We start from the raw sequence: 63,766 nt of genomic DNA on the forward strand, positions 1-63,766 counted from the left end.
CGTTAGGCAAGGGTAATTTCAGTGTAGGAAAGGATGAAACAGCGTCTGTGCCACCAGTAAGTACAGATAGTAGTATAAATCCCCTGGCACAGTCCCCGCAGCCGGACAACTTTCTCACGGTTTCTGGATGGAAATGCTGTAGGAACGCTCAACCGGTGTCGCTCATTCAGCCGACAGAAACTTTCAACCGGTTTTCCCCATTAAGCAGCAAGTCGGAGTCAGAGGCCGAGTCTTCTCTGGTCTCTACTCCTCCCGTTATGGGGTCTGAGACGCCGAAGTTTCCCACCATTAGCTCTGACAAATTGAAAACTCTAGTCATTGGCGACTCCATTACCCGCAGTATTAGACTTAAAACGAATCATCCAGCGATCATACACTGTTTACCGGGGGGCAGGGCTACCGACGTTAAGGCTAATCTGAAGATGGTGCTGGCGAAAGCTAAAACTGGCGAGTGTAGAGAGTATAGAGATACTGTTATCCACGTCGGCACCAACGATGTTAGGATGAAACAGTCAGAGATCACCAAGCGCAACATAGCTTCTGCGTGTAAATCAGCTAGAAAGATGTGTCGGCATCGAGTAATTGTCTCTGGCCCCCTCCCAGTTAGGGGGAGTGATGAGCTCTACAGCAGAGTCTCACAACTCAATCGCTGGTTGAAAACTGTTTTCTGCCCCTCCCAAAAGACAGAATTTGTAGATAATTGGCCCTCTTTCTGGGACTCACCCACAAACAGGACCAAGCCTGACCTGCTGAGGAGTGACGGACTCCATCCTAGCTGGAGGGGTGCTCTCATCTTATCTACCAACATAGACAGGGCTCTAACTCCTCTAGCTCCACAATGAAATAGGGTGCAGGCCAGGCAGCAGGCTGTTAGCCTGCCTGCCAGCATAGTGGATTCTGCCACTAGCACAGTCAGTGTAGTCAGCTCAGCTATCACCATTGAGACCGTGTCTGTGCCTCGACCTAGGTTGGGCAAAACTAAACATGGCGGTGTTCGCCTTAGCAATCTCACTAGGATAAAGACCACATCCATTCCTGTCATTATTGAAAGAGATCATGATACCTCACATCTCAAAATAGGGCTACTTAATGTTAGATCCCTTACTTCAAAGGCAATTATAGTCAATTAACTAATCACTGATCATAATCTTGATGTGATTGGCCTGACTGAAACATGGCTTAAGCTTGATGAATTTACTGTGTTAAATGAGGCCTCACCTCCTGGCTACACTAGTGACCATAACCCCCGTGTATACCGCAAAGGCGGAGGTGTTGCTAACATTTACAATAGCAAATTTCAATTTACAAAAAAAAATGACGTTTTCGTCTTTTGAGCTTCTAGTCATGAAATCTATGCAGCCTACTCAATCACTTTTTATAGCTACTGTTTACAGGCCTCCTGGGCCATATACAGCGTTCCTCACTGAGTTCCCTGAATTCCTATCGGACCTTGTAGTCATAGCAGATAATATTCTAATCTTTGGTGACTTTAATATTCACATGGAAAAGTCCACAGACCCACTCCAAAAGGCTTTCAGAGCCATTATCGACTCAGTGGGTTTTGTCCAACATGTCTCTGGACCCACTCACTGTCACAGTCATACGTTGGACCTAGTTTTGTCCCATGGAATAAATGTTGTGGATCTTAATGTTTTTTCTCATAATCCTGGACTATCGGACCACCATTTTATTATGTTTGCAATTGCAACAAATAATCTGCTCAGACCCCAACCAAGGAACATCAAAAGTCGTGCTATAAATTCACAGACAACACAAAGATTCCTTGATGTCCTTCCAGATTCCCTCTGTCTACCCAAGGACGCCAGAGGACAAAAATCAGTTAACCACCTAACTGTGGAACTCAATTTAACCTTGCACAATACCCTAGATGCAGTTGCACCCCTAAAAACTAAAAACATTTCTCAAAAGAAACTAGCTCCCTGGTACACAGAAAATACCCGAGCTCTGAAGCAAGCTTCCAGAAAATTGGAACGGAAATTGCGCCACACCAAACTGGAAGTCTTCCGACTAGCTTGGAAAGACAGTACCGTGCAGTACCGAAGAGCCCTTACTGCTGCTCGATCATCCTATTTTTCGAACTTAATTGAGGAAAATAAGAACAATCCGAAATTCCTTTTTGATACTGTAGCAAAGCTAACTAAAAAGCAGCATTCCCCAAGAGAGGATGACTTTCACTTTAGCAGTGATAAATTCATGAACTTCTTTGAGGAAAAGATTATGATTATTAGAAAGCAAATTACGGACTCCTCTTTAAATCTGCGTATTCCTTCAAAGCTCAGTTGTCCTGAGTCTGCACAACTCTGCCAGGACCTAGGATCAAGAGAGACGCTCAAGTGTTTTAGTACTATATCTCTTGACGCAATGATGAAAATAATCATGGCCTCTAAACCTTCAAGCTGCATACTGGACCCTATTCCAACTAAACTACTGAAAGAGCTGCTTCCTGTGCTTGGCCCTCCTATGTTGAACATAATAAACTGCTCTCTATCCACCGGATGTGTACCAAACTCACTAAAAGTGGCAGTAATAAAGCCTCTCTTGAAAAAGCCAAACCTTGACCCAGAAAATATAAAAAACTATCGGCCTATATCGAATCTTCCATTCCTCTCAAAATTTTTAGAAAAGGCTGTTGCGCAGCAACTCACTGCCTTCCTGAAGACAAACAATGTATACGAAATGCTTCAGTCTGGTTTTAGACCCCATCATAGCACTGAGACTGCACTTGTGAAGGTGGTAAATGACATCTTAATGGCATCGGACCGAGGCTCTGCATCTGTCCTCGTGCTCCTAGACCTTAGTGCTGCTTTTGATACCATCAATCACCACATTCTTTTGGAGAGATTGGAAACCCAAATTGGTCTACACGGACAAGTTCTGGCCTGGTTTAGATCTTATCTGTCAGAAAGATATCAGTTTGTCTCTGTGAATGGTTTGTCCTCTGACAAATCAACTGTAAATTTCGGTGTTCCTCAAGGTTCCATTTAGGACCACTATTGTTTTCACTATATATTTTACCTCTTGGGGATGTTATTCGAAAACATACTGTTAACTTTCACTGCTATGCGGATAACACACAGCTGTACATTTCAATGAAACATGGTGAAGCCCCAAAATTGCCCTTGCTAGAAGCATGTGTTTCAGACATAAGGAAGTGGATGGCTGCAAACTTTCTACTTTTAAACTCGGACAAAACAGAGATGCTTGTTCTAGGTCCCAAGAAACAAAGAGATCTTCTGTTGAATCTGACAATTAATCTTAATGGTTGTACAGTCGTCTCAAATAAAACTGTGAAGGACCTCGGCGTTACTCTGGACCCTGATCTCTCTTTTGAAGAACATATCAAGACCTTTTCAAGGACAGCTTTTTCCATCTAGGTAACATTGCAAAAATCAGAAACTTTCTGTCCAAAAATGATGCAGAAAAATTAATCCATGCCTAGACTACTGCAATGCTCTACTTTCCGGCTACCCGGATAAAGCACTAAATAAACTTCAGTTAGTGCTAAACACGGCTGCTAGAATCCTGACTAGAACCCCAAAAATTGATCATATTACTCAAGTGCTAGCCCCTCTACACTGGCTTCCTGTCAAAGCAAGGACTGATTTCAAGGTTTTACTGCTAACCTACAAAGCATTACATGGGCTTGCTCCTACCTATCTCTCTGATTTGGTCCTGCCATACATACCTACACGTACGCTACGGTCACAAGACGCAGGCCTCCTAATTGTCCCTAGAATTTCTAAGCAAACAGCTGGAGGCAGGGCTTTCTCCTATAGAGCTCCCTTTTTATGGAACGGTCTGCCTACCCATGTCAGAGACGCAAACTCGGTCTCAACCTTTAAGTCTTTACTGAAGACTCATCTCTTCAGTGGTCATATGATTGAGTGTAGTCTGGCCCAGGAGTGGGAAGGTGAACGGAAAGGCTCTGGAGCAACGAACCGCCCTTGCTGTCTCTGCCTGGCCGGTTCCCCTCTTTCCACCGGGATTCTCTGTCTCTAACCATATTACAGGGGCTGAGTCACTGGCTTACTGGGGCTCTCTCATGACGTCCCTGGAAGGGGTGCGTCACCTGAGTGGGTTGATTCACTGATGTGGTCATCCTGTCTCGGTTGGCGCCCCCCTTGGGTTGTGCCGTGGCGGAGATCTTTGTGGGCTATACTCGGCCTTGTCTCAGGATGGTAAGTTGGTGGTTGAAGATATCCCTCTAGTGGTGTTGGGGCTGTGCTTTGGCAAAGTGGGTGGGGTTATATCCTTCCTGTTTGGCCCTGTCTGGGGGTGTCCTCGGATGGGGCCACAGTGTCTCCTGACCCCTCCTGTCTCAGCCTCCAGTATTTATGCTGCAGTAGTTTATGTGTCGGGGGGCTAGGGTCAGTTTGTTATATCTGGAGTACTTCTCCTGTCCTATTCGGTGTCCTGTGTGAATCTAAGTGTGCATTCTCTAATTCTCTTCTTCTCTCTTTCTTTCTCTCTCTTGGAGGACCTGAGCCCTAGGACCATGCCCCAGGACTACTTGACATGATGACTCCTTGCTGTCCCCAGTCCACCTGGCCGTTGCTGCTGCTCCAGTTTCAACTTCCACCTGACCGTGCTGCTGCTCCAGTTTCAACTGTTCTGCCTTATTATTATTCGACCATGCTGGTCATTTATGAACATTTGAACATCTTGGCCATGTTCTGCTATAATCTCCACCCGGCACAGCCAGAAGAGGACTGGCCACCCCACATAGCCTGGTTCCTCTCTAGGTTTCTTCCTAGGTTTTGGCCTTTCCAGGGAGTTTTTCCTAGCCACCGTGCTTCTACACCTGCATTGCTTGCTATTTGGGGTTTTAGGCTGGGTTTCTGTACAGCACTTTGAGTTATCAGCTGATGTACGAAGGGCTATATAAATAAATTTGATTTGATTTGAATAAAGGGACAATAAGGAGTGAAATAAGGCATTAAAAGGTGAAATAAGGTACAGTCTATGCGTTCACCTGAATATGACACTCTTGCACTGCCTTGGACTCCGATTTACTCTGTTATTTAACACCATGGCTGAAGTATAAATATCGGTTTGAGCAGCCATGAGGTAAAGTTATCTCCTCATTCTCAGCTTCTGAGCTCCCAGGGGGCATAAAATGTGACTCCTATGTTGCTTGTCTGGGGTTATGCAGAGGGAGAAAGTACATGTGCTTTTTTACTGTCTGGTCAGCAGAAGTTTAGAAATATATTAATAATATCAAGGAAAAAGTGTATTTCCATGTTCAAGCAATCTCAAATGCAATGTATTGAACCTCTCTATCTTCCATCATTCCATTGCCATCTGGCCCTTTGTGGATGAGCTCAACCTTTTGTCTATGTTTTTCCTGTTTTCCAGACTTTTGAGATGATCCCTAAGCCGTTAGTTGGCTAGCAGAGTGAGTTGTGAAGCTGAACAGCCTGAGTAGTGGAGAGGCAGCAACAGCACAGATGTGCTCCACTGAACAGCAGCAGCAGGGCTGTCTCTCTCCCTCACACACACATGCGCACACACATACACTCACATGCCCCTGTAGTGAAAGAGCACACCATCACCAGCTCAGGCTGTCACAGTGGCAGAGACACAAAGCCCTGTGCCCAATGGGAACCAGAAGCTGACTCTGGAACACAAAGAAGAGAGAGAGAGGGGGAAAGAGACTTCAGTTGCCTTTTCATCTGCAGAGGCAGAGGGAAGAGGTTGATGCACTATAGATAGCGGGAGCGAGGGGGAGCAAGAGGGGGAGCGAAGCAATTGCAGTCAGGCTCAGTTGCTGCTGTCAAAAGCTGGAGGCTCAGTGAGTATTATCATAGGAAGCTGGTGGAGCAACATCACAGTCCAACACACACACACTCTCTGGACAGACGGACCGCAGAACCAGAGACGCACAGGCAACACACACACGCCGAGTGAGGTCCAGGCTTGCGAACACGGATGGACCACCGGTCAAGATCTGGGTAAGACAACTTCTACTATGCAAAAGCCACACATTCACACAGGCATGCACCCAGCACAGACATTGAACACATGGGATCCCCACAGCACTTGGGACAGGACTCCCTGTCACTGACATCCACCTGTAATCAACTGAAGGTGTAATAGCATTAATTCATTAGGATGTAACACCACATATTAGATTGGAGCTAAGTGAATGGATACGGTATAATCATCCTCTTTTGTCTCCCTGCATTGTGGATTTTTGTGCGGTTTCCTATCACATCAGTGTCATTCCATTCCCAACCGTTCTCTTATCACTTCCAGAGGCTCTGTGTGTTGCTTCTCCATCAGCCTCAGGTCAAAGTGGGTTTGTGCAGTCATAACAGATTGTTTTCCAAGGAGCTAGACAGACATCTGATGTTGTTATCACTTGGGTGGGTATTTTCTCTCTGTCCCTAAAACATGTCTTCTGTATTTGCTTCCTCTGTACCACCACGTTCTGCCCGTGTCTTTGCTCATCCTCACACAATTAGAGCTTGATTACCAGGACAGAGAGGAGGCTGCACCCGGGATCGACCCCGCAGGTGTCTCACTGTGAGGGGGATGTGTTGTTGGACTGACTCCCTGTCCTGCCACAGTCAGACTGACTGGCTTAGTGGGACTGACTGAATGACTGACTCTTTAGCTCTAGGGCTTCCAGCCGCTCTAGTCTGACAGACGGACATGCAGTCAGACAGACAGACAGACATGCAGACATTCAGACAGATGTGCAGCCATGCAGTCAGACAGACAGACATGCAGACATTCAGACAGACGTGCAGTCAGATAGACAGACAGACAGACATGGAGTCAGACAGACAGACATGCAGTCAGTCAGACATGCAGTCAGACAGACAGACATGCAGTCAGACATGCAGACATTCAGACAGACATGCAGTCAGACCTGCAGACATTCAGACAGACATGCAGTCAGACCTGCAGACATTCAGACAGACATGCAGTCAGACAGACAGACATGCAGTCAGACAGACAGTCATGCAGTCAGACAGACAGTCATGCAGTCAGACAAACAGACATTCAGAAAGACATGCAGTCAGACAGACAGACAGACAGACAGACAGACAGACAGACATGCAGTCAGACAGACAGTCATGCAGTCAGACAAACGGACAGACAGACAGACAGACAGACAGACATGCAGTCAATCAAACAGACATTCAGAAAGACATGCAGTTAATCAAACAGACATTCAGAAAGACATGCAGTCAGTCAGACAGACATTCAGACAGACAGTCAGACAGACAGTCAGACAACAGGAACAATAGCTGCTGGTGAAACAGTCTAGTTCTCCTATCCAATCTGCCTGCCTGTATGCCTGGACTTATTTCTGATGCCAGTTTTTATTGGTTTTCCGGATGGATTTTTCTGTGATAGATGAGATAAGATGCAATGAGACAAGATGATACTTTGTCTGTTATGGGATATTGGATGGGATATTGGTTAATCAGAGACAGGAGAGCACCGGTAGCAATTGCACTTATAACCCTCAGTCAATTGCGTTTAACAGCACCTAGCCACAGGATAACCCTGCCCATCCATAATGAAATGGCCTAATGAATTGTTATGGCACCCATGGTGCCTCCGAGTGCAATGTATCCATTACGCCTACGGATCTCTGCCATCTCCTGCTGTTGCATATAAAGCTGTCCACTGTGCTCAAATGTGACATTACATCTCCTCAGCACTGGCAGAGCCGAGCCTCATTGTTTCCCAGCATGGCTTTGAGGCCAGTAAAACAGCCATGCATCCCCGGTAAGCAAACTTAGAGCACCACTACTGTCACAGTGGGCAGAAGAGAATGGGGGAGTGGAAAAGTGGTGGAGGACAGCAGAACACTGCCCCTGTGTGCTGTCAAATGCCTGAGGGCTACTAGTAGCATGTAAGTGGCAATTGTGAAAATATCCAGTTCGCTCTTGAAATATGGGCATTCCGCTTTAGTTGACTTCCCACTCTCTCACCTCTTCAGCTGCATAATGAATGTTCAGAATGGCCTGTCCTGAACCAACTGCAGCACTGTGAGTCGGCAACATCAATCATACCTTAAGAACATCAAACCTGGTTCACAGCTCATAGAGGTCATTGAACAGATAGGCTCCTTTCAACATTTTTATTTAACCTTTATTTAACTAGGCAAGTCAGTTAAGAACAAATTCTTATTGGCAATGACGGCCTACCCCGGCCAAACCCTAACACAGACGAAGCTGGGCCAATCGTGTGCCACCCTATGGGACTCCCAATCACGGCTGGTTGTGATGGAATCGAACCAGGGTCTGTAGTGACACCTCTAGCACTGAGATGCAGTGCCTTAGACCCCTGCGCCACTCGGGAGCCCAATATTGTCAACCTCTGTTACAGTTTTACGTGTCAGATTGTAATTTACTACATTGCCTTGTTATGAAGGTGTAATACGTACAATAGAGATGTACTGATTGGAATTAGCATCATTATGTAACTTGATTCGGTATTGTACTATGATGTCTTTGGATGTCCACCAGCTGGTGACTAAAGCCAATAAAGGAGATTACAGAAGGAGCCCTGCTTGTGTTCACAGGCAATATTCCTCAGTTTTGTCCCACCACCACAATCCCATCATCATACCACACCTATCCACCAGTCATTCCACCTCCTCCAACCGTAATGCATTTCCTCTGTTCCCGCTTTGAGCGGAACCCTTGTAACAACATGGCCGGTTCATTTGGCATCTGAGCTAATGAGTTTGCCTGTGACCCCTTTGTAGCACCCAGAGCATCTGCCAACGCAGATACTACAATAGCAGGTCAGAACAGAGGAGAGAGTGAGACAGGGATTTGTATTCCTTGGGGGCAGCGTTTTGATGTCTTTCTGGTCTTGGCATGAAAGAGAGTGGAATGAACTAGTCATGTCTTTACAAGAGGGCTAAAAGAGAGAGCTAGGACTGATTTGTAGCGGTTTGTATGCTTTAGCTGGTTCACTGTAGCTGGTTATCATATCTATAGGCTATTTCTGTTCCATGGTCAATGTAATTAATCTGCTACAGCCTGGACTCTGTTAAGCGCTGATAAGTAATTTGTTAATGGTTGGTTTCTCATCACATTTCAGGGACGTCAATTATTGGTCAACCATAAAATTTGTTCCTTACCCAAACACAGCCTTTAAAAACAAAGACCTAATCCTGTTGTTTTCAGAAGGTTTACAAAATGGCAGAAGATAGAGGCATGGAAGTGTGAGAGGCTGACAGTTAAAAACATGAACCTGTAAGTGTAACTGAGCGTGGCCGCAGAGCCGGTAAATCACCTAGTGGGCAGTGGAGAGCCGGAGGAGGTGGTCAGGGGCTGTGAGTTCATTTCATTTGATGTATTTTCTTTACCTGGCAGCTCGACCTGAAATAGTGTGACTTGCTGGCCATAAAACAGATCTCTCTCCAGTATGGATGTACATGAGTGGGTTGTGGGGGCAGCAGGGTGAGTTATACAGGCTCCATGTTACAGTAGCTGTATCACTCATCGTAGGCCATAGCCCCTCTGGCATTCCTGTATTAGAACACCTGTTTACTGTGGCCTTTGGGGGACAATGGCTCAGGTTCCTCTTTGTCTCTCAGTGGGCCTGTTGCTTGGGCCCGCTCTTTAATTACAAAATGAATGGTCTAGTCATCAAACAAGCCACAAGCTGATTGTACCATTGTGCCATAATCTGATTGATGTGAGGGCACAGGGTATCTGATTACCCTACCCATGGTCTGCCCACCACTTGTCAGCTGCAGGTGGCCTTAATTTGATAGATTTGTGTTTGTCCAAAATAGCTATTTTATTGCTTAAATGTTCCCACACACAGCCCCGACCCTGGCGAGAAGTTATAATAGAACCCCTTTGTCTGGTGTGACCAGACTTAAACCGATTGCTAGTCTGATTAATCACTTTTCTTATGAAGCATTTAGTTAATAGTTTACATGGTATTAGACTGAGCTGACTGAGCTTGGGACCGGCAACCTTCAGCAGGGGAGCTGAGTGAGTGTGATGATGAAAGGTGAAGATGGATGATCAGTCAGATTGTGCTGGAGCTCAGCCATCCACCAGCATTCTCCTCAATCAGCCTCTCTGTCCAATGCATGACTCCTATCTATCATCTAAAGCAAGAGATCATGGTATCAGTTCAGAAGCATGCCATCTTTCCTCAGTGTTAAATAATAATGAGTCAGTTCCTCAAATCGTCTCCGGAGGAGGCAGCAGATACAACAGCAGCAGGAGAGCAGAGCAGGCACAGCTCTATAGCAGCAGGATGTCGGGTACATTTATATTTTATATAAGTGCTATGGCGGAGTGTGGTAGTGAGGACAGCTAATGATGGAAACTGAACCCAGTTATTTCCTTCATTGTGCCGGGTTAATGTATATGTGTGGGGCGGAAGGCAGAAGGAGAGATGGAAGGCAGCCTCCTCGTCTCCCTAAGTGTCCCAAGAGTTGGAGTGTATTTTTAGGGTCATGTTTTTTACTACTCTATCTGTATCTGTATCATTTTATAAGGCTGCCTACGAGCAGGGGGAAGGGACCTATTCCATTCTCCAATTCCAATTCTTTCTGGATGTTTTGAACGAAGAAATCAAATGTGGTCCTTTGTGTCTGTCTGTACATTTTGGTGACATTTGGATGGTGAGAACCTTCTAAGCATTTTGATGACAGTTAGATGGTGAGAACCTTCTAAACAGGCTGCCTCATCCTCAGGGAACATGAATTCAGCTCAGAGAGAGTGAGTGGAGAGAGTGGAGCTGTTTGATCAGAAATACTGTACCTAGGCTTTTTTTATTTGTATTTATTATGGATCCAAGGTGCCAAGGCAGCAGCTACAGCCGTGGCCAAAAGTTTTGAGAATGACACAAATATACGGCATGACCAGATACTCGTAATGTCCACTGGCAGTGTTGAAGGCTGCCTTCCACTCCTCTTCTTCACGTATCTGAACCAGGTGCTAGTCATTCCGAAGGTCCAGCTTGGAGAAGATGGTAGCCCCCTGGAGAGGTTCGAAAGCCGAGGAGAGGAGTGGTTTGGGGTAACAATCCTTGATCGTTATGTCATTAAGACCCCGGTAGTCAATGCACGGACGCAGGGTCTTGTCCTTCTTTTCCACAAAGAAAAACCCTGCGCCGGCAGGAGATGCAGACGGACGGATGCCTCCAGAAGCCAGAGATTCCTCAATGTACTCCTCCATGGCCTTGGTCTCCGGGCCGGATAGGGAATATAGCCGACCACGAAGCGGTGTGGTGCCTGGGAGAAGGTCGATGGCACAATCGTAGGGACGATGCAGGGAAAGAGAAGTAGCCCCGAGCCCTGCTGAAGACCTCCAGAAGGTTATGGTACTCTGCGGGAATGGCAGAGAAATCTGAGGCTTTACTTAAGCACTGAGGAGAACGTCTCGGGGAAGGCTATGCAGCTTTGAGACAATGGGAATGACAGAACGGACTCCAACCCAGGGTTGAACTCATGGTCCAGTCAATAACGGGGTTGTGGTTTAAGAGCCAAGAAAAATTCCAAAACACCAGGAACATGGGGGAAATCAATGAGGAGAAGCTGTATAGCCTCACTGTGATTTCCTGAATCCCGCAGATTAACAGGAACAGTGCTGTGGGTATCTCTTCCAATAGAGCGGCCGTCCAGTGCCCTAGCGTCCATGGGAGCAGAGAGGAGTTGAGTGGGGATACCTAACTCAGAAACTAGGGTAGCGTCCATAAATCTCTCATCCGAAAACAGTTGGAGCTCATCCTACAGGAACATTCCCTAGGCGATAATCCAGTTCTGCACAGTTGCACAGTCTCAGGAGTAACCGACTCACTCATCGCCAATGATTCTCGAGGGAACTCGGGTGGCTTCAGTTCTTCTCAGAAGTGCACACTTCGGGGACCTCCGGATTCCTTTCAGAGGTGAGCAAGAGCAGCGGATGAACGAATGTTCCCAAGACTCAACCTCCTCTCACTCCGGCGTTCTCGTAGACCCCCATCAATCCTAATCGTAAGGGCAATGAGGGAATCGAGGTTCAATAGTAACTCCTGCACTGCGAGCTCATCTTTTATTTCCTCCAACAGTCCATGAAGGAAGGTATCAAACAGAGCCTCCGGATTCCAGGCACTCTTGGCGACCAATGTGCGAAACTCTACCGCGTAGTATGTCACACTGCGGGAGTTCTGATGTACCTTCAGTAGTTTTTGAGCCGCCTCTCTCCCAGGCACCAGCGAATCGAATATCTTCCTCACCTCCACAATGAAATCTTTCAGGTTATGGCAAACGGTGGATTGTTGCTCCCAAACAGCCGTCGCCCAGGAGAGTGCCCTTCTGAACTTTAGCGTAAGTAGATAAGCTATCTTCGATCGATCCGAAGCCAGCATATCGCTCCGAAGGAGGTAAAAGGGGTCCTCAGGGAGCCGGGGTAGGCTGAACAATCCCACCACTAGTAGGGACGTTACTGAGTGGCTGGGAGGTCTCAAATGTGGCATGCTGCTTGCGAGCTAATTCACGGAATTGCTCTGTTAATGCCTTGAACTCCTGGTCGTGATGTTCCGCCATAGATCAGAACCCCCCCATCAGGTTCGGAAGTAGCTTCTCCTGTCTCTTAATGGTAGCTCCCTGCAGGGAGACAGCGTGATGGAGCTGGTCCAAGTCTGCTTGATCAGTCATGGCCAGTTCGTACTATAACGACACAAGGTGAGACCCAGATGCAGATACAGGAGGCAGATGGTTTGAGCTCTGATATTTATTAGAATCCAAGGGTAGGCAAAAGGCGGGTCGGGGACAGGCAGGAGTTCATAGCCAGGGCAGAGTCCAAAACGGTACAGGGCGGCAGGCAGGCTCGAGGTCAGGGGCAGGCAGAGTGGTCATGCAGGCGGGCTCACATTTAGGATAGGCAAGGGTCAGAACCAGGAAAGACGAGAAAAAGAGAGACTGGGAAAAAACAGGCGCTACGAGAAAAACATTGGTTGACTTGGCAAACAAGACGAACTGGCCCAGACAGACAGAAAACACAGGTATAAATACACAGGGGATAATGGGGAAGATGGGTGACACCTGGAGGAGGTGGAGACAAGCACAAGGACAGGTGTGACAAGATCATTCATTTAAAAAAATTGAATCTAAAATATTGTTCGGCACCAACAGTACACACACTGCATATTTATGTTTGCCAACACACATGAGAGAATTTGACTTCACTGGCTGCTTATACAGTAGAGTAGAGTGAGAAGAATACTTTGGTTCTGGAGTGAGTGTGTGTGTGTGTGTGTGTGTGTGTGTGTGTGTGTGTGTGTGTGTGTGTGTGTGTGAGCCTTTTCAAACAGGGCTGAGGCACGTTGGGTATGCATTGTGTGTGTTTGTTTCTTGGATGGCGTTCACTGTTCTCTCTGTTTGACAGGTGTACTCTCGTCTGTGTGTACTGGGTTGCCACACTGCCACACTCTTAAGGTTAAGAGGACAGAGTGCCTTTGGACCACTGGGATATGCTATGAATTTATCAATGCCAAGTTCCTCTCTCCACTCCAGCATGTCATTGGTTGAAATGAATTATTCAGCTTTCTTAGAAATACACAACCATCACAGATTCATAGATTGGTCGGTTGTATGGCAGTAAACTGTCAGAACCTATCCCGTCATCCTCTCCAATCCCCTCCTCTCTCGCTCACTCTTTTTCTCGCTCTCATCTCAGATCAGTTGATCTCTCGTCCTTCGGATGTAGAGCTACCTTTTTTCCAAATGTGGTGAAGGCTGATTGGTGGATGAGTCGGGATAAACATTGTCTAAGGGGCCTATTATCTGTGTGATGGCAGGGAGTTTGCTGTTTGTTTGTTTGTGTGCTTGGCTGTGCTGTTTGTTGACACTAACTGCCTGTGTGCTTTTATACAGCATACTGTTTTATCCCTGCCCCAGTGAGTTCCTGTGTGATGTCAGAAGAGATATGCATTTGATGTGCAGCACCCAATTACCCATAGATCTCATTGTACAGAGTGGACCATGGCATGCTGCCTAGCCAAGCCTGTGGGAGGCTATGAAGTGAATATGGGATCTCTGTTAGCAGCTGCCCCAATCCAGGGTCAGTGAAATGACATGCTTAGACTGGTTTAGTGTGATTTCAATAGACAGTTTTCGTTTTACTCTGCTGTGAGCATAGCATTTAGTTGATTATCATAACGCTAGATATGCTACAGACTGTCACCATTGTTATTTGAGACTCAATTGTTGGCCTTTTTCTGGCATTTTCTATTAGGCAAATACTCAATAATATATGATCTACTTTATGTTGCAGATTAAAATGATATATGATTGTAAAAACATATGATACACGTCACATAGTACTATTCCTGTTCCTGTTGGGAGGCAGTACCAAGGTGCTAGGGTAGGAATCACATACAGAGAGAGAGAGAGAGAGAGAGAGAGAGAGAGAGAGAGAGAGAGAGAGAGAGAGGAGAGAGAGAGAGAGAGAGAGAGAGAGAGAGAGAGAGAGAGAGAGAGAGAGAGAGGGAGAGAGGGAGAGAGAGAGAGAGAGAGAGAGAGAGAGAGAGGGGAGAGAGAGAGAGAGAGAGAGAGAGAGAGAGAGAGAGAGAGAGAGAGAGAGAGAGAGAGAGAGAGAGAGAGAGAGAGAGAGAGAGAGAGAGAGAGAGAGAGAGAGAGAGAGAGAGAGAGAGAGAGAGAGAGAGACAGAGAGAGAGAGAGAGAGAGAGAGAGAGAGAGAGAGAGAGAGAGAGAGAGAGAGAGAGAGAGAGAGAGAGAGAGAGAGAGAGAGAGAGGGAGAGAGAGAGAGAGAGAGAGAGAGAGAGAGAGAGAGAGAGAGAGAGAGAGAGGAAGAGAGGGAGAGAGGGAGAGAGGGAGAGAGAGAGAGAGAGAGAGAGAGAGAGAGGGAGAGAGGGAGAGAGAGAGAGAGAGAGAGAGAGAGGGAGAGAGGGAGAGAGAGAGAGAGAGAGAGAGGGAGAGAGGGAGAGAGGGAGAGAGAGAGGGAGAGAGGGAGAGAGGGAGAGAGAGAGAGAGAGAGAGAGAGAGAGAGAGAGAGAGAGAGAGAGAGAGAGAGAGAGAGAGAGAGAGAGAGAGAGAGAGAGAGAGAGAGAGAGAGAGAGGGAGAGAGAGAGAGAGAGAGAGAGAGAGAGAGAGAGAGAGAGAGAGAGAGAGAGAGAGAGAGAGAGAGAGAGAGAGAGAGAGAGAGAGAGAGAGAGAGGGAGAGGGAGAGGGAGAGAGGAGAGAGAGAGAGAGAGAGAGAGAGAGAGAGAGAGAGAGAGAGAGAGAGAGAGAGAGAGAGAGAGAGAGAGAGAGAGAGAGAGAGAGAGAGAGAGAGAGAGAGAGAGAGAGAGAGAGAGAGAGAGAGAGAGAGAGAGAGAGAGAGAGAGAGAGAGAGAGAGACCTGTTGCCACGAGAAAAGGGCAACCAGTGAAGAACACGCACCATTGTAAATACAACACATATCTATGCTTATTTATTTTATCTTGTGTCCTTTACCATTTGCACATTGTAAAAACACTGTATATATATATAATATGACATTTGTAATGTCTTTATTGTTTTGAAACTTCTGTATGTGTGATGTCTACTGTTAATTTTTATTGTTTATTTCACTTTATATATTATATACCTTACTTGCTTTGGCAATGTTAACACATATTTCCCATGCCAATAAAGCCCCTTGAATTGAATTGAATTGAATTGAATTGAGAGAGAGAGAGAGAGAGAGAGAGAGAGAGAGAGAGAGCAGCTGAGTCCTCCTAAGCTTTCATCTGGGAGGACTCAGAACCTCTGTTATTTACCACGGCTCAGTGTTACCTCTCCATGGAGCACTAGGCAGACTTTAGTATGGCGACTGCACAGTGGGGTAGGATTTCTCTCGAGCTGAGATTTACACCAGAGAGACAGGAGAGAACACCTGTCAAATACCCATCCAGTCACACACGTCTGCATTCTCAGCCACGCTTCAATTTAGACAAATCCATTTCTTCCACTCTCTCCTTCCCTGGTTCTATCAAGTTGTATAATCCCTCAACTTCCTTTAAACCAGGGGTGGGGAACCTTTTTGCCATCAAGGGCCATTTGGATACTTGTAAATTAATTTGGGGGCCATATTATTAAAATGTGCTATTTTCTGCTTTATTCATGTTTTAATGTGACTTTAATCACTGACATTGGTGGTATAGTTTAAATATGACTTGTATGATGTTGCTTGTGCCCTTGAGTATTTAGACAAGTGCTAGTCCTATTTAAATAAATATTAGTATTGTAAATGTTGTTGTTGTTATTATGATACTTGTTCAAACTCAGCTCTACTGCGATGGCTGAAACAGCTTATCTTTGACGAGCATATGATGCCAGCTGGCAGTGAAGATGGTGCTACTCGCAGCACGTTTTCCAGGTTTGTATCAGTCAGTCTTGAGCGGGAAATCGAATCTTTGCAAGAATCAGTTTGGAAAAGAACTTCTCACAGCAGTAGGTCGTCCCGAACACAGGTGCACATTTAAGTGCATGTCTTCTCAGAACAGGAAAATACTCAGCACTAACGTACATTTAGTAGAACTCAGGGAGAGGGAGGTTGTTCTACCTGGCTTTGAGCTCGTCATTGCTTTGCAGCTCAATGACTGTGTGTTGTAGGCCATCCTGCACATCCGCTGGTTTGACGTTAAACGGGGTTGCAAATATAGCTCCAGTTGTTTACTTTTCACATCCTTATACTGCTCACAAAATGCGTCCGCAAGCTTTCCACACTCACCAGCATATTCCAACGTAGTAGCAGGCTCTTGTCCTTGCAGAGTAGGAAAATGCACTGTGTTATCCCTTTCTAGTTGGACTTGCCACAGCTTTAATTTCGCTTTGAACAATTTCACGTTTGATAGCAGATCGCTGAGAAGCTGGTTCGGCCAGTGAAGCTTCATGTCAGACAGATACTTGGTTATGTCCACCATGAAGGCCAAATCACACCACTTGTCATCACTCAGTTCTGCGACAGGTTTCCCCTTCATCTTCATGAATTGCTTTACTTCCTCCTTCTGTCGGTAAAACCGTGAAAGCATGTTTCCACGGCTCAACCATGGCACCTCACAGTGGTAAACCACATCACCATACTCTGATTCAAGATCAATCAATAGCTCCTTAAACTGGTGGTTGTTCAGCCTTTTTCTTTTGATCAAATTGATGATCGACACTACAGTTGCCATGACGTTGTTCGGCTTCAGGGGCTGTGCATATAGACTTTCTTGATGTATAATGCAGTTGCATACAATTAAATCACTTGGATCAAGACTGAGGCAACTCATTTATTTTTTCACTAATGCTGTTAAACCCCTTTTTCGAGCCAACAATGGCTGGCGCTCCATTGGTAGTAAGGCCACTAAGTTTTTCAAACTGTGACTCAAATTTGCTCATGGCCGAGACAAGTATCTCAAACAAGTCCTCGCCTCTGGTGGTGCCCTGCATGGCTTCCAAAGACACCAATTCCTCCCTTGTGTAAAACTCAGCGGTATTCCCACGCACAAAAATTGCAAATTGGGCAGTATTTGTTATGTCAGTTGTTTGATCACATGCCAAAGAGAAAAACGGAGTCCGTCAATGTTTTTTCGAAATCTTATGCCATGTCAGTTTATCCGCTCCGTGACGATTCTTCGAGACAAACTGACACTTTGGAACAATTTAACTTTGTCTGGTGCTAGCAACTCTGCAGTGGCAAGGAGACACTCTTTTACAAATTCTCCTTCTGAATGAGGCTTTAGTTTCTTTGCGATAAGCTCACTCACTACAGAACTTGCTTGCATAACATTTTCCCCATCCAAACGAGTTTTCGTAAAGATGGCTTGTTGGGCACTCAAACACTGCTGAAGAGCAATGACTTCATCCACACGAAGTTGTCCTTGCAACTCATTCAGTTCAGCATGTTTCGAGCTGTAATGACGCTCCAAATATGCCTTTTTCATTACTGCAAGTGGATCCCCACAAATTAGGCACACAGGTTTGCCTTTCACTTTGACCAAAAAATGTGAATTTGTCCATTTGTCTTGAAAACGCAACACTCTGCATCTACTTGTCTTTACTGTAGCCATTTGTCTGATGTACAGGGGCTCGATGATGATGAGCACCTGAATTTTACATTTTATTTTTGTGGAAAAACAATATATTTATGAATTGGCTCGAGGACCTGATCAAACGTTCTCGTAGGCCGTATACGGCCCGGATGCCGGACGTTCCCCACCCCTGCTTTAAACCCTCTCTCTCCTATTCTCTTTGTTTCTTCAGTTGTTTTTATTATTTCTTTCTTCGGGAAAGACTGCTTTCTCTCTTCCTCTCTGTCATCCTGCAGGCTTGTCTCTTTCCTTACCCCTTGTTGAAAATGTTCCTTTTGATTTTCACTGGATCGTTCATCTGCTGTTTACTCTTCATGGTCAATCGTTCTCTCCACACCTCTATTTTCTCTTCTCCTATTCTCTGTAACAAGAGGCGGTATCAAATGGTGTTAAATTAATTTCTCTGTAGACGTGGCCCAGATACTTCATTTGAATTCACTCCTCCGCAGTAGCGGTGATGGGTAAAATCACTGGCGAAAACAAGCCAGAAAAAACAAACATATTACAACATGTGTGTTGATAATTGCGTTGTTTGCTCTATAACCTGTTAGTTCATATTCCTTGCGACAGTATGTGCCAAAGGCCGAGACATTAAGAAGAGACAGTGGCAGAATAAATTCAACCATAGCTTTTGTTTCATCACAAAACCAGAGAGCAACCAGGAGCTGCCTCCACTATTCCAGCAAGTTTCACATTTTAATGTCACATGCACAAGTACAGTGAAATGCTTTTTTTGCCAACTCAAAATCCAACAATGTAATAATCAATAACAATGTAATACTAGAAGAAAAACACACGAGAAATAAGAAATATATAAGAACACAATAAGTAAGTAAGTAAGCATACTATAATACCGGGTCAGTTCCAATACCATATTTAAAATGTGCATGGATACTAGAATGATGGAGGTAGATATGTATAGGTGTAAGGTGACAGGGATACTAGAATGATGGAGGTAGATATGTATAGGGGTAAGGGGACAGGGATACTAGAATGATGGAGGTAGATATGTATAGAGGTAAGGTGACAGGGATACTAGAATGATGGAGGTAGATATGTATAGGGGTAAGGTGACAGGGATACCAGAGTGATGGAGGTAGATATGTATAGGTGTAAGGTGACAGGGATACTAGAGTGATGGAGTTAGATATGTATAGGGGTAAGGTGACAGGGATACCAGAGTGATGGAGGTAGATATGTATAGGGGTAAGGGGACAGGGATACTAGAGTGATGGAGGTAGATATGTATAGAGGTAAGGTGACAGGGATACTAGAGTGATGGAGGTAGATATGTATAGGGGTAAGGGGACAGGGATACTAGAGTGATGGAGGTAGATATGTATAGAGGTAAGGTGACAGGGATACTAGAGTGATGGAGGTAGATATGTATAGGGGTAAGGTGACAGGGATACTAGAGTGATGGAGGTAGATATGTATAGGGGTAAGGTGACAGGGATACTAGAGTGATGGAGGTAGTATAGGGGTATATGTATAGGGGTAAGGTGACAGGGATACTGGAGTGATGGAGGTAGATATGTATAGGGGTAAGGGGACAGGGATACTAGAGTGATGGAGGTAGATATGTATAGGGGTATGGTGACAGGGATACTAGAGTGTTGGAGGTAGATATGTATAGGGGTAAGGGGACAGGGATACTAGAGTGATGGAGGTAGTATAGGGGTATATGTATAGGGGTAAGGTGACAGGGATACTGGAGCGATGGAGGTAGATATGTATAGGGGTAAGGGGACAGGGATACTAGAGTGATGGAGGTATATATGTATAGGGCTATGGTGACAGGGATACTAGAATGATGGAGGTAGATATGTATAGGGGTAAGGTGACAGGGATACTAGAATGATGGAGGTAGATATGTATAGGGGTATGGTGACAGGGATACTAGAGTGATGGAGGTAGATATGTATAGGGGTAAGGTGACAGGGATACAAGAGTGATGGAGGTAGATATGTATAGGGGTAAGGTTACAGGGATACAAGAGTGATGGAGGTAGATATGTATAGGGGTAAGGTTACAGGGATACTAGAGTGATGGAGGTAGATATGTATAGGGGTAAGGTGCCAGGGATACTTTAGTGATGGAGGTAGATATGTATAGGGGTAAGGTGACAGGGATACTAGACTGATGGAGGTACATATGTATAGGGGTAAGGTGACAGGGATACAAGAGTGATGGAGGTAGATATGTATAGGGGTAAGGTGACAGGGATACTAGAGTGTTGGAGGTAGATATGTATAGGGGTAAGGGGACAGGGATACTAGAGTGATGGAGGTAGTATAGGGGTATATGTATAGGGGTAAGGTGACAGGGATACTGGAGCGATGGAGGTAGATATGTATAGGGGTAAGGGGACAGGGATACTAGAGTGATGGAGGTATATATGTATAGGGGTAAGGGGACAGGGATACTAGAGTGATGGAGGTAGTATAGGGGTATATGTATAGGGGTAAGGTGACAGGGATACTGGAGCGATGGAGGTAGATATGTATAGGGGTAAGGGGACAGGGATACTAGAGTGATGGAGGTATATATGTATAGGGCTATGGTGACAGGGATACTAGAGTGTTGGAGGTAGATATGTATAGGTGTAAGGTGACAGGGATACTAGAATGATGGAGGTAGATATGTATAGGTGTAAGGTGACAGGGATACTAGAGTGATGGAGTTAGATATGTATAGGGGTAAGGTGACAGGGATACCAGAGTGATGGAGGTAGATATGTATAGGGGTAAGGTGACAGGGATACCAGAGCGATGGAGGTAGATATGTATAGGTGTAAGGTGACAGGGATACCAGAGTGATGGAGTTAGATATGTATAGGGGTAAGGTGACAGGGATACCAGAGTGATGGAGGTAGATATGTATAGGGGTAAGGTGACAGGGATACCAGAGCGATGGAGGTAGATATGTATAGGTGTAAGGTGACAGGGATACCAGAGTGATGGAGTTAGATATGTATAGGGGTAAGGTGACAGGGATACCAGAGCGATGGAGGTAGATATGTATAGGGGTAAGGTGACAGGGATACCAGAGTGATGGAGGTAGATATGTATAGGTGTAAGGTGACAGGGATACTAGAGTGATGGAGGTAGATATGTATAGGGGTAAGGTGACAGGGATACCAGAGTGATGGAGGTAGATATGTATAGGGGTAAGGGGACAGGGATACTAGAGTGATGGAGGTAGATATGTATAGAGGTAAGGTGACAGGGATACTAGAGTGATGGAGGTAGATATGTATAGGGGTAAGGTGACAGGGATACTAGAGTGATGGAGGTAGATATGTATAGGGGTAAGGTGACAGGGATACTAGAGTGATGGAGGTAGTATAGGGGTATATGTATAGGGGTAAGGTGACAGGGATACTGGAGTGATGGAGGTAGATATGTATAGGGGTAAGGGGACAGGGATACTAGAGTGATGGAGGTAGATATGTATAGGGGTATGGTGACAGGGATACTAGAGTGTTGGAGGTAGATATGTATAGGGGTAAGGGGACAGGGATACTAGAGTGATGGAGGTAGTATAGGGGTAAGGTGACAGGGATACTGGAGCGATGGAGGTAGATATGTATAGGGGTAAGGGGACAGGGATACTAGAGTGATGGAGGTATATATGTATAGGGCTATGGTGACAGGGATACTAGAGTGATGGAGGTAGATATGTATAGGGGTATGGTGACAGGGATACTAGAGTGATGGAGGTAGATATGTATAGGGGTAAGGTGACAGGGATACAAGAGTGATGGAGGTAGATATGTATAGGGGTAAGGTGACAGGGATACTAGACTGATGGAGGTACATATGTATAGGGGTAAGGTGACAGGGATACAAGAGTGATGGAGGTAGATATGTATAGGGGTAAGGTGACAGGGATACTAGAGTGTTGGAGGTAGAAATGTATAGGGGTAAGGGGACAGGGATACTAGAGTGATGGAGGTAGTATAGGGGTATATGTATAGGGGTAAGGTGACAGGGATACTGGAGCGATGGAGGTAGATATGTATAGGGGTAAGGGGACAGGGATAATAGAGTGATGGAGGTATATATGTATAGGGGTAAGGGGACAGGGATACTAGAGTGATGGAGGTAGTATAGGGGTATATGTATAGGGGTAAGGTGACAGGGATACTGGAGCGATGGAGGTAGATATGTATAGGGGTAAGGGGACAGGGATACTAGAGTGATGGAGGTAGATATGTATAGGGGTAAGGTGACAGGGATACTTTAGTGATGGAGGTACATATGTATAGGGGTAAGGGGACAGGGATACTAGAGTGATGGAGGTAGATATGTATAGGGGTAAGGGGACAGGGATACTAGAGTGATGGAGGTAGATATGTATAGGGGTAAGGGGACAGGGATACTAGAGTGATGGAGGTAGATATGTATAGGGGTAAGGTGACAGGGATACTTTAGTGATGGAGGTAGATATGTATAGGGGTAAGGGGACAGGGATACTAGAGTGATGGAGGTACATATGTATAGGGGTAAGGGGATAGGGATACTAGAGTGATGGAGGTAGATATGTATAGGGGTAAGGGGACAGGGATACTTTAGTGATGGAGGTAGATATATATAGGGGTAAGGGGACAGGGATACTAGAGTGATGGAGGTAGATATGTATAGGTGTAAGGGGACAGGGATACTAGAGTGATGGAGGTAGATATGTATAGGGGTAAGGGGACAGGGATACTAGAGTGATGGAGGTAGATATGTATAGGGGTAAGGTTACAGGGATACTAGAGTGATGGAGGTAGATATGTATAGGGGTAAGGTTACAGGGATACTAGAGTGATGGAGGTAGATATGTATAGGGGTAAGGTGACAGGGATACTAGAGTGATGGAGGTAGTATAGGGGTATATGTATAGGGGTAAGGTGACAGGGATACTGGAGTGATGGAGGTAGATATGTATAGGGGTAAGGGGACAGGGATACTAGAGTGATGGAGGTAGATATGTATAGGGGTATGGTGACAGGGATACTAGAGTGTTGGAGGTAGATATGTATAGGGGTAAGGGGACAGGGATACTAGAGTGATGGAGGTAGTATAGGGGTATATGTATAGGGGTAAGGTGACAGGGATACTGGAGCGATGGAGGTAGATATGTATAGGGGTAAGGGGACAGGGATACTAGAGTGATGGAGGTATATATGTATAGGGCTATGGTGACAGGGATACTAGAATGATGGAGGTAGATATGTATAGGGGTAAGGTGACAGGGATACTAGAATGATGGAGGTAGATATGTATAGGGGTATGGTGACAGGGATACTAGAGTGATGGAGGTAGATATGTATAGGGGTAAGGTGACAGGGATACAAGAGTGATGGAGGTAGATATGTATAGGGGTAAGGTTACAGGGATACAAGAGTGATGGAGGTAGATATGTATAGGGGTAAGGTTACAGGGATACTAGAGTGATGGAGGTAGATATGTATAGGGGTAAGGTGCCAGGGATACTTTAGTGATGGAGGTAGATATGTATAGGGGTAAGGTGACAGGGATACTAGACTGATGGAGGTACATATGTATAGGGGTAAGGTGACAGGGATACAAGAGTGATGGAGGTAGATATGTATAGGGGTAAGGTGACAGGGATACTAGAGTGTTGGAGGTAGATATGTATAGGGGTAAGGGGACAGGGATACTAGAGTGATGGAGGTAGTATAGGGGTATATGTATAGGGGTAAGGTGACAGGGATACTGGAGCGATGGAGGTAGATATGTATAGGGGTAAGGGGACAGGGATACTAGAGTGATGGAGGTATATATGTATAGGGGTAAGGGGACAGGGATACTAGAGTGATGGAGGTAGTATAGGGGTATATGTATAGGGGTAAGGTGACAGGGATACTGGAGCGATGGAGGTAGATATGTATAGGGGTAAGGGGACAGGGATACTAGAGTGATGGAGGTATATATGTATAGGGCTATGGTGACAGGGATACTAGAGTGTTGGAGGTAGATATGTATAGGTGTAAGGTGACAGGGATACTAGAATGATGGAGGTAGATATGTATAGGTGTAAGGTGACAGGGATACTAGAGTGATGGAGTTAGATATGTATAGGGGTAAGGTGACAGGGATACCAGAGTGATGGAGGTAGATATGTATAGGGGTAAGGTGACAGGGATACCAGAGCGATGGAGGTAGATATGTATAGGTGTAAGGTGACAGGGATACCAGAGTGATGGAGTTAGATATGTATAGGGGTAAGGTGACAGGGATACCAGAGTGATGGAGGTAGATATGTATAGGGGTAAGGTGACAGGGATACCAGAGCGATGGAGGTAGATATGTATAGGTGTAAGGTGACAGGGATACCAGAGTGATGGAGTTAGATATGTATAGGGGTAAGGTGACAGGGATACCAGAGCGATGGAGGTAGATATGTATAGGGGTAAGGTGACAGGGATACCAGAGTGATGGAGGTAGATATGTATAGGTGTAAGGTGACAGGGATACTAGAGTGATGGAGGTAGATATGTATAGGGGTAAGGTGACAGGGATACCAGAGTGATGGAGGTAGATATGTATAGGGGTAAGGGGACAGGGATACTAGAGTGATGGAGGTAGATATGTATAGAGGTAAGGTGACAGGGATACTAGAGTGATGGAGGTAGATATGTATAGGGGTAAGGTGACAGGGATACTAGAGTGATGGAGGTAGATATGTATAGGGGTAAGGTGACAGGGATACTAGAGTGATGGAGGTAGTATAGGGGTATATGTATAGGGGTAAGGTGACAGGGATACTGGAGTGATGGAGGTAGATATGTATAGGGGTAAGGGGACAGGGATACTAGAGTGATGGAGGTAGATATGTATAGGGGTATGGTGACAGGGATACTAGAGTGTTGGAGGTAGATATGTATAGGGGTAAGGGGACAGGGATACTAGAGTGATGGAGGTAGTATAGGGGTAAGGTGACAGGGATACTGGAGCGATGGAGGTAGATATGTATAGGGGTAAGGGGACAGGGATACTAGAGTGATGGAGGTATATATGTATAGGGCTATGGTGACAGGGATACTAGAGTGATGGAGGTAGATATGTATAGGGGTATGGTGACAGGGATACTAGAGTGATGGAGGTAGATATGTATAGGGGTAAGGTGACAGGGATACAAGAGTGATGGAGGTAGATATGTATAGGGGTAAGGTGACAGGGATACTAGACTGATGGAGGTACATATGTATAGGGGTAAGGTGACAGGGATACAAGAGTGATGGAGGTAGATATGTATAGGGGTAAGGTGACAGGGATACTAGAGTGTTGGAGGTAGAAATGTATAGGGGTAAGGGGACAGGGATACTAGAGTGATGGAGGTAGTATAGGGGTATATGTATAGGGGTAAGGTGACAGGGATACTGGAGCGATGGAGGTAGATATGTATAGGGGTAAGGGGACAGGGATACTAGAGTGATGGAGGTATATATGTATAGGGGTAAGGGGACAGGGATACTAGAGTGATGGAGGTAGTATAGGGGTATATGTATAGGGGTAAGGTGACAGGGATACTGGAGCGATGGAGGTAGATATGTATAGGGGTAAGGGGACAGGGATACTAGAGTGATGGAGGTAGATATGTATAGGGGTAAGGTGACAGGGATACTTTAGTGATGGAGGTACATATGTATAGGGGTAAGGGGACAGGGATACTAGAGTGATGGAGGTAGATATGTATAGGGGTAAGGGGACAGGGATACTAGAGTGATGGAGGTAGATATGTATAGGGGTAAGGGGACAGGGATACTAGAGTGATGGAGGTAGATATGTATAGGGGTAAGGTGACAGGGATACTTTAGTGATGGAGGTAGATATGTATAGGGGTAAGGGGACAGGGATACTAGAGTGATGGAGGTACATATGTATAGGGGTAAGGGGACAGGGATACTAGAGTGATGGAGGTAGATATGTATAGGGGTAAGGGGACAGGGATACTTTAGTGATGGAGGTAGATATATATAGGGGTAAGGGGACAGGGATACTAGAGTGATGGAGGTAGATATGTATAGGTGTAAGGGGACAGGGATACTAGAGTGATGGAGGTAGATATGTATAGGGGTAAGGGGACAGGGATACTAGAGTGATGGAGGTAGATATGTATAGGGGTAAGGTTACAGGGATACTAGAGTGATGGAGGTAGATATGTATAGGGGTAAGGTTACAGGGATACTAGAGTGATGGAGGTAGATATGTATAGGGGTAAGGTGACAGGGATACTTTAGTGATGGAGGTAGATATATATAGGGGTAAGGGGACAGGGATACTAGAGTGATGGAGGTAGATATGTATAGGGGTAAGGTGACAGGGATACTTTAGTGATGGAGGTAGATATATATAGGGGTAAGGTGACAGGGATACTAGAGTGATGGAGGTAGATATGTATAGGGGTAAGGTGACAGGGATACTAGAGTGATTGAGGTAGATATGTATAGGGGTAAGGGGACAGGGATACTAGAGTGATGGAGGTACATATGTATAGGGGTAAGGGGACAGGGATACTAGAGTGATGGAGGTAGATATGTATAGGGGTAAGGGGACAGGGATACTTTAGTGATGGAGGTAGATATATATAGGGGTAAGGGGACAGGGATACTAGAGTGATGGAGGTAGATATGTATAGGTGTAAGGGGACAGGGATACTAGAGTGATGGAGGTAGATATGTATAGGGGTAAGGGGACAGGGATACTAGAGTGATGGAGGTAGATATGTATAGGGGTAAGGTTACAGGGATACTAGAGTGATGGAGGTAGATATGTATAGGGGTAAGGTTACAGGGATACTAGAGTGATGGAGGTAGATATGTATAGGGGTAAGGTGACAGGGATACTTTAGTGATGGAGGTAGATATATATAGGGGTAAGGGGACAGGGATACTAGAGTGATGGAGGTAGATATGTATAGGGGTAAGGTGACAGGGATACTTTAGTGATGGAGGTAGATATATATAGGGGTAAGGTGACAGGGATACTAGAGTGATGGAGGTAGATATGTATAGGGGTAAGGTGACAGGGATACTAGAGTGATTGAGGTAGATATGTATAGGGGTAAGGGGACAGGGATACTAGAGTGATGGAGGTAGATATGTATTGGGGTAAGGGGACAGGGATACTAGGGTGATGGAGGTAGGTATGTATAGGGGTAAGGTGCCAGGGATACTAGAGTGATGGAGGTAGATATGTATAGGGGTAAGGTGACTAGGCAGCAGGATATAAGATAAACAGAGTAGCAGCAGCTTGTATGTGAGTGGGTGTGCGGGTATGTAGAGTCAGTATAAATGTATGTGCATTATTATGTCTGAGTGAGCAGATGATGGAGTGAGTGTGTGTGTGAGTGTGTAGCTCCTTGGTCTTACTGACATTGAGGGAGAGGTTGTTGTTCTGGCACCACACTGCCAGGTCACTGACCTCCTCCCTGTAGGCTGATTCATCGTCACCGGTGATCAGGCCTACCACTGTCGTGTTGTGAACAGGGAGTACAGGAGGGGACTAAGCACACACCCCTATGGGGCCTCTGTGTTGAGGGTCAGCGTGCCTGAGGTGAAGTTGCCTACCCTCACCACCTGAGATCGGCCCATCAGGAAGTGCAGGATCCAGTTGCAGAGGGAAGTTGTCCCATCCTAAGCTTGGACGGGACAATGGTGTTGAATGCTGAACAGTAGTTAATGAACAGCATTCTTAGATAGGTACTGTATTCCTCTTATCTAGGTGGGTGAGGACAGTCTGGAGAGCAATTGAGATTACGTCATCCATGGATATGTTGGGGCGGTATGCAAATTAGGTGGGTCTAGAGTGTCTGGGATGGTGTTAATGTGTGCCATAACCAGCCTCTCAAAGCACTTCATGATTACAGAAGTGAGTGCTACAGGGCGGTAGTCATTTTGTCATGAAGACAGAAAGGATGGTAGTCATCTTAAACATGTGGGGATTACAGACTGGGACAAGGAGATGTTGAAAATGACTGTGAATATGTCTGCCAGCTGCTCTGTGCACGCTCTGAGAACGCGCCCTGGAATACCGTCGGGTCCTACGGCCTTGTGGGTGTTGATCTGATTAAATACCTTTTTCACGTCTGCCTCGGCGAGTGAGATCATCCAATCAACTAGGTCGGGGACGGCCCTCACCCCCAGCACGATGTTGTTGTTGAAGTGTGCATAAAATGCATTGAGCTCGTCTGGTAGAGAGTCATCGTTGGGCAGGTCAGGGTTGGGTCTTTCTTTGTAATTCCTAAATGGACTGTAACCCCTGCCACATGCGGTGGGCATCGGAGCCTTTGTAGTATGATTCCACCTTATTCCTATATTGTCCTTTTGCTAGTTTGATGACTCTGCGGAGGTCATAGTGGGACTTCTGTACTTATTCCTGTCCGCAGCCGTAGCCTCAGGGTTGTCTATGATAGCTCTCTGTGCGGTAGCCCTGTTCTTTAGTTTAGCACCAACCTCTGTGTTAATCCAAGGTGTTTGATTGGGGAAGCAGCGAACCCTCACCGTGGGGACAACGTTGCCGATACATTTTTTGAATGAAGCCGGTGATGGAGGTGGGTAGCTCGTCAATGTTATCGGCGAAGTGTTTTAACATATCCAATCATCGCTAGCAAAGCAGTCCTGTAGCATAATCGCTGATTCTAGTGACCATTTCTCAATGGCGCGAGTCACAGGTACTTCCTGTTTGAGTTTCTGCTTGTAAACAGGAAGCAGGAGTACGGAGTCATGATCTGATTTGCAGACACAAGAGGGGCCTTGTATGTTTGCTTGTGGGTAGTATAACAGTGGTCTAGGACTTCTTCGACCTTAGTGGCAGAGACATTTTGATGGATGTTGGAAATCACATGTCTTAGTGACAAGGAACTAAAATTGCTGGCGACCAGAAAAGCAACCTCTGGATGTGGGTTTTCTTGCTTGTTTATAGCCTTGTTCAGTTTGTTAAGTGCAAGCTAGTTTTTGTTCTTTTCCTGAGGTGGAATGTATACAACAGTCACAATAACAGCTGGAAAGTCCAGCGGGTCGACACTGGAGTTATCACACCAGTTGGAGCTGATGTAGAGGCAAACCCTTCCCCCTCGATTTCCCCGACTCCACTTTCCTGTCTGCCCTGTGAGTTGCGGGGTATCTTGTCCGATATCCTTGTTTCAGAAAAGCAAAGAATATAGCATTTTCGAGAGTCCCGTTGGTAGCAAATCCACGATTGGGGGTCATCCATCTTATTATCGAGTGACTGTACATTAGCCAGTTGAATAGAGGGAAAAGGTGGCCGGTGTTCCCTTTGCCTAAATCACACCAGGCCCCCCGTCCTTGCCTCTGTAACGCTGGTGTTTTGTCTTGGGTAGGACCATTTCAACTTCCACATTTCACCATCATCAAACGACCTATGCTTAGTCTAACTCAGTGACAACTAAAAGATACCAAAAGCAATTTAGTCCAATCAATATCAGCTAAATGGTGTGGCTGTCCGTGGTTCGATTTTTGTGTGTGCACCTTCATGCAAGTAGAAAAAACATGTTGACTCACCCTACTTGTAATGCCGTCCTCTCTTTCAGGTTGACGAAACGGTCTATGACTGTCGTACAGTACATGCTTTTATTTTGTTGTCCTAAGCTTCCTGGCTAAAATGCTTGCTCGCAAGCCTAAATTCCTTTCATGGGTAACGTTAGCTAGTTAACATTAGCCTTCTACATCTAGCTACATATTGAACTTCCATCCTCTCAGGCCAAGGGCACAATGTATTTTATGGTTGGATCAGAATTGCTGTTATAATCATTGGCCAGTACAGAGAATTAAGTAAAGTCCAAATCCCAATCTCCAGCCATGGCTAATTTAGGAAAGGGACTATTTTAGCTTGCTAGCTAAACACCCGGAGGACAACACAACAAGATGTTTCTATCAATGATGTATTTCTCTGTAATAGGAGTGAAGCTAAATCCAAACTGAATTTCCTCAACACCTTTTTTTGTGTGTGCCAGGACCATTCACATTTGAGCTCACTCAGTTTAGCTCAATGCTGATTGGCCACTATTTTATATTTTTATCAAGAGAGCCCAACTGCTCGCTGGCTTCCCTTGCATTCAGTGCTACGGGCAGCAACAATGACCAGACACTCTTTATGACCACACCGCATCAAATAGATGACCTACACATGGAGAGACAGAGGGGCGTTGTTTCACTCTTTCGGATGCTTTCACCAGTGATACATTCAGTCTCTTGCAAACTGAAGGAAAATTATGAAAACACAGCGAAGAAAGATACATCATTTAAAATAAAATAAATTGATTGGTCAATTTTTTTAAGGAGGCCTGGCTTCCCTTCACATCCATGAATATATGCCACTGCTCCTCCATAGCCCTTTTACCAGATGGGTTTTCCTCTGAAATATGTTTTCCTCTCATTTGTGTATTTGGCTAAGCATGGAATAGATACAGTAATTATGTTTGCAGATTAATTACCAATCACTATCTATGCTGGACTGTGAAGCGGACCATATTCTGCCTTTTTGGTGAACAAACAAAAAGCAAAAGGCAATTTCTTTTACAACTGCACCACAATACTTAGCTGTTGTGTTTACTGTGGCCTGGACTGTACTGTACTGGAGTCATTTGGATCAGTTCAAACGAGGCTCCACCCAGCTCAACCAGTTTACATCAGACACGTCTCTCCCTGCATACCTTGGTCACAGTGCTATGTGTCCCTTGTGATTGAATGAGGGGAGTTCCCCAAGGGATTTACAATGATACCATCAACTTCATTCTCCCAGACGTCAGAATTTTGTGGCCTTGTGACCCACTAGATACATTGTGCTGGCTGGTGTGCATGAGATGGGGAGAACAGAGATGAACCAGTCATGTAGCTCGTGTAAAGCTAAGTTAGCGAGTGTGCAAAAATAGAGTAAGGGAATGGAGACGCTTGCTAGACACAACGATGATTGTTTCCGGAGTGGAGGAATGTCGGAGGTGGATGGGTGAACTTGAAAATGGTGAAAGAGAGTGGAAGACGGTGATAATGAAACAAAAAGGGCTAAAGTTGTAAATGAACATAGGTTTTTGGTTGGATTACGATACACTAATGATGATGCTTTTTTTGGGCGATCCGTTTGAAGTATCGAGGATGCATTAGGAAAGCTGGAGTTCGGTCAGAGTGAATAGAAGTGGTTGAGTTTGGATTTGTTGTGTGTCAAAAGAGCAGAAGCATAAGGCATTATGGCTCTACAAACTACTGACATAAAAAGTGGAGAGTTTAGATTGTGGGGGCAGAACACAGATAAAAGGTGTCATCTCTGGCGTCACGTTGGATGTTGAGGCCTCGTGGGTTACAAGGAACATACCAGGAGTAGTTGAAGCATCTGAACCGTGTAGTGGAAAGAGGAAAGCGGAAAGCCTGCCGGTGTCATTGATGTTGGATGAACAGTATCTCCTTGATCATGTGAAGCTGGGATATGTGAGGTACGTGGTGAGTTTTCAAGTCCAAGCCATTTTGCCGGAATTGAAAAAGGTATGGCCATGTATCAAGTGTGTGCCGGAAGGAATATTGTTGAAGAAAGTGAGGATGTACGGTGTTGCACTTTACCAATTCCCAAGAGTGCCCCGGTTAGGGTAAAGGAGTATGAAGTGACAAGGGTCAGGGCCGTACAGCAGGTCTCCTACATGGAGGCACAGGAAGTAGTTAGAGGAGCGAGTGGAGCTGAAGAAAATAGTGGTGGATGCCCCACAGCCTGTGGAGATTAAGGGTTGTTCAACAGTTGAGGGAAAGTGATCAAGAAGAAGGTGGACATTGTGGCATTTTATTGCGCATGTGATTAATTGTACTGCCCAAACGAACCAGAAGCCCCAGAAACCGGCTTTACTTTTATCTGCGGCTTCTCAGGCCCTAGAGCCTGTTGACATTAGAATCTGACTAAAGGAGAACATTGATTTATTTTTTGTTTATTTTGTATTTTCCTGAATATACACCTGTAAAAATATAAATGTTATCTCATATAACACCCCATACAATACAGTGGGTGGTGGCAGGCACCTCTAACATATGTTTCTGGACAGCAATAATACCATAATCCCAAACTGTCCTGTCACTAAGGGGGCAGGCAGCATAGCAGAGACACAATTTTGGATATTTAACCTTTTGTTCCAGTGTTTAGACAGTTTTCTGTGTGTGTCATTTTCCTAGAGGCTACCAGCTGTCCACAATAGCTGTCTGTTTTGGCAGCGGTGAGATTACCAGGGGTGTAGAAGGCAGAGTGGGCCGGGCGGAAAGAGCACCACCGGATTAGAAGGAGTACATTGAAGTAGGCCAGGCAAACATGCCGAGGCTAAAATATGGACAACAGAGCCCTACATTCCATCACAATAACATTATATAATAATCCTTCTGTGTGCCTCAGATGTGTGTGTGTGACAATTTTAAATAATTGGTCAGTAGTAGTTATTGTCTGAACTGCACATTTTGCTGTTTAGCATTAACATTTTGAAAAAAAATTATATGATTACATTTTTATCTCAAGGGTAAAGACAAAGCTCAAAATAATGAATCATATTGTACATCTGTAACGTCCTCCATAAGGAATCGTTGTGCAAAAGAAAACTAAACAAAAACCAATCCCTCTGAATATAGACTAAAATAGCTTCCTGTATCTCATGCTGTTGTCCTGTCATTATGCTAACTAGGAGTAGGCTATTGCTTGAGAGGGGCAATCAGGTGACCTATTCTGCTTTGCTTTTTGAGCCCTACTGCGCAAGCAGGCTGTGAGAGAGCCTTTCATGTGGGTGAGGGCTGGAGTATCAGGTGTTCCCTATGTTGTTGGCAATGAGAGCCCAGGCTCAGCCTCAGCCTCAGTCTGTCAGCACCTCTGGTGCAGTGGTGACCTGTTCCCTGGCCCCTGGGGCCCCCTGTTGTCCCCTGTGGCCTTGTCCACCTCTTGCTGGCCCTTTACTCTTCCACTCTGCTCTTCAGTCACCTTCTTCCTCCTCCTCCTTCTCTCCCCCTCCTTCCACCCTCATCACCTCAGGTCAGTACTGCAGGCGGCCAGTCTGCAGCAGGATCGCTGTGTCCAACAAGCCACTCAACCTTGACAACCAAAGTCACTTCACCAACATGTGCCATCAGTGGACACGATGTAAATTGCACTTTACCTCTTAAAAAGGATGTTTTTGACATAGTTTGCTTGAATTTTCTTTAGCACCTTGAAATTTGAGTTTCGCTCAATAAGCAACCTGACATCTGGTCCTCTTTGGAAATAGAACAGTGTAAAAGACCATTAATTTAACTTGGAGGGTACTTCTGTTCTCTCAATTAATGGCTTTCCAATTCAGTACTGGTACATGAGAGTATATGTGGAAGGCTGTTGTGAGTGAGATTGTTTATTGTTCAGTTTAAAGTGCTATGTATTTTCCCTAAGTGTCTTTGGCATGAGTTTGTGGATTACGACTAATATGTTTTATCCAGCTGAGTGACTTCCTGTGTCACTTCAGAGGGAAACTGCATCATCTGTAATGTATTTTATATTTCATACTCTGAGAGCCAGCCTGATCAGGTTGGGTAACGATAGTACCTTTATAATTACTTTTTCTTTGCGGTTCCCTTTAGGTTTCATAATAAAGACAATACCACTCTCCTCTTAAAAGGGAAAGGGGATACCTAGTCAGTTGCACAAATGAATGCATTCAACTGAAATATGTGTCCAACATTTAACCCAACCCCTCTGAATCAGAGAGGTGCGGGGGGCTTCCTTAATCGATGTCCACACCATCGTCGCCCGGGGAGCAGCTCTTGTTGGGGCTTAACTGCTTGCTCAAGGGCAGAACGGCAGAGTTTTCCACCTTGCCTGCTATTACAATGTTGGAATGCGTTGCATGCACAAGTAGCAGTGAAATACAAATCTTTACTGAAACTAGATCAATATCTCTGTGAGCTCAGTTAAGCTTAGAAGTTTGATGGACAAAAGAGTGGCGTATAGACTTTAGGGAGATTGACTGTAGCTCCGATAAGTGGTCTTTTCCTACACTAAACGGATGGCTGAGCTTGATAAGGCTAATGGATAAGCAATAGACATATTTATATACGGTCGTGGCTGGCTCCTTGTCACCGTGGAACTACTTCAGCGTTCTCATGAGAACTATTCTCACCAGAGCATTTGATTGGCCTTCCTCTTCTGGAGATGTCTTTGCATGGACTATTATACTGAGCTTTCACATTGCTTCTGAGAGTTTGAATCACCCAGCATTTGCCCGAGCAAGAGGAAAGGGATTACCTTCAATTTACATACCACTCCCTCTCTGAAAGACCTCTTCCTCAATGAGGTGTAAATGCAGTATTGGATTGCCTGAAAGACTAGCCTGCCATTCATCATGTGGGCATGATGGGCATGTAGCAACTAGTTACTGTAAATTTCCTCATGTTACTGACTCTCTATTTGACTCCTCCACTCATAGTTATAATTTACTGACAGAAGCTAAAGGAAGAGCTACCGTAACCCTCACAGATGCTCAATGACTCCTGTTAACTGTGCTTAATTGCCCCTGTTGATTTGCTTGCAGTGAAAGCTATAGACTGAATGACGGAGAGTCTGAGATACTCTTAATGGACACGATGAGAACGACACCGAGCGCCTGTGGGTCCCATCCGATTACATAATCTGTTACGTGTCACTGAACTGTCCTTGGCACCAATTAGAACCCAGAGAATGCAAAGAGGGTGTTCTGGCATTCCAGAATCCCAACTTCATTAGCTCAACATGGATGTGTTTGCAAACAAGGACTCTTCCTGTGACCCCATGTGTACTCTCTCTGCCTGCAGACACTAGACACTGACCTTTAGAGGGAACAGTCACAGTCACGCTGACTGCACAGGAGATGGAGATGGTGTGTGTTTGACTGTGTGTGCGTGTGTTGTTGTGTCTCTGTCTTGTCATTAAATGGGAAGACTGTTATTTTATCATATCAATTCTCTATATGTAATTATTATTCCGTGATTAAACTAATCATGTAAACTTTAATTAACTAGGAATTAACTAGGAAGTCGGGGCTTCAGGGGGAAATGTTTATAGAGTCTATTTCCCGAATCGACTCTAAAGATATTTTCATATCTTATCAAGTACAGTCTCCTATTAATGAATTATTACGTCATCAGTTCTCATTCCAAATGTCGTAAAATTCTTGGTTATCTGCATGGACGTAGCCTTTACTTATGAATCATCTATACACAAATTGCCTAAATTATTTATTTACTAACTAATTAAACAATTACAGAATATACAATACATAATAATAATATACAGTAAATACCATCCCTAGTGGACTAAACAAAAACAGTTTGGTTATAACACGATGGATTCAGAGAGAAGAGAAGTGGGTTTCGGAAGGAAGAATAAGGAACATGGGTCTGTATCGGACCTGGGAAGCTATTCTCACATAAATACATAAGCCACTAACGATCGCTCAGTTGGAAAAGCAATGCATTGTATTTACGTGAAGCTGGCTTCGATAGTTGAGCTGGTATTGTGAGGCTCTGGTTTGTCCAGGCCGAGTATAGCCCACAAAGATCTCCACCACGGTACAAACCAAGGGGGGCGCCAACCCAGACAGGAAGATCACCCCTCCTAGGGATTTTTATTTATTTTTATTTTTTTATTTTACCTTTATTTAACTAGGCAAGTCAGTTAAGAACAAATTCTTATTTTCAATGACGGCCTAGGAACAGTGGGTTAACTGCCTGTTGAGGGGCAGAACGACGGATTTGTACCTCGGGGGTTTGAACTTGCAACCTTCCGGTTACTAGTCCAACGCTCTAACCACTAGGCTACCCTGCCGCCCCAGATGGCATGGAAGAGCACCAGTAAGCCAGTGACTCAGCCCCTGTAATAGGGTTAGAGGCAGAGAATCCAAGTGGAGAGAGGGGACCCTCTATTGTGACCCTCGCTCTCCCATACTGCATGGTCAGTATGAGTCTCTGAGTCTCTGCAAGGAATTTACGATGTGGTTGTAAAGTCTTAAAACTGCCCCTGTTAGGAGGGGAGGGGGTTGTTCACATCTCAACTAGCCAATTCACTGAAAGGGTTAGCATCATGACAGTGTGTGTTCATGAGAGTGTGTGCAAGTGTGAATGACTGTGCATTTATGTATTTGCACAAGTATGAGTGTTAATGTGATTGCGAGTGTGGATGGGACTGTTTTCTGTCCTTTTCTGTCTGTGAATATGTGTAATCAAGTGCTCCAGTGGCTTTTTTGCCCCATCTCTGTTTGTATCTATTCTAATGTGATGCCAAGTGAAGCAAACGGGCAATGCCCAGCCCGGGTGAAGTGATGCCTCTTGACAGGGGATTGAGGCCAGCTGAGGAAGGCTGAATGCCAAGCAAGATGGCTGCTCTCACTCACTTTCACCCTCTTGCCTCCAAGCTATCTACAGTGAACAAAAATATTAACTCAACATGTAAAGTGTTGGTCCCATGTTTCTTGATCTGAAATAAGAGGCCATACACACAAAAACATCCCTGTTAATGAGCATTTCCCCTTTGCCAAGATAATCCATCACCTTGACAGGTGTAGCATATCAAGAAGCTGATTAAACAGCATGAGCATTACACAGGAAACAGCAGAGGGAGCACCCCCCCCATCCACATCAAAGGGACAGCAGTGGAGAAGGTGGAACGTTTTAAGTTCCTCGGTGTACACATCATAGACAAACTAAAATTGTCCACCCACACAGACACTGGCGAAGAAGGCACAAAAGCACCTCTTCAACCTCAGGAGACTGAAGAGATTTGGCTTGTCACCCAAAACCCTGATAAACTTTTACAGATGCACAATCTAAAGTATCCTGTTGGGCTGTATCACAGCCTGGTACGGAAATTGCACTGTCCTCAACTGCAAGGCCCTCCAGAGGGTGGCACAACGCATCACCGGGGGCAAACTACCTGCCCTCCATGACACCTACAGCACCCAATGTCACAGGAAGGCCAAAAAGATCATCAAGGACAACAACCACCCGAGCCACTGCCTGTTCACACCGTTACTATCCAGAAGGTGAGGTCAGTACAGGTGCATCAAAGCTGGGACTGAGAGACTGAAAAATAACTTCTATTTCAAGGCCATCAGACTGTTAAACAGCCTTCACTAGCACAGAGAGGCAGCTGCCTACTTACAGACTTGAAATCATTGACCACTTTAATAAATGGAACACTAATCATTTTAATAATGCCACTTTAATAATGTTTACATATCTGGCATCAGTCATCTCATATATATATACTCTATTCTATACTACCTATACTATCTATTGCATCTTAACCTATGCCTCTTTGTCATTGCTCATTCATATATTTACAAGTATATATTCTTATTCCATTCCTTTACTTAGATTTGTGTGTATTAGGTATTTGTTGTGGAATTGTTAGACATTACTTGTTAGATATTGCTGCACTGTCAGAACTAGAAGCACAAGCATTTCGCTACACTCGCAATAACATCTGCTAACCATGTGTATGTGACCAATACAATGTTATTTTAATTTGACAGGTCCACCCTTGAGCTTGGGACAATAAAAGGCCACTCGAAAATGTGCAGTTTGGTCACACAAAACAATGCCACAGATGTCTCAAGTTTTGAGGGTGTGTGCAATTGGCATGCTGACTCCAGGAATGTCCATCAGAGCTGTTGCCACAGAATTGAATGCTCATTTCTCTACTATAAGCCGCCTGGCTGTAAGAATCTGGCAGTACGTCCAACCGGCCTCACAACCGCAGACCACGTGTAACTACGCCAGCCCAGGACCTCCACATCTGGCTTCTTCACCAACGGGATCGTCTGAGACCAGCCACATGGACAGCTGATGAAACTGTGTTTGCACAACCAAAATATTTCTGCACAAACTGTCAGAAACCGTCTCAGGGAAGCTTATCTGTGTGCTCGTCGTCCTCACCAGGGTCTTGACCTGACAGCAGTTCTGCGTCGTAACCGACCTCAGTGGGCCAAATCTCACCTTTGATGGCCTCTGGTACGCTGGAGAAGTGTGCTCTTCACAGATGAATCCCAGTTTCAACTGTACCGGGCAGAAGGCAGACAGCGTGTATGGCATTGTGTGGGCGAGTGGTTTGCTGATGTCAACGTTGTGAACAGAGTGCCCCATGGTGGCAGTGGGGTTATAGTATGGACCGGCATTAGCTACAGACAATAAACACAATAGCATTTTATCAATGGCAATTTGAATGCACAGAGATACTGTGAGGAGATCCTGAGACCCATTGACGTGCCATTCATCCATCGCCATCACCTTATGTTTTAGCATGATCATGCATGGCCCCAAGTCGCAAGGAACAGCACACAATACCTGGAAGCTGAAAATGTCCCAGTTCTTCCATGGCCTGCATACTCACCAGACATGTCACCCATTGAAAATGTTTGGGATGCTCTGGATCAATGTCTACGACAGCGCATTCCAGTTCCTGCCAATATCCAGCAACTTTGCACAGCCATTGAAGAGTGGGACAACATTCCACAGGCCACAATCGTCAGCCTGATCAACTCTATGCGAAAGAGATGTGTGCGCTGCATGAGGCAAATGGTGGTCACACCAAATACTGACTGGTTTTCAGATTCACGCCACTACTTTTTCTTAAGGTATCTGTGACCAACAGATGGATATCTGTTGTCCCAGTCATGTGAAATCCACAGATTAGGGCCTAATGAATTTATTTTACTTATTTCTTTATGTGAACTCTAACTCAGTAAAATCTTTGAAGTTGTTGAATGTTGTGTTTGTATTTTGGTTCAGTGTATGTTAAGGTCCTGCACTGTACAGTGCACTCTGTCCCCCTGCCAGAAATCAATGGACATCCTTATGCAGGTATAAAGCTCCTGCTGTTCATCCTCAATGTCATCATGTTTTTCTACTGGCTGAAGATTTACTACCTTCAATTGTTAGCCATTATTCTGCCACATATTGTAAGCTACAAAACTAAATGTTAGTTTTCAATTCCTCAACAGGAAATGGATTGGAGGTATTTCAGGGTGGTTGAACAGGTACCATGTACACATAAACAATCAGAGCACTTCACAAAAATCATGCAGGGTCAATGATGTTTGCAAGTCATTACATTTGGTAATTGATGAACGTACTTTTCAAGAACAGACATTTACGTCATTTAGCAGATTCTCTTATCCAGAGTGACTTACAGTAAGTAGTGAGTGCCTACATTTTCATTCTGGTCCCCCATGGGAATACAAACCCACAACCCTGGCATTTCAAGTGCCATGCCCTACCAACTGAGCTACACAGGACATCCAAGTCCATTGAGTTCTTTCCAAATGGATTTTCTACAATGACTTCATAGTCATCAAAGGCTATAAGAGGATATTGTTTCTGTTTTTATACTGCAAGTTGCCCAGACAACTGTGTAATACAGTGGGGCAAAAAAGTATTTAGTCAGCCACCAATTGTGCAAGTTCTCCCACTTAAAAAGATGAGAGGCCTGTAATTTTCTTCATAGGTACACTTCAACTATGACATGACATAATGAGAAAAAAAATCCAGAAAATCACATTGTAGGATTTTTTTAATTAATTGATTTGCAAATTATGGTGGAAAATAAGTATTTGGTCACCTACAAACAAGATTTCTGGCTCTCACAGACCTGTAACTTCTTCTTTAAGAGGCTCCTCTGTCCCCCACTTGTTACCTGTATTAATGGCACCTGTTTGAACCTGTTATCAGTATAAAAGACACCTGTCCACAACCTCAAACAGTCACACTCCAAACTCCACTATGGCCAAGACCAAAGAGCTGTCAAAGGACACCAGAAACAAAATTGTAGACCTGCACCAGGCTGGGAAGACTGAATCTGCAATAGGTAAGCAGCTTGGTTTGAGGAAATCAACTGTGGGAGCAATTATTAGGAAATGGAAGACATACAAGACCACTGATAATCTCCCTCGATCTGAGGCTCCACGCAAGATCTCACCCCGTGGGGTCAAAATGATCACAAGAACGGTGAGCAAAAATCCCAGAACCACACGGGGGGACCTAGTGAATGACCTGCAGAGCTGGGACCAAAGTAACAAAGCCTACCATCAGTAACACACTACGCCGCCAGACGTGTCCCCCTGCTTAAGCCAGTACATGTCCAGGCCCGTCTGAAGTTTGCTAGAGAGCATTTGGATGATCCAGAAGAAGATTGGGAGAATGTCATATGTTCAGATGAAACCAAAATACAACTTTTTGGTAAAAACTCAACTTGTCGTGTTTGGAGGACAAAGAATGCTGAGTTGCATCCAAAGAACGCCATACCTACCGTGAAGCATGTGGGTGGAAACATCATGCTTTGGGGCTGTTTTTCTGCAAAGGGACCAGAACGACTGATCCGTGTAAATGTAATAATGAATGGGGCCATGTATCGTGAGATTTTGAGTGAAAATCTTCTTCCATCAGCAAGGGCATTGAAGATGAATAGTGGCTGGGTCTTTCAGCATGACAATGATCCCAAACACACCGCCTGGGCAACGAAGGAGTGGCTTCGTAAGAAGCATTTCAAGGTCCTGGAGTGGCCTAGCCAGTCTCCAGATCTCAACCTCATAGAAAATCTTTGGAGGGAGTTGAATGTCCATATTGCCCAGCAACAGCCCCAAAACATCACTGCTCTAGAGGAGATCTGCATAAAGGAATGGGACAAAATACCAGCAACAGTGTGTGAACACCTTGTGAAGACTTACAGAAAATGTTTTGTTATTGACAAAATACTTATTTTCCACCATGATTTGCAAATAAATTCATTACATTTTTTTTCTCATTTTGTCTGTCATAGTTGAAGTGTACCTATGATGAAAATTGACAGGCCTCTCTCATCTTTTTAAGTGGGAGAACTTGCACAATTGGTGTCTGACTAAATACTTTTTTGCCCCACTGTATATAGCTAGACACACACACCTACTATTTTCATATACTCTACCACTTGTCTTTGTCTGATGAAGATGTAGGGTTGCACTACTAGTCCGTGGTCATCCCTCCACCATGTCTGTGATGTTGTGTAACGGGTAGAGGATAGGGTCAGGGAGAGGATGTTCATTTAAGAGTTCTACTGCCGGTGGCTGCGTCTACATGCCTCAGGTGCCACGTATGCTTATTTACTGTACCACAGCCCAGTCCTCTGTTTCCCTGTCTCTGTCTCTGGACGACCCTCTGTCACTAACTACAACGCTCCTCGCCTTGTCCCGCCTGCCCACACCCACATCTGGAAAGCACAGCCACCCCACAGGACAAAAACTGGTTAACCTCTTGAAACTCCCCATCCGGGATCCGGGATTGTGACTAAGCCTCAGGCTCATTAGCATAACGCAACGTTAACGATTTCTGAAAATCGCAAATAAAATTAAAATAATGCGTTTGCTCTCAAGCTTAGCCTTTTCTTAACAACACTGTCATCTGAGATTTTCAAAATATGCTTTTGAACCATAGAAATTGACTAATTTGTGTAAGAGTATGCAAAGCTAGCATAGCATTTTGTGTAGCATGTAGCACGCAACATTTTCACAAAAGCCAGATAACCAAATAAATAAAATCATTTACCTTTGAAGAGCTTCTGATGTTTTCAATGAGGAGACTCCCAGCCACATACCAAATGCGCAGTGTTTCCTGAAAGCGTCTGTGTGTAGGAGAAATCGTTCCGTTTTCTACATTGCGCCTGGCTACCGAAACGAACCGAAAATGCAGTCACCTACAACGTGAAACTTTTTCCGGATTAACTACATAATATCGACCGAAACATGGCAAACGTTGTTTGGAATCAATCCTCAAGGTGTTTTTTCACATATCTATTCATTGACATGCAGTTCGTGGAAGCTTGCTTCTCTCTCTGTGCCCCATGGAAAAATACTGGCAGGTGACTTTTGCGCACCAATTTCGGCACAGGACACCGGGCGGACACGTGGTAAATGTGGTCTCTTATGGTCAATCTTCCAACGATCTGCCTACAAATACGTCACAATGCTGCAGACACCTTGGGGAAACGACAGAAAGGGCAGACTCATTCCTCTTGCGTTCACAGCCATATAAGGAGATCATGAAAGACAGAGCCTCAAAAATCCTTGTCATTTCCTGGATGCCAAGTCATCTTGGTTTTGCCTGAAGCTCACGTTAAAGGGCACGCACAGAGAAGATATTTGTATTTCTGGACACGTCAGAGTGTTTTCTTTCGAACAGTAGCAATTATATGCATAGTCGAGCATCTTTTTGTGACAAAATATCTTGTTTAAAACGGGAACGTTTTTCTTCCAAAAATGAAATAGCGCCACCATAAGTGTAAGAGGTTAAATCAACATTGTTCCCACGTCATTTCAAAGTCATCAATGTAAGGGCATTTCGTCTTTCTTTTTTTACCCCACTTTTAACCTAAATCCAATGACATGGTGAAATGTTTTGTTGATGTCACAGGGAATTCACGTTATTTGACAACTCAGGCAAATGCAAATCAAAACTAGACGTTGAACACTGTCTCGTGGGACAGGTGTCTCAACCCTCTACATTTACAAATGGCCTAGAGTCAAATCTGACACTGGAGGTCATTTACGAACGCACCCTTTATAGCATGTGAGAAAATATGTATTGCATTAAGTCATTTCGAATTATGTCCTTTATATTGTGGGAAAGAATATTGCTCCAAAAGGTTTTTAATAACAACAGAGAGAAGAAACCACAGTGAGGTGATAATGAAAGAGCTACGATTTAGATGGAGGTTGGTAGTTGGTAAGACAACACCATTGGGTGCGCAGTCTAGGAGGTTTGTAGTTGGTAAGATAACACCATTGGGTGCACAGCCTAGGAGGTTGATAGTTGGTAAGACAACACCATTGGGTGCACAGTCTAGGAGGTTGGTAAGACAACATGATTGGGTGCGCAGTCTAGGAGGTTGGTAAGACAACACCATTGGGTGCACAGCCTAGGAGGTTGGTAGTTGGTAAGATAACGCATTGGGTGCACAGTCTAGGAGGTTGGTAGTTGGTAAGATAACGCCATTGGGTGCACAGCCTAGGAGGTTGGTAGTTGGTAAGACAATACCATTGGGTGCACAGTCTAGGAGGTTGGTAGTTGGTAAGATAACGCCATTGGGTGCACAGTCTAGGAGGTTGGTAGTGGGTAAGACAACACCATTGGGTGCGCAGTCTAGGAGGTTGGTAAGATAACACCATTGCGTGCACAGCCTAGGAGGTTGGTAGTTGGTAAGATAACGCCATTGGGTGCACAGTCTAGGAGGTTGGTAGTTGGTAAGATAACACCATTGGGTGCACAGTCTAGGAGGTTGGTAGTTGGTAAGACAACACCATTGGGTGCGCAGTCTAGGAGGTTGGTAAGATAACACCATTGCATGCACAGCCTAGGAGGTTGGTAGTTGGTAAGATAACGCCATTGGGTGCACAGCCTAGGAGGTTGGTAGTTGGTAAGACAACAACATTGGGTGCACAGCCTAGGAGGTTGGTAGTTGGTAAAATGTAAGATAACACCATTGCATGCATTTTAAAGGCCACCCTGGCTTCATGGCATCATTGTGTGCAACTAGGGGAGGATATTTCACATAGCATTACGGTGATGGAGTGTGGGTCATTGGAGGGTGACATTTAACTTAATGTTCTTTTGAGCAACAACTCTGTGGCGTTAACTCAAACTGACTTTGCTTAGACGGATAGATCGTTTGGAAGTGTTTGTCAAGGACCTCACCCAATCCCGGTTTAACCTCGGAGCAATGCTGTCTGAATGCTGCTCATACAAAATGCCAGTTTACCATTTGTCACCCAACAATGAGGTACCGTTTATAGTCAGTCAACGTAGTCAATACAATATTTTGGTTTGTAAAAACAATGAAGAAAATAAAGATAAGACAATGGTTGCTGGTGAAGGGGCTGGCCTGGACCATTGTCTTGTCTATGGATCTAGTATCCATACGTTATCTATATCCACCCATCTATCGTAGATTGTGAATCAGTGGTGGTAGTGGTATAGGTAGATGGGGGGTCTAATGACGCAGGTAAGGTTATGTCACTGTCAGTGTGTCATGACCGTGGACTGTGACATTTTTTTCATTTGTATTACTCAGCAGCTGTTTCGAGAACCTCCCACATATACAGTAAGGGTCTTTCTATAAACTAGGGTACCAGTGAGGATTTTCCTTGAATACAGCTGTTGATAAGTCATTGATAATTAAATCAGCAAATTGTTTTAATGTCATTGTCATGTCTTGTTATGTCTGTTCCTGTCCTTTCTCTTCACTCTGTCTCTCTCTGCTGGTCTTTTTAGGTTACCTTCTCTGTCTCTCATTCTTCAGCTGTTCTACATCTCCCCTAACTAGCTCATTCACTCTTTCCCCACCTGTTCTCTCTTCCCCCTCTGATTAGGTCTCTATTTCTCTCTCTGTTCCTGCTACTTTCAGTGTCTGATTCTTGTTTGTGTTTTTGATGCCAGAAGCAAGCTGTCGTCCCGTTTGCTTCCACCTTGTCCTATCCTGTCGGAGTCTGCCTGGCAGGTGCATCCTGCATTATACTAACGTTCTTTTTGTTCCATTGACTACGTTGGAAGAGGATTTATGCCATTCCTGTTTTTCATTAAAGAACTCTGTTTTCTGTTAAAACCGCTTTTGGGTCTTCACTCAAGTACATAACAGTCATTACATTCAGATTACAACTTCACACATCATCATCTAATCTAGGAAGGAATTTTCCTAATGACAGTCATGTGATGAACAGCTGGTGTGTGCAACAACAGTGCTGGAAAAAAAGGTGTTTGCGAGTAATGTCCAGAATATTTTGGAGTCTCATTTGTTAAACCAGTGAAGACAGTTGTGCCTCGATCCACGTTGGATCTAATACTCCTAGCAAATGGATGTTGATCACCTGTTGTTGTCTGCTTGATTTACAGTAGGGTCTCGTTTGATTTAAAAGAATAAGCATCAAGGTAATAAATTCATGTTTTCATAAGTTTTTGTGTCACGGAGTGGACAGGATAGACTACCCAACGCTACGCTAACCTACACAACGCTATCCTACACATACGCTATGTGAAGGATAGACCACCGAACGCTACGCTATCCTACACAACGCTATCCTACACATAAGCTATGTGTAGGATAGACTACCTAACGCTACGCTATCCTACACATACGCTGTGTAGGATAGACTACCCAACGCTACGCTATCCTACACATAAGCTATGTGTAGGATAGACTACCTAACGCTACGCTATCCTACACATAAGCTATGTGTAGGATAGACTACCTAACGCTACGCTACACATAAGCTATGTGTAGGATAGACTACCTAACGCTACTCTATCCTACACATACGCTATGTGTAGGATAGACTACCTAACGCTACGCTATCCTACACATACGCTATGTGTAGGATAGACTACCTAACGCTACTCTATCCTACACATACGCTATGTGTAGGATAGACTACCTAACACTACTCTATCCTACACATAAGCTATGTGTAGGATAGACTACCTAACGCTACGCTATCCTACACATACGCTATGTGTAGGATAGACTACCCAACGCTATTCCTTCTAAGTATTCTGTGTATAATGACAACGGATTACATGGCCTAGTGGGCTTCTTCACAACATCATCTGGAAATGAAATATCATGACAAATACATTTTGCTTTCCATGTTGCACCTGCAATTTGAAACAATATAAGGGGCTTGAAGTAGCTTACTTTACTTGAACTTGGCTGTGGAGCTCAGAAAATTCAAGTATTGGAAAGGCCTACCTTGAAAATCAGACATTTCCTCAATTCGGTGCTTGAAAATGCATTGCAATTATTGTAGCGAATTTAGAAGTTCTCCTGCTCCCTTATAATTATCCTTGATATCATTCTTGATCCATTTTTGTGAGAGATGTGGCCACTTTCATTTTGTTTCCAGCTGCTTCAATTGAAGGATGTTGTACTACTCTGTAGCATCAGTGGCAATAGGTATGTAACTTTTTGGACAACCTGACCAAATTCACATAGACATATGAGTTATAGATCTATAAATCTATGCTTACCGTTCTTAAGTTTTGTTTTTGCATAAACACCAGCTTCAAACAGCTGAAACAACAATCTTTTTTGGGTATTGGAAAATATATTTCACAGCGGTTTAGATGGTACAATGATTCTCTACACTATACTAGCTTATTTTGTAATACAAACGGAAATTAGGCAAACTATTAAAGTTTCAGCAACTAGGAAATGGCAGATTTCTGCATAGTGCACCGTTAAAACCAGGTGTGGTTGTTAAGAGGATGACAGTGTTTAATGTTGGCTACAACTTTGCTTTCCAGAGAAATTCTTCCATTAAAAAAGGAACCTTGTTTTTGGTCAGTTTGTCATTATAAAAACAGTGATGGTGCTATTCAAATGGTGAGATGAATACTACCCCTATTCATGGCTTTGTTATGTGTGCCTGTGGCAGCCACATAGGCTACAGAAAAATCGCAATACATGTATCAAATCTATTTAGTCAGGCAATGTCCACATTATTTTTCACATATTTTAGAATGTAATAATATTTTGAATAACAATGCATTGGCAAAGTCCCCAGAAAATGCATTCTTCTTAAATTGGGAATTGCCTACTATTTGGGGAGGGGGGATAAAAGTTAGGCCCTATATGTCAAGTAGTATAAGTTGGCCCCATTATTTATAAAAAAAGACCCATAAGCCCCCTCCGTTTTCCCTTATCAAATATGCATGTTGGACAACATCACATTCTTACTCCCATCCTCTGTGTGCCATTGGGTTTCTCCATACGATACAAAGTAATCACTGATGATTTTAATAGAAAGTCTCTATAAAGTACCTCTATAAAGCACCTCTTACTCCTCTATAAAGCCTCTATACAGTACCTCAGTTCCTCTATACAGTACCTCTTAGTCCCTCTATAAAACCTCTATACAGTACCTCTTAGTCCCTCTATAAAGCCTCTATACAGTACCTCAGTTCCTCTATACAGTACCTCTTAGTCCCTCTATAAAACCTCTATACAGTACCTCTTAGTCCCTCTATAAAACCTCTATACAGTACCTCTTAGTCCCTCTATAAAACCTCTATACACTACCTCAGTTCCTCTATACAGTACCTCTTAGTCCCTCTATAAAACCTCTATACAGTACCTCTTACTCCTCTATAAAACCTCTATACAGTACCTCTTAGTCCCTCTATAAAACCTCTATACAGTACCTCTTAGTCCCTCTATAAAGCCTCTATACACTACCTCTTATTCCCTCTATAAATCATCTAAAGAGTACCTCTTAGTTCCTCTATAAATCATCTAAACAGTACCTCTTAGTCCCTCTATAAATCATCTAAACAGTACCTCTTAGTCCCTCTATAAAGCCTCTATACAGTACCTCTTAGTCCCTCTATAAATCATCTAAACAGTACCTCTTAGTCCCTCTATAAATCATCTAAACAGTACCTCTTAGTCCCTCTATAAATCATCTAAACAGTACCTCTTAGTCCCTCTATAAATCATCTAAACAGTACCTCTTAGTCCCTCTATAAATCATCTAAACAGTACCTCTTAGTCCCTCTATAAATCATCTAAACAGTACCTCTTAGTCCCTCTATAAATCATCTAAACAGTACCTCTTAGTCCCTCTATAACTCATCTAAACAGTACCTCTTAGTCCCTCTATAACTCATCTAAACAGTACCTCTTAGTCCCTCTATAAATCATCTAAACAGTACCTCTTAGTCCCTCTATAAATCATCTAAACAGTACCTCTTAGTCCCTCTATAAATCATCTAAACAGTACCTCTTAGTCCCTCTATAAATCATCTAAACAGTACCTCTTAGTCCCTCTATAAATCATCTAAACAGTACCTCTTAGTCCCTCTATAACTCATCTAAACAGTACCTCTTAGTCCCTCTATAAATCATCTAAACAGTACCTCTTAGTCCCTCTATAAATCATCTAAACAGTACCTCTTAGTCCCTCTATAAAGCCCAAAGAACACATGAACATAATACGACATCCATTATAGAGCAGACAGCAGCCATCATCAGTCACAGTACTTTGCATATCGCCTGAGGACAAAAACATTTACCTCCTTGTCCATCTCCTCCGACCTGCCCTGTCACCATAATGTCCAGTGGTTCCCCATACCACTCCTGGCCTGCTGTCCTCCAGTGGTGGCTGCGTGTCCTTGCCTGTTGTGGAGGGCCCAAGGCACAGACTGGTAGTGCAGCAGTGATCCATCATAGGACTATGAGGTGGAAGGTAGAGGGGAAGTCTGGGAAATAGAGCCCATCCAGAGAATCGATTTTCATGCTGGCCTACTATGCCAAGTGCCCATGCTGGCTGGGTATTACTACTTCTGATGATGGAACCTCAGAGAGAAGTACTGTGTTTTAGACTGAGGAGGACATGCTTATGTAAAGTGTGAGTGGGTATGGTGGTGGAGCTGAAATCAATGAGAGTCTATCATTTGCAGTGGAAACGCTGGAGAGATTAGATGATGCGCTGCCTGCTGGAGAGATTAGATTATGTGCAGCCTGCTGGAGAGATTAGATGATGTGCTGCCTGCTGGAGAGCGCTACACACACACACACCTCTTCCTTGCTACCTCTAAGCAGTATCCAACACCCACATATCCTTAAGTATGATCCCCAATTAGAGACAACGATAATCAGCTGCCTCTAATTGGGAACCATACTCAATCCCAAAACATAGAAACAAAATGACTAGAACACCCCCCTAGTCACGCTCTGACCTAAACACCATAGAGAACCAAGGGCTCTCTATGGTCAGGGCATGACAACTACTTAAGTCGTATTTTGTGGTCTCTGTACTTTACTTTACTATTTATATTTTTGACAAGTTTTACTTTTACTCCACTACATTTTCCAAATGCACACTCAATCATTCATGGGGGATGACATGTTTACGTTTGTCTTGTTTGGCAGAACTTCTGCAGCACCCTCTTGCCCTGTCCTCTCTTAATGTCCCTCATGTTTCATCATGTGGAGGCCTCACATTACAGGCCCTCAGGTCAGCCCTTCAACTCCATAACTCTGAATTGGTATCTGTAAATAAGGACAGACATCATTTGGTAAACGGCTCTTCTCATCTACACATTTTCTGAATTTGCTATCCACTTTGTCCGCTAATAGCTGTTATGCAAACACAGGTGAACGAGGAGAAGCGGACAAACGAGGCTAAGGTGAATATAGTGTTGCAAAGATAGAGGGGTACAACACAACCCCCTCTATATTCTAAATCTGTCTCTGTTGCTAACCTGTGCTTGGTACTTTGGAGCTGAAAAGCCACACTTTGCCAGAATCTCTCTGGGTGTTTTCGGGGGCTGCTAGGTAATTTACTCCGGCCAGAGAACTGATGAGTTCAGAGTCACTGTATCCACCCACTCCACGGTCTGTGTTCATCTAGCTGGCGCTGTACTGTATAGTATGGTCTCTTTAGGAGAAATGGGAGAACTATAGTTCTTGGCTATGTGCCCCCCATAAGTACAATGACTTAATATATTATTCATTGGTTTTTACATCGACCCATGCCTGGGGAATTGCCATATGATATTACACTCCCATTGTTTATTCAATACCTCTGCAGCTTAAATTTGATGAATTTGAAAATCACACAGGGCCCATAGAAAGATATGCTAACAAGACCATCAAGTAGGCCATCATTTTATTTTGCTCAAAAGGACCTTGTATGGGCTTTCCAGGAAGATACTGTAACATTTAAAGGGCAATTAGATTGCGTTGTGTGGTCCTTAAGCCTGGCAAAATAAATAATTGAAATCGATAGCATTTGCATTTCCTAAATATGCCTGACATGCATTTCCTGTGTCTCTTCAAAGCTGTACTGTACAAATGCATTTATCCCTTTAAACTGATCAGAAGACATTATTATCAGCTAGTTTTAGGCTGTGACAGGTCGACTAATGTGTATACTTATTCCTATGTCTCAAGATCAATTTAAATCAGAGCGTGTAGATCTTAGGAACATGAAAAGAATGTTTAAATCATCCGTGGGAGTTGAACATCCTCAGACCTTTTCTGTTTCCTCTCGAGTGTCACGGGTCCTCTCTGATCACACCCTGTGTTGTGTGTGTGAAGGTGTGAGGGGGTTGGGTGTGTGCATACCATATTGTGTCAGAGGGGAGGAGACTATAACACAGTGTTAGAGTTCTCAGAATTCTTACTAATAACCCCCCAAAGGAAATGACATTAATCTGGGACTTTAGCAGCATTTCCGTCTAATTGATTCATACATTTATGGCACACTGTGTAGAGTGCATATTTCATGAGGCGTTGCTATGTTTAACCATTCTAGGGCATGCTCCTCTGTTCATGATTTCACTGTGTTCATTTATGGCCTGTAGTAAGTAGAGTATCTGTGTGCTCGGGTGACACACAGAACACATGGCTTGGGGACTTCCTCATGCATGAACTAATGGGAGTGACAGGTCTCATGGGGTTTTAATACATTTACTCCTTCGTAAGCCCACCATTTAATGAATATGATGTTATGGAACGCGTTAATCCTGGGATGTTTCATGTCAAAGGTATAAACTGGAGAAAATGATGGATTGAGGAAGGGATTAACGCTCTGATGCAGGTGGTCATTATCCTGTGGAGTGGTCTGTTATATGAGATCCAGGCAGAGTTCTTTCAAGCTTCAGAGAGACAATATGGAGATGTAATGGAAGTATTATAGTGTTGTGCGCTGGGTTGTAGCCTTGTGTGATAAAAAGAGAGTCAATTGTACAGTATAACACTCGCTCCCGGATTGAACACTAGATTTTCTGCCCAGCGGTATTGCTTGATGTTGGAGCATGGAGGCATGACAAACAGGGTATGAGTCAGTTAGACAGAGTCTTGGTGTGATCTAAAGATCACACCATTGTTTCTGACCTATTTATGATGAGTAAATTAACTTTTCACTCATTATCTTCTGGGGTCCTTCCTCTAAACAGAATAATAATTTACTGGGAACTCAGACCGGGTTTCCCATGGTGTGTAACCCTCTGAGACTTGACTCAGAGCACGAGCTGTAATTGTACTTCAGTGCGAAGTTAATTAAAACCAGTAATTGTAATTTTACTAATTTACAGGGTTTGATCTCAACTGTTGGAGGGGATATACATGCACTGATTTGTCTTTGTCTGTTTCATTCTCTCTCTTGGTATCTGTGGACAGGTGTCTGGTGCAGTGATCCAGCCCCAGTGGTGCAAAGGTAGTGAGGGGACATGGCAGCCGTTCCAGGCCTGGGGTGGCCTGGCCTGCTACTGTTGCTGCTGACTACTGTGGCCTCCACTCAGAGCCAAGGCTGTCCCCAGCGCTGTGAGTGCATGGCCAAGCTCAAGTCTGTGGCATGCCAGGGCAAGCGTCTGTCTGCCTTCCCCGACGGCATCTCCTCGGACACACGTCTGCTGGACCTGAGTGGGAACAGGCTTCGCTGGGTGGAGCATGGCGACCTCCTCTCCTTCCCTCGGCTGGAGGAGCTGGACTTGAGTGAGAACATCATCACCGTCCTGGAGCCCAACGCTTTCTCCAGCCTGCAGAGCCTGAGGGTGCTGTCGCTGAGGGGTAATCAGCTCAAACTGGTCCCCATGGGCGCCTTCTCACGCCTCACCAACCTCACCACACTGGACCTGAGCGGGAACAAGATTGTCATCTTGTTGGACTTCACCTTCCAGGACCTGCAAAGCCTGAGGAACCTGGAGGTTGGTGACAACGACCTGGTCTACATCTCCAACAAGGCCTTCCTGGGCCTGGTGGGTCTGAGGCAGCTCACCATTGAGAGGTGTAACCTGACCTCCATCTCCAGCCAGTCTCTGTCCTACCTTCGCAGCCTGGTCACTCTGCGCCTGCGCTACCTCAGCATCTCCTCCCTGGAGGACCAGAACTTCCGTAAACTGGGCGGGCTGCGGGGGCTGGAGATCGACCACTGGCCTTTCCTGGAGCACATTTCCCCCCACAGCCTCCAGGGCCTTAACCTGTCCTGGCTGTCGATCACCAACACCAACATCACCTCCGTGCCCACGGCCGCCCTGCGCAGCCTGCCCCACCTCATCAGCCTCAATCTCTCATACAACCCCATCTCTGTGCTGGAGTCCTGGGCCCTGAGGGACTTGGTCCGTCTAAAGGAGCTGCACCTGGTCAACACCAACCTGATGACGGTGCAGCCGTACGCCCTCGGTGGCCTTCGGCAGATCCACCTGCTCAACCTGTCCACTAACGCCCTGGTAACCCTGGAGGAGGGTGCCTTCCAGTCCGTCAACACCCTGGAGACGCTGCGTGTAGATGGGAACCCTCTGTCCTGTGACTGCCGCCTGCTCTGGATCCTCCAGCGCAGGAAGACCCTCAACTTTGAAGGGAAGTCCCCAGTGTGTGCAGGCCCCATGGAGGTGCAGGGCAGGGCCCTCAGCGCATTCTCAGACTCTGCCCTCTTCGACCACTTTACCTGCCAGAAGCCCAAGATACGCAACAGGAAGCTGCAGCCAGTGACTGCCAGGGAGGGACAGGTGGTGTCTTTTGTGTGCCGGGCGGAGGGTGAACCCACACCTATCATCTTCTGGGTATCTCCCCAGCGCCGCCGGATCACTACCAAGAGTACTGGACGTGTCACCGTCCTACCCGAGGGAACGCTGGAGATTCGCTACGCCCAGCTGACCGACACCGGCACCTACATCTGCATTGCCAGCAACGCTGGGGGCAATGCCACCTACTTTGCCACGCTGACCGTGAGTTCACTGCCTCTGGACGCTGCACTCATGGCCAACCGCACATACTACACAGGGGACCTCAACGAGACCAATCTGAACGACACCAAGGTCTTCCTCAAGTTCACCTTGGACCTCAAGACAATCCTGATATCCACAGCCATGGGGTGTTGCTTGTTCCTTGGCGTGGTGGTTTTCTGTTTCCTGATGCTGTTCGCATGGAGCCAAGGCCGGGGACAGCACAAGAATAACTTCTCAGTTGAGTACTCTTTCAGAAAGGTGGACGGCCCTGCAGCCAGCGGCGGACAAGGAGGGGCCCGCAAGTTCAACATGAAGATGATTTAAGTCAGAAAACGGGTCACTCTGTTTACTAGTAGACTCAGATGGGGACACAATAATAACTTGGGACTTTATGATTCGGATCCCTATTGGTTCAGAAATCAACACATTAGGTGATCTAAGACAATGTACTAAAACTTTGTTTTGTATTTGTAAATGTCTGCATCAACAAAAAGTAAATAGGTAAATGGATTTGGTACATACACATTTTTTCTCATTTGCTATTTGTGTATTGTGGTTTATCTTGTGCAGAGGAGTCTGGATGATAGTTAAAGATGTCACTAAATCCCATTGACGGTTAAGATTCAAAACACAACACCCCTGCACAGCTCCATCTGTCTCTCTGCAGTGCACCCTCCCCTTTTAAGGTTCTTAAAAGAGGAGGGTGACCTGGAGCTCTGAGGTATGGGAACGCATGGAAAAAATGACCTTTATATTAAAGCATTGCATGCATTATCACCGCTTTTGCTTACTGGCATAGAGCAGTATAGTAGAGGCGCCTGTAGAAGTTGCACACATGGGGCAAACATTTGTAGTCTAGGGTCCGGGAAAAATGTGGCCTTTTATATTTCATGCAATTCTACATCATTTTAGATGACTGGAGACTAGCAGAATATTTTTTATACCTCACAAATGATTAAATTGTCAGGCTACTTTGACACTGACAAACTGAGAATCTGAGATCAATACAAACGACCTTGTCTTGAATCCATCAGTAGCCTAGACCTAGCTTTGTGGAGACACATATCGTACAATATGGGGAAAATATAGTCATAAAAAGGTTTCCAGTTTCACTGACTCAACCAATGATGAGCAGCTCACTCATGGACATGGCCGATGCGCTCGTGCCAAAAGCTTGTCGCTCTCGTTTTACTTTGTAGAACAATGCTGTTTGCTTAATGGGCCTATTTGGAAGTTGATAACTTGGTAGCCTACAATCAGATTAGTATTGTCTTTTCGGCAGGATCCCTTTAATTTCCAACCTGTGTTTTCTCGCGATTGCATTTTAAATATTGCGAAAGGCCTGTTTTGGCTGCATGCTGTTCACTGACAGATTTGCCTCGCGTTCCTGACTCTCCGCATGCCTTGTGATTGGGCTGCACACAATCCACAGCAAGGCTATTTAAAAAAATATATATATTGATTCTCTGTAGCTAAATTATAGTCCAACTCCTGATGTAGTATTCAGAATTATGTAATTTCTTTCTGAACATGGAGGTAATTCTATTACTTTGGCAAATGTATTTGAATTCATCATGGGTGCTGTGGCACCTTCAGCACCCCTCCTGCGTATATGATTCTATAAGGAAATAAATGATGAAGTGCAACTCTGGAGAGATGAGAGTTGAGAGGCTCATGTCTATCAGAACAGGGAGAGGGAGAGAGCTCATAGAAAGTGAATCTCATTCTAGTTATGTGAGGGATAGATGCTGTCTTCTCTCTCTCACCGCAGCTATGGCCATGCGTTGGTGTATAAAGGTTACAGTGTTGCGCCAACCATAAGCCCCCGCTGGCCAACACAAATCAATTCTTAGAATATTAGCCACGTTTTAACATTTTTCAGGGGGCAGCCAGGAGAATTACAAAGGATAACTTGAATTAACTCTGATAGCTTTTATTACGATTTTTACATTTCAAACAGTGAGAATTATTTGTCATGACATGAGAGGTACTGGATCCTGATAAATGGGTTCTGGAAAGAAGCAGTCAAAAACTGAGAGGTGCCGGCTCGCTCAAATTACGCCCTGCTTAACAGTATTTTATATTGAACACTCCCAAGCTAAAACCATACAGAATGACTCCAAATGCAAACTACATTACAGGAGATGTCCAACCTCATCTGTCATTCAACAGCATTAAATGCAGCTTCACATTTGACTAGTTTCATTTTTCAAATGGATTTGTTACGTAAAGTACCCTGAATGACGAAGTGAAAAATATAGAAACCTGGTGTACAGGTGAGTGATCACAAACAAAACCAGACACAATTTGCTATGGGATCAGATGGTGGTGGTGTATTTAGCAATAGTGACATGCCCTCAGACTGCACCCCATCTGAAAATGTATACAAAACGTTTTGTGTATGTATATTGTTGTTGTTGGGTGTTCAGATTTGTTGTCTCAGTTTCTAAATGACTTGCTATATAACCTTTGTTAATTCATCATTGTCTGATTGCAACTCAATATTAGGCATGTGTTCTTAATGTTTTGTACCCCCAGTGCATTTTGTAATCTTTAAAAGCTATTGTGGTTGATCATAATGTGTTGTAAGTCAGATTTTATGTGGATAATTCTAAGTATAATTTCCTAGCTGGTAATACCCAGTAATTTAATTATTATCAGACACAGATTGCCTGGCACAGAGATTTGCCCTTTCTGTGCTTTCTAAACAACTTATAAAGGGCAAGCGTGCAGTGTATTTGATCAGTTTCCTCTTTTAGGCTTAGGAAAGCAGTGGGAAGCCTGGTGACCAGCAGTGACAGTGTTTCTTATCAGGACCCAAGTCTCAGAGATATGCAGGAAAATGCTAATGTGACAGAGACCTTGGATGCTGGAAGAGAGGTCACAATGGAATGGAGCTTGGCTGTGCTAGAGGGCCGTCCGTGCCCAATCACAAGGGCTGACATCATTTGCGTTCTGCAGATTCATTAGAATAGGATCAGAAATTATGTGAAGATTATACTGTTCTTGAATATTTGTAAAATGTGTATTTGATTATGATAGCAGTATTTTGTATATTTTGGAAGAGCAGTTATAGCTAAGGTTTTTTGAACCAGTAATAGGCAAAACTGTTTAATCATCCCTCTTAGCACTTTGTGCAGGTTCCTAGCACATACTGTGGTCAACATCCGTATTAGCACTGTGCAGCTGCCTAACACATAATCATTATTCTCTTTCCACACTACAGGAGAAAATTCGTATTGGGATTTAGGGTGGTAACGTAGCACGGGATGTGTGAAACTTACTTCTCAGCCTGAAGTGTCCCGATTTGCGCCAGCGAATAACTAGCATTTCGCACCGCGCTGACTTTTCAGGAGGACGGTCACGTGTGCTAGCAAGGCAGAGGTCCTGAGTTTGCGCCAGATATGGATCAAATCGTGAGAAAGTGGAACTTGCTAAGCAAGCAGCGTGACATCCTTTACACACTAATTTCTGATCCGTCATCGGGCTGATTTAAAGTTAATATCAACATCTGCCTGTTTATCTGTGGTTTGGCACTATGTCACGCTAGCTCACTGCCTCCATAGATCATTCCCTCACTCAATGCCCCATTGCAAACAGTCCCAATAGTTTACCTTTGCAGCCCTCTGCTGGAAGAAGCGTAATCTACAGCATCGTCACTGGAGAGAGGTTCACTTCATTCTGAATATATGTACAACAACATGTAGAACAGAGAATCATGTCAGCTCTTCATTGCATTTCTATCTGCAATGTTCAACAACTTTTGCCAACTGATCCTGGACCTGAATGCACTGCACATTTAGCATCAGACCTTCATTGAATACTAATAATAAAATAACTACTTTTGTGTTCTGGGAAAAATAACAATATGATAAACATTCCTGCGCTTCAGCATCCTAAAGATTAAATTGGTGTGGTTTACATTGTCCTGCAAATGTTGGGAGAATGTTGTATATTACTGTATGTTTCATATAAAAACAATACCCCAATTCAATTAAGCACCCTGTTTGTAACATATACAGTGCTTCCGAAAGTATTCAAACCCCTTGACTTTTTCCATATTTTGTTACATTAAAGCCTTATTATAAAAATGATTAAATACATTTTTGTTATTAACAATCTACACACAATACCCCATAATGACAAAGTGGAATCAGGCAAAAAAATGTTTTTGCAAATGTATTTTAAAAAACAACAACTGAAATACCTTATTACATAAGAATTCAGACCTTTTGAGCTGAGACTCGAAATTAGCTCAGGTGCATACTGTTTCCATTGATCACCCTTCAGTTGTTTCTACAACTTGATTGGAGTCCACCTGTGTTAAATTCAACTGATTAGATATGATTTGGAAAGACACACACCTGTCTATATAAGGTTCCACAGTTGACAGTCCATGTCAGAGCAAAAACCTAGCCATGAGGTTGAAGTAATTATCCGTAGAGCTCCGGGACAGGATTGTGTCGAGACACAGATCTGGGAAAGGGTACCAAAAAATGTCTGCAGCATTGAAGGTCCCCAAGAACACAGTGGCCTCCATCATTCTTAAATGGAAGAAGTTTGGAACCACCAAGACTCTTCCTAGAGCTAGCCTCCTGGCCAAAAATATCAATCGGGGGAGAAGGGCCTTGTTCAGGGAGGTGACCAAGAACCCGACCGGCCACTCTGACAGAGCTCCAGAGTTCCTCTTTGGAGATGGGAGAACCTTCCAGAAGGACAGTCATATCTGCAGCACTCCACCAAGTAGGCCATTATGGTAGAGAGAACAGACAGAAGCCACTCCTCAGTAAAAGGCACATGACAGCCCACTTGGAGTTTGCCAAAAGGCACCTAAAGGACTCTAAGATCATGAGAAACAAGATTCTCTGGTGTTATGAAAGCAAGATTGAACTATTTGGCCTGAATGCCAAGCGTCACGACTGGAGGAAACCTGGAACCATCCCTACACTGAAGCATGGTGGTGGCAGTGTCATGCTGTGGGAATGTTTTTCAGGGGCGGGGACTGAGAGAATAGTCAGGATCAAGGGAGAGATGAGTGGAGCAAAGTTCAGAGAGATCCTTGAAAACCTGCTACAGAGGACCAGGACCTCAGACTGGGGGAAAGGTTCACCTTCCAACAGGACAATAATCCTACACACACAGCCAAGACAAGGCAGGAGGGGCTTCGGGACAAGTCTCTGAATGTTCTTGAGTTTCCCAGTGAGAGCCCGGACTTGAACCCGATTTAACATCTCTGGAGAGACCTGAAAGTAGCTGTCCAACCGGACAAAGTTTGAAAGGATCTGCAGAGAAGAATGGGAGAAACTCACCAAATATAGGTGTACCGAGCTTGTTGCGTCATACCCAAGAACACTCGTGGCTGAAATCGGTGCCAAAGGTGCTTCAACAAAGTACTGAGTAAAGGGTCTGAATACTTACAGTACCAGTCAAAAGTTTGGACACACCTACTCATTCCATGTTTTTTCTTTATTTTCACTATTATCAACATTGTAGAATAATAGTGAAGACATCAAACTATGAAATAACACATATGGAATAATGTAGTAACCAAAAAAGTGTAAAAAATATCAACATATATTTGAGATTTGAGATTCTTCAAAGTAGCCACCCTTTGCTTTGATGACAGCTTTGCACACTCTTGGCATTCTCTCAAACAACATCATGAGGTAGTCACCCGGAATGCATTTCAATTAACAGGAGTGCCTTGTTAAAAGTTAATTTGTGGATTTTTTTCCTTCTTAATGCGTTTGAGCCAATCAGTTATGTTGTGACAAGGTAGAGGTGGTATACAGAAGATAGCCCTATTTAGTAAAATAACAGCTCAAATAAGCAAAGATAAATGACAGTCCATCATTACTTTAAGACATGAAGGTCAGTCAATATGAAAAGTTTCTTCAAGTGCAGTCACAAAAATCTTCAAGCGCTATGATGAAATTGGCTCTCATGAGGACCGCCACAGGAAAGGAAGACCTAGAGTTGCCTCTGCCGCAAACGATAAGTTCATTAGTTACCAGCCTCAGAAATTGCAGCCCAAATAAATGCTTCACAGAGTTCAAGTAAGACATATCTCAACATTAACTGTTCAGAGGAGACTTTGTGAATCAGGCCTTCATGGTTGAATTGCTGCAAAGAAACCACTACTAAAGGACATAAAAAAATAAGAAGATACTTGCTTGGGCCAAGAAACATGAGCAATGGACATTAGACTGGTGGAAATCTGTCCTTTGGTCTAATGAGTGCAAATTTTAGATTTTAAGTTCCAACCGCCATGTCTTTGTGAGACGCAGAGTAGGTGTACGGATGATCTTCACAGGTGTACGGATGATCTTTGCATGCCGGTGACACTCTGCAGTGATACGCCATCCCATCGGGTTTGCGCTCATTTGTTTTTCAACAGGACGATGAACCAACACACCTCCACGCTGGACAAGAAGTAGAGTGATTTGACCAAGAAATAGAGTGATGGAGTGCTGCATCAGATGACCTGGCATCCGACCTCAACTCAATTGAGATGGCTTGGGATGAGTTGGACCGCAGTGTAAAGGAAAAGCAGCCAACAACTGCTCAGCATATTTTAGATCTCCTTCAAGACTCCTTCAAAAAAATTACAGGTGAAGCTGGTTGAGAGAATACCAAGAGTGTGCAAAACTGTCATCAAGGCAAAGGGTGGCTACTTTGAAGAATCTAAGTTTAACACTTTTTTGGTTACTACATGATTCCATTTTTGTTATTCCATAGTTGTTCCATTGTTATTCTACAATGTAGAAAATAGTCAACATAAAGAAAAACCCTTGAATGAGTAAGTGTGTCCAAACATTTGACTGGCACTGTACGTAAATGTGATATTTCAGTTTCTTATTTTTAATACATACATTTTTTTTGTATATATATATGTATTTGCTTTGCAATTATGGGGTATTGTGTGTAGTTTGATGATTAAAACATTTTATGTAATCCATTTTAGAATAAGGCCGTAACGTAACAAAATGTGGAAAAAGTCAAGGGGTTTGAATACTTTTCAAATGCACTGTATGTCTTCTTGCTGCTTGTTGAAATATTTGCCACTTTTCTACATAGGCCTAACTGTATTCATGCAGTGCCTTCTGGCTAGATCAGAGCTGCCATATGATGTAGTGTGGGGAGGTCTCACTATTCCCTCTCCCGTTTTTATTATTTGAATTCCCCTGATAAGTTATGCAGTCTCATCCTTAAAGTTTGCTGTCTCAGCCTGGTCTCATATACTACACGTAACATAGTAAAAGTAAATCCGGGATACTCAAATTAGTATATGTTATGTTCACCATGGTTATATAAGACAGAAGGTTACTTAAGGCAAAACAGATGTATGCTGGTTGGGCGTGTAGGTGTGTAAAGTGGAAAGGCATCACGGACAACCTTAGCATTTGAGCTACTTTGCAACTACTTAGCATGTAAGTAACCTTAACCCTTTACCCTAACTCTTAACCCCTAGCCTAGCTATTGTTAGCCACCTAGCTAATGTTAGCATTAGGCAGTTAGATAACTTTATTTACAACAAATTGGAATTCTTAACATACTGTATTGTACACATTGCAATATGTAACATATGATACGAAATGGATGATGGATGATGGACCTCTACAAATTAATACCATATGAAACGTCACCATTTTTAAAACAGTCACTGCTTGTATTGTTTGCATTAAATAATCATTACTATAACTAATTATTGTACTGTACAATGACAGATACATATATTTGAATTGGAGCCAAATTAATATACATTTTAGTGCGATTATGAAACATCAATAACAAATCCTTCAAAATAAAAACATTAAAGAAAGAACTAGTTGATTTGACTATATATACAACACTGAATGGCATGAAAGATGGCAAAAATAACGATGATTGAAATGATAACTGGAACGAGTTGCAGATGTCTCCATGGCCAGGAGGAACAATCTCATTAGTTTGTTGTCATTACTCTCCTGTGAGGATCAAAATATCAGGTTTACAATGGATCAATTTCTATCAGATCCCTCTCACCCGCAGAGGGGGGGTTTTGTGACACCTCATGCCCGGTCATAAATTGTATGCAGCAGAGGACTCTTTTTACCCTTTCATATTGATGATTGGAATGTGACTTTGTTACAGAGACTTTTTGCCGCCAACAAACTCTAACGTCCAAAAGAGAACACTGGAACAATATTCCTATCATCCAAATGTGGGGAATGATGAGAGGTGGTCTATGGAAAACTAATGTCTATTTTGTGATGTCATTAAAATTGGAATAAAAATGTTCTAACAAAAATATTGTAACTTGAACAGTATACACGCTGTACAAAGATGATGTGAGTGTTTTTGTTAAGATAGGAATGACATGATAGTTTTCAAACGAGATCATAGTTTTAATGATACTTTGCTCCAGTAAGTAGCCACATCCGAGGGAGCTCAGAGAGCGTGTCAGCATGACGGAACGCCCCCTTTTTACCAGAGTGTATAAAGGATGAGTTGAGAATTAACATATCAGACCAGAAGGACTCAAGCTACAGCTTAGGTCTCTATTGGTTACAACCCTGAAAATCAACACGAGGTGAAGACGACAAAGTAGCCTCTCTAACAATCAATGTTACAGCTGAGTAGCCGTTCTAAGTACTGTATCTAAGAAAGTGAATTTAAGTAGGACCATCCTGTTACTCTCTTCAAACCATCGTCTACTACACTGCTCTCATCACCCCGCTGGGGATCATTGACCTGGCTGATGAGCTGTCTTCAGTGGACCACTCTTCCAGAACGAGGGAAATTAAACACCAACCTGTTAGTTCTGCTTCAGACTACAGGACAAGGCATTGAAGCCACAGCCAACTAAGAAGAAGGACATTATGACCTCTTGTGGACAGTCAGAGCCTTACACTTAAGAGCCCAGGAGATGGCCCAACGGAACCCTTTCCACAAAGGCCTGGGCCCAACAGAGATAAACAACAAAGGAAGACATTCAAACACGTAAACATGTTCATGACTTCTTACTCCAAATTGGCGGCGGTTCGGGGGCAAAGTATTATGATTACTGTGAGCATAGTTCCAATTGTATTAGTGTTTTCTCTCTTTCTCCCCTCTCTACTCCTCTCTCTTTTGATAAACAATCTGTCATGTTGTTGTTAGTCCACTAGGAACCTGTTTCCATTGTATGAAGTTTCTAATCAATAACCTATACCATGTGTGTGTGTGTATCCTGTGTTATCATTTAGTTAGTTAGGAAATAAATAATAATAATAAATCAGTTTGTGTGGTACAGAATGATCAGTAAAGCTGGGGTTTGTGCAGATGCAAGAAGTACGTGACGTTCAGAATTATGAGACTGATATGAGGTAATGATTAGTAAATTACTGTTGTCAATATATATAACTTATATATCATCTAGAGTTTAATTCGGGAGATGGTAACTCGTTAAACAACTTATTCCATGGTGCCCCTGTAATGAACACAAGGGGAGACAGAGAGCTGGTTTCAAGCGCAGCAGGTGTTTATTGCAAAGGACCACAGGAGGAGGCAGGTAGCTGGGTCCAGGGGCAGGCAGACGTTCATACACAGGAGGTCCAAAAGGGCAACAGCACAGGCAGGGAAAAGGCTAGTAACGTAATCCAGGAGATCAGGCAATAGGTAGATAACAGGAAATCCAATAGGCTAAAGTACAGGCAGGGAATAGGCAAAATGCGTTGTTAGTGAGGCAGGCAAAAACTATCATACACGGGAGGACTAACTCACGGGAAACCCAGCACTATGAAAGACGTGTCACAAAACAAACAATACCTCACAGTGATAGGGTGCAAAGAACTGAACTAAATAGTGTGTGATAATGACATACAGGTGTGTGAACAGGTGATTGGAATCTAGAGAGTGGGCTGCATTCAGGGGATCTAGGTGTTTGAGAGTGTGAGCTGGAAAGTGGGCTGGAAAGTGAGCTGCGTTCAGGGGCTGTGAGTTGGATGTTACATCCCCAAATCCTAATGAGTTGATTGTTACATGATTAATCAAACAAAACAATACTCACAACACTAAAAGATAATTCTGATTAACATTAATATATATCCGAAGAAAAGCATGTAAAATAGTACAGTACTAGTGTGCAAAAGCCAATAAAGTTACTGGGTAGTGTTGTGTGTTGACTGCGACCTGGTATTGTTGAAGGCCAGGATTGCAGAGGGCAAGAAGAATTTAATTCATATTGAAATTAATTTTATATTTATATTGTGAGTCATGATTATTGACACTCTCTCTGACAAAGAAATAACACACAAACAAACAACTAGGTCATCGTTGTTACCTAAGCTGAGTGCCTCATGGTAACGACCATTTTGGATCCAGCGCTGGCCACCAGATCCACAATCCTGCCCATTTCCTTCACCATTTTACCCAGAGGAAAAAAAATTGTTTCAATGCTTTGTCAGTGTTATTTATTAAAACACATACACGCACACTCACAAAGAAGGGGCTCTCTTCTTCAAACCACTGCATCTCTTATCAATACCTCTCTCTCCCTCTTGCTCAATTAATTAACATTAACTTGATAGCTACCTAACATGTTTTCTGGGATACAGGGATGAAAAATACGTCTGCTGAAATAGTCAGTGAAACATTTAGGCTAACGTTAGCTATAGCATCTTGTCTTCAATAGTACTGTCACTCCAACATCACAGGCTATAGCCTACCTTGAGCAATACAAAGAAGATGTGGGTAGTGAAGGGCTGATAGTTTATAAAGTCTAGCTAATGCATCGTGTACCTAACTAGCTAGCTAGCTTAACATACCTTGCTTGCTCCTCATTGAAGATGCTCTCATCTCTCCATCTGAGGTGAGAGACGATCGTTGGGACCACTCGTAAAATAATCCTTGATTAACTGTAATTCAGATAATAGTGGCAATTTTGTTCGAAATAATGACAACTAAGTAGCTAAATATAACAACAAGCAACACCGCTCCCGAGTGGTGCTGCAT

The 63,766-nt window shown here is 44.0% G+C and overlaps 1 protein-coding gene across 1 annotated transcript; it reads left to right on the forward strand.

The window, feature by feature from the left end:
• The first annotated feature begins 5,491 nt into the window (after nucleotides 1-5,491).
• On the forward strand, nucleotides 5,492-56,879 carry LOC135556520 (leucine-rich repeat and immunoglobulin-like domain-containing nogo receptor-interacting protein 3). Its single transcript, XM_064989798.1, has 2 exons — nucleotides 5,492-5,972; nucleotides 51,246-56,879. Exon 2 carries the CDS (start codon nucleotides 51,296-51,298, stop codon nucleotides 53,114-53,116), a length of 1,821 nt encoding a protein of 606 aa, XP_064845870.1. The 5' UTR covers nucleotides 5,492-5,972; nucleotides 51,246-51,295; the 3' UTR covers nucleotides 53,117-56,879.
• The last annotated feature ends 6,887 nt before the right edge of the window (nucleotides 56,880-63,766 follow it).

The sequence above is a fragment of the Oncorhynchus masou genome, chromosome 15 (assembly GCF_036934945.1).
Source record: "Oncorhynchus masou masou isolate Uvic2021 chromosome 15, UVic_Omas_1.1, whole genome shotgun sequence".
Taxonomy (NCBI): Eukaryota; Metazoa; Chordata; class Actinopteri; order Salmoniformes; family Salmonidae; genus Oncorhynchus; species Oncorhynchus masou.

What these genes read in the sequence shown, in the direction of transcription:
- LOC135556520 (XM_064989798.1), top strand. Translation starts at nt 51,296, where the DNA reads ATGGCAGCCGTTCCAGGCCTGGGGTGGCCTGGCCTGCTACTGTTGCTG.